Below are 65,826 nucleotides of genomic sequence, written 5' to 3' on the forward strand. Positions count from 1 at the left end.
AGAAAATATTAGCAAATCTTGAAGGCAAAATGTAGGTAAAAACGTAATTGTCATTTTTATATTTTTTTGCCTAATTTTTTTCCAGGCATAATAATATTCCAGAAATGACATTCAAAATCTCTTCCTCGTGTAAAGGAAGAGCTTGACAGTTTAGTAAAAAAAAAAAGAGAGAGAGAGACAAGTAAAAAAAAAAAAAAAAAAAAACTAACTAGCCTTAGCTGACACTTGGCAAATACAGATCTCAGTACAATGACAAAACACGCACAAAAACAAATACTAGCAACAGCCTACAGGCAACGTCTCACTTTAATATATGTACACAATTTATGAGGCAACCTAACCAGAAAGTAGTGAGACTTGTTTGTTTCTTTTCATATTCTTTGTAGAGGCAATACGAGCCCTGTCTCCTCAAACAGTGAGCATTGTAGATGCCTTGATACATTTGTGATTGGACAAAAACAAACATTCAGTCATATTCTAATGCACTTTGCAATGTTTGTAACTGATTGGCTGCATTGCATGATGTCTCTGGGATTTAGCATTAGTCAGCGTAGTGCATGATGGATTCAACGTAGTTGCCAGGAAACAGTCCGGTCACACCATTACACACTCCCTCGAACCAGCCATCATCGTTTTTCTTGATGATGTAGATGATGGCGCCCTCCATGAAGGACAGCTCATCATCTTTGTCCTTTGAGTAGTCATAGATGGCCACCACTGAAAGAGGAGTAGACAGGGTTAGTATGACATGGATTAGAAAGTCTCTGTCTGTCTGTCTGTCTGTCTATCTATCTATCTAGCTGTCTGTCTGTCTATCTGTCTGTCTGTCTATCCATCCATCTATCTATCCATTCATATTTCTGTCTGTTTGTCTATCTATCTTTCTGTCTGTCTATCTATCTATCCATCCGTCTGTCTGTCTCTCTATCTATCTGTCTGTATGTCTATCCATCTGTCCATCCATCCATCTACAGTATATTTCCATCCATTAATCTTTCTGTCTGTCTATCTATCTATCTATCTGTGTCTATATGTCTGTCTGTCTATCTATCAATTAATCTGTCTATCTATCTATCTATCTATCTATCTATCTATCTATCTATCTATCTTTCTGTTTGTCTGTCTATCTATCTATATACATCTATCTATCTATCTATCTATCTATCTATCTATCTATCTATCTATCTATCTATCTATATACATCTATCTATCTATCTATCTATCTATCTATCTATCTATCTATCTATCTATCTATCTATCTATCTATCTATCTACATCCATCTATCCATCTATCTATCTATCTATCTATCTATCTATCTATCTATCTATCTATCTATCTATCTATCTATCTATCTATCTATCTATCTATCTATCTATCTATCTATCTATCTATCTATCTATCTATCTATCTATCCATTAATCTTTCTGTCTGTTTGTCTATCTATCTTTCTGTCTGTCTATCTATCTATCCGTCTGTCTGTCTCTCTATCTATCTATCTGTCTGTCTGTTTGTCTGTCTGTCTATCCATCTGTCCATCCATCCATCTACAGTATATATCCATCCATTAATCTGTCTGTCTGTCTGTCTGTCTATCTATCAATTAATCTGTCTATCTATCTATCTATCTTTCTGTTTGTCTGTCTATCTATCTATATACATCCATCTATCTATCTATCTATCTATCTATCTATCTATCTATCTATCTATCTATCTATCTATCTATCTATCTATCTATCTATCTATCTATCTATATACATCCATCCATCTATCCGTCCGTCTGTCTATCCATCTGTCTGCCTGTCTGTCTATCCATGCATCCATCCATCCATCCATGCATCCATCCATCCATCCATGCATCCATCCATCCATCCATCGATCCACCCATCCACCCATCCATCCATCCATCCGTCTGTCTGCCTGTCTATCCATCTGTCTGTCTGTCTGTCTATATATCTATCTATCTCTATCCATCCATCCATCTATCTATCTGTTTGTCTATCTATCCTTCTGTCTTTCGATCTGTTTGTCTATCTATCCGTCTGTCTGTCAATCTATCAGGTCTGGGTAAAAAATAAAAATTTCTCGATTTTAATCGATTTTCGTTTTGAAGAACCGATATCGATTCATAAATCCCAAGAATGGATCTTTCAGGCTATGGTGTTTTCAGTTGATGAATGAACAAAGGTTTGTAGCGCCTCCCATCCAATAAATTGCAATAAGCTTTGTGCTTTGTTACTTCTGATATGAAACAAAGTCTCAGCTTTCAAATTCTGTAAATTTCATTACGAAATTCAAACAATAAATACCGTTTTGGCGCTCTTTAATGTGCTGTAGCGCCTCAGTTCAAGCGAAGCGGCAGCACGGAGCGCGCGTGAAACGATCATCTCTTCCTCTTTACTACTAGTTACAGCAGCAAATAAACATGAATGAACATCAAAAGGAATGTTGAAAGATACAGTACAACTTACTGAAATGAATCATGTCTTATGTAATCCCTCAATCAGTGTTTCGGCCGTGGAAAGGCGTCAATAAAACATCTTGTGAACAATGTCACGTAACGTCACATTTACCTCAGAAAAGCCAATCAATGACCATAAACTCGATAGGTAGCTAAAAAAAATAACTCTAGAGGAGCATTTTGATAAATATATGCACTAGATTACATATTCATTATATTTTTACCTGTTCTTCAATATTTAATATGTTTGAATATATACTTCATGTTTTTATTTTAAAAAAACTGAAAACGAGTAGAAACATAATTATGTCATTCAAAATGTATTATTATAACATTATTATGAAAACTTGTTATTTAAATGCAAGTAGCCTACAAATCATTTAATTTTAACCTTTAATATTATAGTGATGTACCAACTGGGGTTCCCTGTATAGTTTACAGCATTGTAACTTGTGTATATTTACGTCTATCTGAATGTTGAATAATGTACACTGTCCCTTTCGGGAAAAAAAAAAAAATTTCCTTGAGAAATGTTGCCATGTACTGTACCTAATAGGCCCCAATTAATCAATCTGTTTGTCTGTCTAACCATCCATCCATCTGCCAAACTATCTATCCATCCATCCATCTATCTATCTACCTGTCAATTCAATCTATCCATTAATCTTTCTGTTTGTCTATCTATCTATCTATCTATCTATCTATCTATCTATCTATCTATCTATCTATCTATCTATCTATCTATCTATCTATCTATCTATCTATCTATCTATCTATCTATATACATCCATCTATTTATCTCTCTATCTATCCATCCATCTGTCTGTCTGTCTGTGTATATATCTATCTATCTGTTTGTCTGTCTATCTATCCATCCATCCTTCTACCTGGCTGCCAGTCAATCCTATCTATCTATCTATCTATCTATCTATCTATCTATCTATCTATCTATCTATCTATCTATCTATCTATCTATCTATCTATCTATCTATCTATCTATCTATCTATCTATCTATCTATCTATCTATCTATCTGTCTGTCTGTCTGTCTGTCTGTCTGTCTGTCTATCTACCTATCTATCTATCTATCTATCTATCTATCTATCTATCTATCTATCTATCTATCTATCTATCTATCTGTCTGTCTGTCTGTCTATCTATCTATCTATCTATCTATCTATCTATCTATCTATCTATCTATCTATCTATCTATCTATCTATCTATCTATCTACATCCTGATTACAGTCTCAATTGGAAAAGGCATTCTCAAATCAAAACTCTTACGTTAAAAAGAAACAAAAATGAATTAAATTTGTCGTATTGTTGTGCCTTTGAAGTAAATGTGACAGTGAAAACTCAAAATGAAAACTTGAGGGCAGAGGGCGCTCACTCACCCTTTTCTAAATAGGATTTTGGGGCCCAGTGGGGGTCTCCATCAGCATAGGGGTCATTGTAGTGCACCAGAGATGCATCTTCTTCTTCATAATCCACAGGTGGAGGTGGAGGGGGCGGGGCTGCTTCCTCAAACATGAGCGTGTCCTCAGGTAGAGGAGGAGGGGGAGGAGACGGGCTGTCTGTTACTGGAGGACAAAGAAGGGAGGAAAACCTCACTGACATCATCTATGACCAAATCTAGTTTTAAAGACAGAAACCTAATTTAGAAATGCTTTATTGAAAATGGCACAGTATGCATTAAAGGGGTCCTATTATGCCCTTTAACGAAGTCTTGATTTTGTTTTTGGGGTGTACTAGAATATGCTTTCGTGCTTGATTGTTCAAAAAACACATTATTTTTCACACATTTTACATTATTACAGCTCCGATCTCCCCATTCTGTCCCGAAAGCGTTGTTTAGTTCCGGTTTCGATGAAGCCCCTACTTCCGAAATACGTAATGTGCTGTGATTGGTTAGCTGGCCCAGTGTGTTGTGATTGGCAGCGCTTAGCGTGTGTTCGGGAAATGTCCCGCCCTTTCATAACGGCGAGTTCTTCTCTAGTGTAAATATAAAGGATGGCGGCGATTTCAAACCCGATTCAGACCCTGACAATGTTAACAAACAAAAGGAGCATCCAGAATGGATTCCATGCACGGACTTTGCAAGCACGGATTTCACAGGACATTTCAGAGTGGTAATCATGATATATGTATGAAAACTATGGTTATACAAACAGTAATCGATCATAAAACCATGGTTAATTTTCCCAAGGGGCGGTAAACAGCCTTACAAAAGGAAGAGCTTACAAAAGCTACAGTAAACAACACTGTATCAACACTAATGTTGGCTAGCAGGCGAACGTAGCAACAACATAAAACGTATAATTAGAACTGTTAATAGAAAACGCAAGCCTGCATCGTGGTTCTGGAAGCTGTTCTTCGTAAAATGTGCAGATCAAAAATAAACATTGGGATTATAAGGTGCAGGAAAAGTATTTAAAATAAATTTGACCCATTCTAAGTTCGTCAGCCTAAGGAAGGTCAAACAAATGAGTTGTGGAAAAAAACAGCGTCTCTTTGACATAGCAGCAACTCATCCACTTTTCTGCATATTCCATGGGCGGGGATTATATAAATGAGGAACATTATGACTTCATAAAGCCCGGAAAAATAGTGTTGTAGTCCAAACGAGCCGTTTGTTGTAGTTTTTGAAAAGTGAAATAAAAGTTTTGATTCTGTTAAATAAAATATCTCCCTTTGGAGTGGACTTTGAGCTTTGTAACCTTGCAGATCGTTTTATGCTAAAACAGCAATATTACACACTAACTAAAGTTGAAAAAGTGAAAAAGCATAATAGGACCCAGTTAAACATATAATTAATGCAATCAAATAATTCTCAGCTACAACGAAATGCAATAAACGTTTTTATTTTATTTTATAATATTTAACAAAATTGCTTTACTGCTTCTTCTAAGAAATAATAATAAGAGATGCAAATAATCCCAAACTTCTTTAAAAATGTCATATATTTAATAACTTTCAATTAAAATGAATTTAAATTTAAATTCTTCATTATGAAATTAGAACTGTTGTACCACTTTTTTTTCATTGTGTGCCCGCCCAAAAAAGATCAACATTCATTTTAATTTAGAAATTAAAAACATGCTTAATCACAGAAGAGGTGTATTAAAGCCACTGTTTGTATAAAAATTATTTTTTAATAAATTAATAGTGTGCAATTGGCCCTACATATAAGTAATAGTTTTATAGAATAAGTCAACTTCCAAAATAAAACACTATATCACAAAATGTTATTACATTATTAATATACCCATATGTTAATACATACAAATATTTAATAAACATTACATTTTGGGTACAGAGAATAATCCGTACATGGCAGGCTGCAGCAGCTGAACAGAGACCATGTGAAGGTCTAAGCACTTATGCTAATGTGAGCGTTACTCACTGTTCTCCTGAACTCTGGCCACAAAGCCAGTGAGGGGAATCTGGGGCGTCAGCTGCACCATGGGAGGAGGCGGTGGAGCGACAGACACTGGAGACACACGGAGCGCAGATACACACACATTCATACACATCCAGCCGGACAGAAAGAGAATAACAGGCAAAAACAAGCCCAAAGAGTTACACACAGGCAGATAAACAGACAGCAGGTAAAAGCAGTTATTGTGACATGAAGAGATGAATAGCAGAAAAGCATTAGTTACTAGGTCTGCTAATAACCTCATTTATTAACAAAAAGTGTTTGGCGCTGCTAGTGGTGAAGAAATGACATACTTGAGCTTGGTGTTTGTTTTCTAATGTAATGGCTTACAGGCATTTTAAAGTGCAAATTAAGAGCCAAAACACTTTTGGGGCCACTAGCACTCCCTAGAGTAGAACTGAACTCACTTGTGGTCTGGGGGTACGTGGGACCCCCGTTCAGGTGGGGTTGAGGCACAGAGAACTGTGAGGAGCTAGCAGGGGCGCGCCGGTAGGTGCCGGTGGCTGACACCATAGAGGCGGAGGAAGAAGTGGTGGAGGAATTGTGTCTGGAGATCTGTCGGGAGATTGTTCCGAATTGAGACATCGGGATTGGGCCCAAACCTGGACCTTGAGGAACTACAGGGAAAAAAGGACAGTCACAAAAGTTGAATCCAATGCAAAATAGATCACTCAGTTAGGAGCTGGGTGGAATGACCAAAATAATAGGGCTGGGTATTGATTCAATTTTGTTTAATCAGCTTGTGATTTGGTTCGATTCCACTCTCAATTTAATTTGATTTGATATGGATTCGTTTGTATATAAATCAGGTACAGTACATCTCTCTCAAATAATACTGTAAACCATACAGTCAAAATTTACAATTCTTATATTTTTTTATGGAATACTGTAATTAAAATAACTTCCCCTCCTTACTGGCGCGAGGGCGGGACAACCTGTCCCTCACATGACATCACAGCACTAGCAAACCTCAACCATCCAACCAATTCCCCATGGACAAAATCACGTCCCGCCCTACATTTTTTCTTGTTCACTAAGCAGTTTTACACAGATATACGTCACAATAAGGAAATAATGTCTATTGCAACTTCTGTTTCATGCTGACTTTAAAGGTTAAAATGAACATCTGATTTGTAAACAAATATTTAAATTGCACATAAGGCAGTTTTGATGTTTCTATTCAAATTAGTTTTTTTATATATAAACATTTAAACTCATAAAAATTGCTTTCTTGATGGATTTATTAAAACATACATTAAACAATGAAGGCATGTTAAGTAAAATATAATGAATGTATAATAAAAACGCTCCTCTCTAAAGATCATTTTCTAGCTATAAAGCTATAGAGATTGAATGGCTATGTTACATGACATTGCTTCCGAACTGTTTTATTGGCGTATTTCTTGAAACACTGAGCGATTACATGAGACATGATACATTTCAGTAAATTGTACTGTATCTTTCAACATTCCTTGTGATGTTCATTTTGTGCTATAACTAGTAGTAAAAAGGAAAAGACGATCAGTTCCCGCTTCGTTTGAGCAGCTACAGCGATCTGTCATGCCACATTAAAGAGTGCCAAAAATGTATTTATTGTTTGAACTTGGTAGAATTTTAAAGCTGAGACTTTGTTTCATATCAAAAGTAACAAAGTGCAAAGCTTATTGCTATTTATGGATGGCACGCTACAAATAATGTTTTGTAATGCTTTGTTCATGCATCAACTGAAAACACCATAGACTAAAAGATTCTGGGGATTTAAGAACAGCTCGTCAAAATGAGAATCGAATAAAATCGAGAAATCGATATTTTCAACCCAGCCCTATAAAACAATATAATATGTGAAAAATGTGAACTGTCACCTGGTGCCATACTGGGAGGGGAGGGTGTTGGCACAGCCAGAGGGATTCCCATACTATTACTGCTGTTTTCCCGACCGCCGCTGCCCCCACTACTGCCACTGAGACACACAGACCATAGGGAATTACAAAGAGCTATTAAAGCAACAAGCATCCATCGTCATAAATTCCCAAAGTGGCATCCTTTATTGAGCCTATCAAACAAGTCATTTATGACACCATCAAGAGCTTTTGTAACTTGAATTTGGAGAATAAATGTGATAAACCAAAGGTTAAGAAACAGTTTACTGTTATTTCTAACCTTATTCACCTTCAGCTTTCATCAGTAACAAGCCCACTGGGAAAGCAATGACAGCGGAGAATCAAGTTTATGAGAAAGAGAACTTGTATATTCAAACAGTGCCATAGAATAAACAAAAAGTCTAATGAATCTGTATAAATGAATGCCATAAATTCACTGATGCATCCGTTTTTCTTTTGCAAGAGGAAAAGGAAATAAAGATAGACATCATGAGAGAGCTTAGAGATGTTACACTAACAAAAGTCATTTTTAAAGGTTAGAAACATATAGAATATATATATATATATTTTCACAATTGTGATTTTATATCGCACAGTGTTACTTTATCTCACAACTGAGACTTTATTTCTTGTAATAGCGACTTTTATCTTACAACTTTAATATATCACCATGAAACCCAGCATTCATTGTTCAGTTTGGGGTCAGTAAGATAAGACTAATATGCTGATTTTCTGCTCAAGAAACTTCTTATTATTATCAATGTTGAAAACAGTTGTGCTGCTTAATATTTTTGTGGAAACCATGGGACTCTTTGATGAATAGAAAGTTCAAAAGAACAGCATTTATTTGAAATAGAAATCTTTTGTAACATTATAAATGTCTTTACTGCCACTTTTGACCAATTTAATGCATCCTTGCAGAATAAAAGTATTATTTCTTCCAGCACAGTGTCTCATACCATTAAGGCCGGGACACACTAAGACGAAGGTCGGCCGTCGGCCCGTTTTTGAGTGTCGGTCGGGTTCGTTTTTTCGGTGTGTCCCGCACCGTTGGCTCTAGTCGGACGGCGTTTCTTTTTTGCCGATTCAGCATGTTGAATCGGCGTCGGGCCTCAGAGAGAGAACTCTGATTGGCTGTTCAGTTTAGCGAACGAGTCAGTGCACGAGAATAAAAGCGAAAGTGATGAAGGCGAGCGAAGAAGTCAAGACGGCACAGACAGAAGGCTGCTATAATTTTACATCATCTTACCTGAGCATTCGAATGCACGAATATTTTCATAGAGCCGACTGGAATGAAGAAAGTGATCAGCGTGATTGATGTTCAAAATGGTAAGCAAGCGCTGCTTTGTTTACGGTTTGTATATCTGCAGTCCTAGTTTCGGATCCCCTTTTTGAATGATGGAAATAGACTATTGATACCTGCTGATATAGACAGATATTCACCTGCACACAGGGCCAAAACGCACACGCTAGTTGACCGTTCATTTTGGTGTGTTCAAGGGCAGCTTTCTGGTTGAGACGCAGCCGACGAGAGGCAACAACAGAGTCGGCTTTCATTGCCGCTAGTTCTTTGACGTTTGGCTTGGTGTGTCCCGGGCTTTAGAAGGCCTGCATTGTCTTGTGTATCCACGTGTGAGCTGTACCTGTGCGTTCTGGGTCTCTGATTGAGTGAGGCTGTGCGTCCCGGGCTGTTCTGGCTTCCCAGGCGTGCTGGACTAGTCATGTAGTCATTAGGCACCACAGGAGGCTTGACTGGCTCAAGGGTCTTATACGGTGTGTTTCGTCTGAGAAACACAGACACATATTTGTTAATAAAGATGCAAACTACATGCGAAAAAAAAAGTATTGTGTTATTAGGTGCCAGACCCTTAACTGTGGCAATAATTGACAAAACTCACAGGAGACAGCACAACATATTTTACAACATAAGTGAAATATAGTGACTTACCCCAGCGTACCTCTACCTGCCATGGGGGGGCTTGGGGGCTTCTGTGTGGGAGGGTTGGTCCTGGATAGCGTTCCTCCACCTGCCCGAGCTGGCGGGTTATTCCCTTGCTGAAAAGGGAAAACAACATTAAGACAGCTTTCACAATCATGATCATATCAGATTACTCAAAATGCTAATCAGTTTATCAAACATACAGCATGATGTAAACTACAATATGCATATTCTCATATCAGATTATGGAAATGACCTATAATGTGCATTACACAACATTATAAAGAACCAAAGATGGTCGTGACATGGGACCCAGAAAGCATTGTGGGTTGTGTGCTTACCTTTGCTTTAAGCCACTAAGTGAAAGCATTGAGGAAGAGAGAAGATAATTAATGTTATTTAATTACTTTAACCTAATGAAAAAGAGAGAGAGGAGAAGCGAAACAAAAGACCTTTGGATAAAGAACAAAAAGAAATACTGATCTAATTTGACTGATAAGAATCTAGAGACAAAGCAGAAAAGTGAAAGCTGCTTGCACAAAACAACTGAATGATAATCACATAAATGTCAGTCATAATTACCATCTAATCAGGCTAATAAGCAAAATTATGCATAATGTATTTTCTAGCGATGTGACAATTTCAACCATTTGGTCAGTAAATAGCTCACATGTGGATTTAATTGAATATGAATTATATTATGTATTATACATTTTAAAAGCTCATACCCATAATCATAGCTGTACATCAACTATGTAAACCATATTTACTACAAACTGCCTCAAATACTTGTTAGCTTGCAGTTTTTTGTATTTTTTTTTTTTGTATTTAATCCATTCATCTAGCTAGGCTAATAAGAATTACTATGTCATGGCATTAAATAATCTTTTTTAACATAAAAAAAATTGCTTCCACTCTTCTGGGAGGCTTTCCATAAGAGCCAGTGTTTCTGTGGGAATTTTTGCCCATTCATCCAGTAGAGCATTTGTGCGGTCAGACACTGATGTTGGACGAGAAGGCCTGGCTCGTATAGAGGGAATGCATTGACGTCACTTTCTTTCCCGCCGGAACACGCCCCCCTCAGCCGGACTGAGTGGCAGAAGAGCTGCTGCGTGGCTGGAGTTAATAGGGGAAACTGCGAAAACGCGAGTAAAACAAACTATTATCAGTTTAAACTAAAAGTTGGACTCGATATAGTGTTCCTTACAACTTTTCAAAGATCCAGTGATCCATGGATATTGACATGCAGCCAGGAATCGTGTTTCCTGACATTTATATGTGCCTGATTTCGACGCCGGGGAAATAAATTAAGAAAATTTGCCTGTAAACGTTTTATATAAATACAATATAGATAGGTCTAAATCCGAGTGATCACTTACATTAATGTTGTACTGTATATCATCATATCGTCCAGCCATAAAACTTGTATAGTTTTTTGTCAGTGTTTATTTAAAAACATCCAATTATGCAGAATATAGTCTGTTCTGTAGCTTTTTGCAGTCTGTAAAAATATACAGTACCTCAGATGTCTGGTCAAATCTAGTTGTACAGTCAATCGCAAAGCTCTTTCCCGTTTTAGATGTGTTTTGTGTGTTTTTCACGGCATTCACGCTGAAAACAAATGCTGCCGCTCAGTCTTTTTGCCACTTGTGGGCGTGACCGCATTCACTCCGGCCGACAGTGACGTCATGCGCATACCCTCTATTCTCCATTCCAGTTCATCCCAAAGCTGTCCGATGGGGTTGAGGTCAGGACTCTGTGCAGGCCAGTCAAGTTCTTCCTCACCAAACTCATCCAACCATGTCTTTATGGACCTTTCTTTGGGACACAGTCATGCTGGAATAGAAAAGGGCCTTCCTCAAACTGTTCCCATAAAAAAGTTGGAAGCATAGCATTGTCCAAAATGTCTTGATATGATGAAGTATTAAGATTTGCCTTCACTGGAAGCCCAACCCCTGAAAAACAGCGCATACCACCATCTAGAGTCCTGCGCGGGACTGTTTTCTTCATCCCGCGCCCGCCAAATGTTTGACCATTACCGCCCGCTCCCGCAACGTATGTGTTACACTCCCGCCCGCTCCCGCAATATGTATGTCCACTCCCGCCCGCACCCGCAAAACTCGGAGAATTTATTCCCGCACAATAATAGAGATGCACTGACTTTGTGTCTTCTCCCGTCCCGCAGGAAAAAAACGCGTATTTGTATTGCTATTGTTAAAGAGATTCATGGGGTTGTTGGTTTCGTTTCCCTGGCCTGCATGTATTCTGACGCACTGATCAGGAAGATGAATAGTAAATGTCAGACTTGCCTTGCTCAGGTTTTGTACTGTAAATACCTCGTTTAAGGTTCTTTTCCACATCATTGACATCTCCATCATGTCGTTAGGCTACATCCCAATCCCGCAGGGGTTTTATTTGTCCGCCCATTCCCGCCCGCAGCAAAGTTCAAACCGCCCGCTCCCGCGAGATTTGCGTTGGGACTCAATCCCAATGCAGCCCTCTACCACCATCCCTCCTCCACCAAACTTTACAGTTGGCACAATGCAGTCGGCCAGATAACGTTCTTCGCGATTTGTCACTCCACACAGTGATGGCGTGCTTTACGCCAGTCCATCCAGCGCTTGGCATTGTACTTGGTGATGTGAGGCTAGCATTCAACTGCTCGGCCATGGAAACCCATTCCATGAAGCTCCCGCCCCACAGTTTTTGTGCTGTGGAAGTTTGAAACTCTTCAGCTATGGAATCAACGTTGACGACTCCTACGCACCTCAGCGCTCTGTGACCCTGCTTTGTCTTGATATTGATAACTGTAAAAATGTACTGGTACTCGTATTGGAATTTTGGCATTGTGACAATTCGACATCCACCAATTATGATAATCGCAACAATAAAGTTTTGACTGACGGCTGAGGAGAGACGTATGTCCTCTGGGCATGTCAGTCAGGGGTGACTGACACACACAGAGCAACATTTGAGGAGTTAAGTGTCCTAATTACAGAGCCAGTATGAGGGCAGCCTGCGGGGCGTTTACTCAGCCGAGGGGGGAAAAGGCCAGCGCACATCAGCACCAAACTAATGAAGCATTTAAAACAGGTCTTGGGGTGAGCTGCTGGCACATGGCTTCAAGATCTGGCTCAGTTATATATATCGGGAATGAAAAGGCTGAACAACTAGTAGTGAATAATGTTGACATTGTGTCATAACAACACACCATCCAGACCAATCATGGCATCATCCCATAAAAGCCATTAAAAAACACATAAAGGTCAACGTAAAAATGCAAAGACATCTTTCATAATTACTTCTCAGTTCAGATAGTGACCATCTAATGTGATAACATCGCTACGAGGGTTCAGAGAGCAAACTGATGTCATAACAGCTCAGAGCTGACACTGATGGACAGGAATAATTTAATAACATGAATATAGTGAAGGAAACCAGAGAGGGTCTACAAACACACACACACACACACACACACACACACACACACACACACACACACACACACACACACACACCACTAAGGATCAATTTCTTTATCAGTACTTTAAATACTAATATCTAGAGTAGTCAGATGAGGTATTTTTTTGGCAAATTCATGCATTTCATCAAGGAAATGTTATATAAATTAAATACCCATCCAGTCCTTGTTCTCTAGACTATTTAAACTACACTAAATCTGAAATTAAACAGTAACATTATATTATTACATGTTCTCTTATTTTATTGTAAACTATCCGTCCATCATGTCCTCTTAAGGTCTTTTTGTTTTCTTGGTTTATTAAAAAACAAAAACAAAAATCATATTTTGGGTCTTTAAATGAAAATACAGCTAGGCTAACAAATCAGTAATACTTATAGATGTACGTTTTGTTTTTTAATTTATTCAGAAACTCTGAACCCAAGTATGAACAGTAGTAATAATGATGCTTGCTATAGCAAACATCAAAAAATGTTGACATCAAAAAGACTTACTTTAACACCGTGACCCACGTCATCCAGCAGGGTGTAATCTATGGGCTTCCTGATGTAGCGCACGGGTCGTTCCATGTTGCCCGGGGCGATGATCTTGTGGGTGCGAGATGTGTTTTTGTTAGTGGTGAGGATCCCAATCTCTCGTCTGGCAACTTTCTCTTTATGAATGTCCACAGTCTAAAAGAAAAAAATAGAGGGATGAAAATGGGTAAAGTTTTAGAATTGATGTGAGCAATCATAGCCTTCATGTAGGCTAGCTAATAGATATTGCGTCAAATTAGGTGTCTAAATACTGATGAAACGTGACCTAATTGATATTCATTGCCATTTCTATTATGTAAAATGAGGCTAAATACTATTAAACATTTGTAATGAATCTCAATTTCTGCCTATCTTCTTAGAGAAAAGTGGTGGCAAACCAGTTTGCAGGAGCCTTTTAACTTCAGTAGAAGGCAAAACATTAGATCTAGTTTCCATTAAGGCACTGAAAATCTACTCTAGTGCATGATGGGGGAATGGGATTTCTAATTACCCTCAATAAATACACTCCATCCCCCACTTAGGATGAAAAAATTCACTCTGACATTGTGTTCAAATATCTACAAAGAGAACTAAAAGTGTCTGAGATGCTCTTTACAAATCATGGCTTACAATAAAACTCGCATTGGATATGACTGAGCTCAGGCTCTAGTTATTACGGCAAGTCAAGCATTATGATTATTTAATTTCTAACATATTCATTGTAGTTAATCACCATCTGCATAATCCACAGTCTAGTCCATGTAAATCTTATTATTTATGCATATTACATGAGTGATGGCACTTAGGAACAGCAGAGCATGTAGGGTCAACTTGAGATTTAAAACATTTTTGCATTTGGTGCTTCTCTCGAATTCAATATGCAAATATGACTCCACGTGGGACACAATAGCAAGGGTCCAAGATTAACTTTTTGCCGCACTCAACGGCAGGCAAATTGAGAAATGTAATGTCTAATTTGTATAGTGCTTTTCACAATACGCATTGTTTCAAAGCAGCTTTACAGAAGGTTGTATTGTAATGTAAATAATTTAAATTTTATGCCAATAAAATGACAACTAAGATATGAATAATTGTCTGAAAACTAGCTGGTTAGTTGTCTGATGTGAGTTTAACATTTTCCAAGAAGTCGTTTAAGCGATGAGAAATATAGGGGATGGCTTTAATAACCCTCATGTTGTGGTCGGGTCCTAAAATGCTAGTTAACATTATCGCATTGGACTAAAATATACTGACTTTGCTCACACAGGGTATAACTACTTCGCTAAACATTTTTTCCCCAATAATTTTTGTAACCCCCCCCCCCCCCCCCTCATTATTCTATATTATCATCAAATATTGGATTCACTCTTTTTGTCAACTTTTTTTCTTTTATAAAGCACAGGTTTGGTATTTCTAAACTGATTGATCGATTGATTATCTGAGCTTATGCACATCAATCTTTGATCACAAAAAGCATTTTTTTTGTGGGTCATTTTGGCAATATTGAATAAAATGTAAAAATCTTCCAAACAATTTTTCACACAGGTGTGCTTTAATGTTCAACCAGGAAGTTTGTTTTCAAATGCTTCTATCTTGTACAAAATAGCACAAATTTAACACTTGTGGTGTTCCCAGTCAAAAATGACCGGGCTACAAAAAAAAAATCACTTATAAATCCCTTGTTACGCAATTTTATCACCAAATATTGTATTCAATCTTTTTGTCAACTTTTTTCTTTTAATTAGGACAGGTTTTGTATTTCTTTTTGAAACTGACTGATTGTGTGTCACATTTATCTGAGCTTATATTGATAGAAAAATGACCATCCATTAAAAATGAATATAAGAAAATAAGAAAAACATTTAGTGTTCAGGAGAGGAGCATGTTGTTCATCATGTTCATGTTCACATAGGATCATGTGTGATTGCAAAGATAAAGGCCTCGGATCTGTGCATGCGTGGATACTTGCACACTCTCGCTACTACACACACACACACACACACATACATTCAAGTTGTATACAAAATACAAAACAAGTTGACAAAAAGATTGAAACCAATATTTGGATAAATGATTTACAAGCAAGTTTTAAAAGGCCGGTCATTTTTGACTGGAAACACAAAAGGTGTTACAGGGTTTTTAACACTACATAAGGGTTCGTTTTAATTACAGAATTACTTTAATGTGATGACATTGCATATTGTTATTGGAAATTACATGATTCAAGGTAAAGATTTGGGTTGAAAATGACTAATTTTGTGGGAAATTTGTTAACATCTCTAAATAATGTAAACAGGAAGCTGCTAGAAGGCTAACACGTAATGATTTTATTTTATTTGCCAGTCATCAATATATATTTTTACCATTATTGTATTTTTATTCATTTATTTTTTCCACAACTGAACAAATGAAGGAATTAATGAAATGACGATTTAAATATTTGCACATTTGCAGTATAACAGTCTAAATTGTGCCACTTAGCGAATTCAAGTTCAATCCAGTATATCGGTAAGAAAATGTACATGATTTTGTCACTGAATTTTCTGTCACTCTCTGTAGTTTAAGATTAAGTTTGGATTCACAGCAATAAAAGAGATCCAGACGCAACATTTTTCACTGTGCTAAAAGTAGTCTTTTGAGGGGTTCGCGATGCACCAGTTGAGAACCACTGAATCAAAGCATGCTGGGTAAGGAACACCTGGTTGTGTTTTGTTGGTGTTGTAGTGCCCATGGCTGACCTGAGAGATATGGTTGATGGAGGACTCCATCCTGCGCAGCTGTGAAGCCTGAATATCCAACAGCTGCAGCACATTGTTGGCTAAGGCATTGATCTGATAGGCCACGCTGGCCAGGGACTGGGTGGTGTAGGCTTTGGTCTCCTCCAGGGCTTTCCTCTTGTCTTGTGCCTAAACAAAGATAAAAAAAAAAGAGATACCACAAGTTTTAAAAGCAATAGTTCACACAAACATTACAATTCTGTCATCATTTACTCACCCTAATGTTGGTCCAACCCTTATTGACTTTATTACAGAACACAAAAGTAGATATTTTTCAGATATTTGGAAGAATGTTAGTAACAAAACATTTTTTGTCACCATTGACTTCCATTGCATGGACCAACAACAACAACAAAAAAATCCTTTTATGTTCCACAAAATAAAGGTGTGTAAGAAGGGTCTTGTGAAATATAGATTCAAACAAATCATCCACATTAAATGATTTTTCAAAGCATCTCGCACTACTAAAGCTGTTGTGAATGATGATGTAAAGCATCTTGGAATTCGTTCTCCAGAGGAAATATCACATCGGATCAAATCATGTGGAAAAAGAAATTTGCTGCCCACTGAGAGCTTGTGATTCACAGCGCGACAAAGAAAAGAGATGGGTCAGTAACATCCTGGATGCAGAAATCACTTCATCACTATTGTGTCTTTACATACAGTTACCCTAAAACAATCCAAAACTCTCAGTTTGAACCTCTCAATAGACAGCCTTACAATCTTACAAAAGCATTCAAATAAATACTGCCCTTTAAACTTTCTATTCATGAAAAAAATCTTGAAAAGAAGTAGTTTCCACAAAAATATTAAGCAACACAACTGTTTTTAGCATTGATAATAATGAAGAAATTGAGCAACAAATCATCATAGTAGAAAGATTTCTGAAGGCTCATGTGACACTGAAGACTAGAGTAATGATGTTGCTTTTCAAAATTCAGCTTTGCCGTCACTAAATGTTAAAAAAAATTGCTAAACCAATTTTACATTTTAAAAATATTTAAACAGAAAACATTTATATTATTATTATATTATTATTTCACAAAATTGAGGCTTTTACTGTATTTTTGTTCAAATAAATTAAGCCTTGGTGAGCATAATATATATATATATATATATATATATATATATATATATATATATATATATATATATATATATATATATATATATATATTTACATTTAAAAAAATCTTACAGACCCCAAACTTTTGAACGGCAGTGTATTCTGCAAATGTTTTAAATCTACGAATTAAAAAATATGGTCAGTTAAACCTGTATAACATCTGGTCTAAGCATAAAAGGTTGATGTAAAGTCAGAAGTTATAATCGATGAAACCCCTGTGTGAAGTGATCAGGACTACTCCAATCAATATATCCTGGAGATTTATTTGTTTGAGTTAATATTGTTTGTAAGAAGAAAGAAACGGCAGTGTGATACAAAAGATATGAGATAGGTGGTCAAATATATAATTATTATATATAGTCATTATTATACTAAAATACTTGACCACAGAATGCTGAAAATGGTGAAATCAACCGGCAACAATTAACTTTAAACCGTAAACTGTATGCAGACAAGAGCCTGATGCAACCGAGACCGTATCTCAGTGATATACATATTCTGAAATTGAAAACATTTCACATTTTAAACAATTTCCTGTTTCATCAATTAATATTAGATAGCTTAAGCATGACAAACATTAACACTAAACACTTGTGGACTTTTAAAGCCATTAAACATATGGAAATAACATTGAGTAGTTTTTATGCACAAGTGGTTTCTGGATGTTGGTTGTTTCTTGGCTCAAAGAGCCCATCTTTAGTCTCTAAGATAATTATTCACTTCACTAATTTAATGTTATTAATTTGGGGGTTTGTTTAAATCCCTAACCTCAAATATGAGAAATAGCAAGCAGCACTTTGCTGCATAATTACCAAATCGTCTTGGTCTTGAATCTAGCAATTATGAATAGCAATGCACTGACTCCTCGCACTCCATGAACTTAAACAAAAAATGTGAGGGAATTAGCTTTCAGGATACTAATAGTTTCCATGTCAGAAAATACGATTACATAATTGATTGGAGGATTGTGATTTGCTATTGCTGTGATGTTATGTGATTGACAGGTTGTCCCGCCCTCGCGCCAGTAAACATGTCATCAGAGAAGAGATGTCACTGCAAGAGGAAGGGCACACGAATAAAAAAAAAAAGATGTGCAGTGTGCACAGATAAAGGAGGAATAATTGACGACGGGCCCTTGAATTAATAGGGGGGAAAAATGCTTACCCCAAGGTGGTAATGCGGCCGCCCGGGAGTCAATTATTCCGCTTATACTTGGTTACCACACCTCAAAACATTGTTCAGAATTATGTATTTCAAGACAGTATTCAGGTTTTTGTCCTTAAAACACTTGTGTGTAGGACTAGTTTCTTCTTCCGCATCTCATCCCAAGCCTCTGTTGCTAATTCCAAAACGCCATATAAGAGCTAGTAACGGATAGCCTGGGTAAACCCAGACAACTTCCGGCAAATTTAGATTTGCTCTGAAAGTTAGTCTGGCAAAGAGCTCATTCAAGCCCATTTCCAATCCGTCGAAATCGTGGCGCCAATCAGAAACGTTGGGGCGGGCTTTACACGATGACGACAGCGCTGGGATTTTGAAGCAGATTTTGTAGCCTACATTACAAAGATGGATGCCGCCGTCGAACATCACTCGTTCGAATCAGCTATCGCGTCTGTTTTAAGCGATTTGAACGTTTCCTTTTTGTTAAAAACCGAGCAAAGAACAACACTCGGAGATGTTTCTCCGCCGCTCTGCATACGTCATCTCCTTCATCGCTCTGATTGGTTTTAGGTCTATCCGCAACGTCCGTTGGTGACGCCCCTCTGGAAATGATTTGTCTATGACGCTTTGCCAGACCATAACTCAGTTACAACTGAGAATGGTCTGGTTTTAACCAGGCTAAGTAACGGAGGTTTACTTTTTGTAAAAAGAATAATAATGAGTAGGGCCTAATGAGAATTGTATTCTCGTATTTCATCAAAAATATCTTCATTTGTGTTCCGAAGATGAAAGGTCTTACGGGCTTGGAACGACATTAGGGTAAGTAATGACATTTTTGTGTGAACTAACCCTTTAAATTTGTGGAAAAAAACATGATAATAATTTGTCGCTAATTGTTAACTATATTTATTTGCTTGGTCAGTGTGGTTGTGCGTTCTGGTTCTTTTGCTGTTGTAGTCTGTAAGGACCTTAAATTACTGAAATCATTTGGCGAAGTGATATTGAACTGTTATGCGGTAAAGAACTGGCTGGAACTACTTTAGCTCTGGGTTTCCCTGAACATAATTCGCCTTTGGCTAAGCCCCGCCCCCCTTAGTTACTGTTGCTACGTCCGACAAACAAACTTCATCTGGGCTCTGGTATCAACATGGCTTATGCTGTGACAGCTCTTCCTGCTGAAATTTTATCAAACTTTTATAAAGCAGCAAATAAAGTGTCCGATAGAAGTAGGCAAAAGGGGCTGCAATATACGTTCGAAGGCTATTTTCACGACATACAGGCGAAACGTAAGAAACAACAAGGCATCCAAATAAAGGCAAAAGAATACCGGTCACAGTCAAAAAATGAACCACCGCATATCCTACTAATCGAGACGGAGGCTGGGACTAACAATATCAAGGAGCAACACTGTTCATGCAAAGCTGGGTAGGTCTCTATTCACTTCTATAATCGTTATTACAAAGCAAACGGACTACGCGAGTATAACGTTGTATTTATTAGCAGCGTGTGTTAGACGACACTTGTCAGGATTTGACTTCGATTTGGGAAGGGAAAAAAACGGACACCCCCCTCCAACCTCTCTGGGAAATAACCCCAGGCACAACGTTTAACCATATTTTTGACAAAACTACGACAGTAATAGCCTGCCGAGACCAAAAATATGAGACGCCTGTGTTAAAGTCAATGGAGCGCTGTGAAAAAGTGTCGGACCTCTGTGGGAGCTCATTCTTGGCTGCGCTGTGATTGGTCAATCTACATTCTAGGGTGTGGCTTAGCCAAAGGCGAATTGCACACCACCTTAGAATGTTCATCAACCAACCAGATTCAAGCATTCAACAGCCCCGTAATATAAATAATTTATAATAAATACTGAAATATTCCATTAAAAATACAAGAATTGTCCATTTTGATTTCATAGTGACTAACAATTATACTGCGATGAGCATGCAGCACTGACCCCAGGTCTGCTTCAAACACCACCTGTTACAACACGTCAGTGCTTCTCAGCTGTTCTAAGACCATGTGTCTGTTGCCACGGGGGGATACAGATGAATGACCCATGAATGTCCTCCCTGTGGTTTTCCACTATGTCCTCCTAGACTGTTGGCCAATGACTCGTGATATCTTGATTCAGATGGTGCAAGACATTAAAGCATAACGTTTTAATAATTAATAACATATTATATTTTCTTCAAATTATCAGGAACTGCCTGGTTTTCACTTATTAGGTCCAAAACATCATATCAAGTCTACTGTAGACTAAGATTCCTATCATTTCTAAATGAACACGAACATATAAAAGTTTGAGGTCGGTAAATCAGTTTTAATGTACAGTATTTAAATGAAGTTTCTTAAGCTCACCAAGGCTGCATTTATTTGATTAAAAATACAGTACAAAGTAATATTTTAAGTCATTAATCCAGTCTTCAGCGTCACACGATCCTTCAGAAATCTTTTTAATATGCGGATTTGCTGCTCAAGAAACATTTTATTATCATTATTAATGTTGAAAATAATTGTTTTCAGAATTCTTTGATGAATGGAAAGTTAAAAAACTCTGTTCATTTAATAAAATGCTTTATTGTCATTTTTGATCATTTTAAAGTTTCCTTGCTGAATAAAAGCATTAAACCCAAACTTTAGAATCGCAGTGTACTCATTCTTTGTCACGCCCAAATTAACACATTACTAATCCATGAATCACTCATGAAGCATTCTGGATTTCTTTCACAAATGGTTTTGATACCGATTTAAAGGGCATGGTGCAAGTCTTTAGAAGACATGACTAACTTCTGTCTAGTGCCAAAGATCCCTGTTTTGGTCCTCTTTTTGAGTATGATTCACCCATTCCTGCTTTGGTCCTCCTTTTGAGTACGATTCACCCACTAAAACCACAAGAGGAACATCTTTGAGTCATTTAGTCCTCTATGAATATCTGAGAATGTGTCATTGCTAAACGAACTCACATGAGGGTTCAAGACATTGGCTTATATCAAAATATATCATTAGATTCCCAAGTTCTTAATCTCATATGGTTTTTGTAGCTTTCTAAAAGTATTTTTTTTATAATGTCTTTATAGTCATAATGTACCAACATATAACCATACTGTGAGACTGCTTTAACGATACATTGATAATATGGATTGATGGACGACCAATCATATGGTGATTGGCAAAATTCTAAATATATGAGGTAATCAGTTCAGTTGCATAATTTTTATAAGTTAATAAATTCAAAGTTTAAGTAAGCAGAACTGGCAGATTTTTATTTTGTACTTATACATTTTAATTTCTCTTTAGGGTGGGGTAAGCGAAAGTGATATTTAAAAATGCAATGCTTTGATAGCATTAGCATAGCATAACAATTGCTGAATGAGTATGGCAATATAAAACAAAAACATTTAACATAAATCTGTTCTCAAACCAACCTCATGCTGCACCCCCCAAAAAACCTACATAACAGAAACTCTCCAAAATTACCATAGCAATACATTAAACACTACTAAATCTCTTAACATTACTCTTGCACAAAAAACAAAGAAAAATGCATGTTAATTATATTTAATTTGAATATATTTATTTTAACATGCATTTTTCTGCAGAAATATAATTGTTTCAACAACTTGAGTACCTAATTGTGTTGTGTATGTCTTAATGGGATCATATTAGCACATTTTAGAAGACTGAAAGACTTTCTTGACTGTTGTCATTGCATCTCATTGCACAATCCAATAATGAGCTGTCATCAGATGATTGATGATCTTAGTTTTGTTTTTTCTATATTATTTCAAAACTAAAGTGTATATTTCATTGTGGATGCCCCAATTGAGATACTGGATTTTACAGAGAGTTCAATTAAAGCGTTCATGTTAGCCATATTTTCGATGTACAGCGTATTTGTGAGTTAATACATTTTTTTTTAGCTGTTGATATCTCATTAGCACGACCCTGAATGTAATCAAACTGCCTAAATGTATCAAGGCATGGTTTGAGGTATTGGCAAAAAATGTATTGCTGGCTACAAGAATCAATGTCAGATTTATGTCTGAATACACACTTTTCATTAAATACATTTTATCATCAAATTATATTTCTATAAGTTTCCTAATAAATCCAAATATCAGACCAAACATTCCCAAAAACAATGTCACATTTATCATTTTTGACAAAACAGTTCTGACAAAAGTATAGGTACCTCATAAAAGACATATTTTTTTAAAACAACCCTCTTCCTCCTGTCAAGACATATTAGAAATCTTTCTTTAAAAAATACATATTTATACTGTTTTTCCTAAGTTCAATATATATTTTAATCTATACAAAGTTTTGAGTTCTGATGAGAACAGGTCATGAGAGAAATCAAATCAAATGGTACATCTGCGTCAAGAACATCCCACCGATCATCAGATGAAATTCAAAGAGAAAATGTTTAATGAGAGGTAATGTGTCTCAAGAACTTGTTTTGTATTACTAACCTTTACAAAATCACAGCATATATTAACTGCAGGGATGCTTTTACACAATATGAAGGTAAAACAAATAAATACTAAATAAATGTTAGTTTCATTTCTCACTGAACACTGATCATCAGCGTCCTAAATGTCCCTTTGTTGAATGTCCAATAAAACATAGACCTGTGAATGTGATTAAATTATACAAGCAAATGATTCTTTCCTTCTTATCCCACTCATTATCATAGCAGAATGTTCATATGCAGCATCACATGTATGCATCACATACATGCCTTAATAACATAATCCCCATATTTTACTAAATATATCAATCAAAACAAGTTATTTATCAATATCCTTAAAGGCTATGATACAACATTTGGACATTTCCAACAGTCTCCGTGCTTTATTGTAGGTGTGTGAGTGAAAAGGTTTCAGCGAGCGACACATTAACACAGGTGTGTCAGCAATAACTTATTCACACCATCATCGACATTTCGCGTCTAGGCAGGCGTCTCGCCATTCTACTTCAGCCAATACACATTTTCAACACACACATATTAAAAGATATCACCGCATGTATTTAACAAACCCATGGTGGTTTCGCGTTCCACGGACATATATTATTATAGCGTTGCCAAAACGTGGATGAAGTTCAATAGCGTTTAGAGGTTGAAATGAAAATCGAATATCTGGGCTTTCATCACATTCACACTGTCACCCACGGGGCTTGACACCCGTCTGGACCCCGAAACAAACCGAACAGCAAAATTCAGCAAATAGAACATTGGAACGTTCAGAGCATGACGTATTAGTTCGGAAAATGACGTCTTGGCTTCAAACACATTTGCAGTCGATACATTGACGCCGCATGCCCTGCAATAAGCTATTAGATAACATACAACTAGATTGGTTTCTAACAATCTGTTGGGCGATATTTTGACCATTAAACTATTATATCTTTTTTTTTAAAGCTAATCTGTCTCCATCCATCGTAGAGAAAGCGGCACGTCTCTGACACACCCTCCGAAAGTGAATTCGTGCATTGTGTCTATCAGGGTCAAACAACGCAAATATCATCCAAATACATTAAACGCTTAGTATTCTGATTAAATGAACTGATCGCGTGTATTATGCCTCAATGCGCCCTTATAACCGTTTGATAAGGATCCTCTGTAATGCTACAAATGCAGTGCTCGCATTTCAATCACATCCCCACTGATTCAGACAATACATGAAAGGCAAAGGTAATTCCTCCAATCCATACCTGCACATAATTGTTCTCGCAATATTCCGCAACCCTTGAAAGGTTTTGGTAGCTCTCCACAAGGGCTCTTTTTCCTGCCGGGATTTCCTCCTCTAACAACATTTGTAGCTCTGCCATCTTACATCCCTCTGCATTACTCTTCTCCCCCTCTTTCATTGAAACCAGCGGAGCTTCACTCTCCGACAGGAGGTCCCTCGCCTGGCATTGTGGGATTCCCGTTGGCTCCGCTGTTTCAGACGTGCGACAATTCTCAACGCAGCGCTTTACGCACTGTTCTGTGATTGGGTGTCTGGCTCTGAGAAGCGGTTTTGGACCAATGGGAGACGAGTACGTTTTCCTCAGCGATGCGAAATGGAACACCGTTCAACTTCTGACCAGTTTGTGATATTGACGAGAAGCAGATTTACAATGAAGACTAAACAAATGCGTTTTGTCCACTGTCGTGGGCATTCTTTTTAGTTAACATTTGAGCACATAATACATTATGTGTTGGTGTTTTAAGCTTTAATGTATGCTAATGAGATCATCGTTAGTTTTTCAGTGAACCGCATGTCTAACGGGGATAGGCTAATAATATAAAAATAATACAATACTGCTAAGTTATACCGTGGTGATAGCGATTTAACAGTGACGATCTTATAAAATATAGTAATAATGCGATATTAAAATGTGAACAATGCTTCTTAAGCACTAAAATGAATGTAACGTTAAACTAATCTCAAAACCAATTCTTGTTAAAATAATAAACAAAAGACAACTTTAGGATGTTGTTTTATAATAGAGACACTTCTGTATACTACTATATATTCTGAATAGTCAGAAATGATATTAAATCCATCTATTGGAGGCAGCTCATATCTTAGCACGAGTAAAAGACGTTTAAATATCCTTTCGCTAGGCATTGTGGATCCTGTAGGCTAAAGCGCTCTACGTTCTATTAATTACTATGGAGGTCAGCTTCATTGGAAACTACATCACCCAAACTGCACCTGTTTCAGTTAATACCTAGGACACCTTAGCAGCATTTTCAGATGGATGAAACACAGGAGGTGAGTTATTCAGTAGTTATTCAGAGTTATTTTTTGTTATTCAATGGCATTTTTCCTACTCCTGAAGGCAATTTCTCAGAGTTTAGACGGTGATTTCTTAGTATGGCGAAAGGTTAATGAAATTGCTGATATTAAACTAATTAACCAAAGTTGTTCAATATCAAATATATTTAACATATCAAATAAGAATTAAGTCTACATTTAAATTATTACCTTATTAACGTGATTTGCTTTTTCATCCACGTCTATTTGTTAAATGTTTATCTAATTTGCTGACATCTGTCAATCATGATGTGCAGACCTGTCCATGAGACGAAGGACAATGGAAGATCCCAAATCTATTCAGAGGAGGTTTGAAGCAGCTGTCAAAGTCATCAGAAATTTACCTGAGGATGGTAATACCTAAATATGAATGTCAAGTATTGAACTTCATGGTTTCATTTATAAATAACAACAACAACAACATGAAAAATCATTTTTTCTTCATTTCACACAGGCTCTTATGACCTATCCGATGATATGCTGGTTATGTTATACAGTTACTACAAACAAGCTACAGCAGGACCTTGTAACACCCTAAAACCAAACTCTTGGGATCCTATTGGCAAGGCTAAATGGTAATTCGTATCCACTGAAAGAATGATTTTTCAGATTATTTATAACTACATGTTCTTAATGAATTTAGTGTTTATGTTAACAGAAATGTTGATGTTGTTATATCTAAAGAATGCTTTAAAGAATAACTTGAGCAACAAGCCAGATATGCATATTATATGCATATTAAACCCAGACACGTGTTGTTTGCAGGGAGGCATGGAAAGCCTTGGGAAACATATCAAAGGACCAAGCCATGATGGAATATGTTCAGGAAATACAATTGGTAGGTAGTTGTATAGATTACAGAGATGAAGCTCTCTCATATTGAGGTATCACTAAAAATAGTTTAAACCACAAACAATCAAATGTTGTATCATAGATAATAGAAACCCTCCCAGTCACAGACAGGATGGCAGAATTATTGGACGCTCTTGATCCATTTTATGAAATAGTGGAGGATGATGATGATGATGATGATGATGCAACCAGTAAAGCAGCACCATTATCCACAGGTACTTTTCCTAAAATTATTTAAATACCTTAACCATAAGATCTGACCTTATTTGAGCTCCTTTAATTAACATTTTAATGAATGTAGAAACAGGAAGCACTAAAGATGGAAATGTTGTTGATGATGATGATGATGATGATGAGAAAGTTGAAGAGGGGGAAAATTAAAGTAATGGGGGAAATATAGAAGATGACATGGAGATGGAGTAGAAGAAGAAGGGTACAAGCAACAGCTTTGTGCCTTTATATAGTGAAATAATTGTCAAGACAGAGAGCTGTTTTTTGCGAGTAAAATGTGTTTGAATCTCCTGAAATGATTCCTACTACTGTATTTAAGAACTTTTTTATTCTGCAAACTCGAACACCCATGCAGCAGAGAGAGGAAGTTTACCAGTGTTTAATGAAAGTGAGGAGAACAGTGTGTCCTCCTCAACCAATGACACTCATAGTTCTCTCAACACTGAGGAGGAAGACGAGGAACTGGCGTATGGTATGTTTTAGTTTCCATCAGTTTGCATTTTTGTGCCCAACCTTAAGTTGTGATGGAGGATACAACATTTTTAAGGGACAAATTTAGTTTTTTGCATTCTGATTAGAAAAGATTCATTTAATGAAATTACATAGGCAGATAATGTAAACAAAGTGTCTGTTATAAAATGTGTGTTTAAAAAATATTATTTAATGACATCATTCTTACCAAATATCACCCAGATGACTCAGATGGCGAGATATACAGTGGCTCAATGGAAAAACCAGCAACACAAGAGAAGGTACAGTCTTTATACTGATGTTTTCAATTCTTTCACAGGCTCAAAAACATATTGCACCTCAAAACCAAGTAAAATAAGTAAAAATATATATTTTGCATAATAAAAAAACCCATATTTTATTAGTAAGGTTGGAAAAATTATTTAATGTTTTGCATTTATTTGATCAAAAATACAGTAAAAGCTGTAATATTGTGAAATATTATTACAATTTAAAATAACAGTTTTCTATTTGAATATGTTTTCAAATGTAATTTATTCCTGTGATCAAAGCTGAACACACAGCATCATTACTCCAGTCTTCAGTGTCACATGATCCTTCAGAAATGTTCTAATATGCTGAATTGCTGCTCAAGAAATTATTCTTAATATTATCAACAGTTGTGGAAACAATAATATTTTTTTCAGTATTCTTTGATGAATGGAAAGTTCAGAAGAACAGCATTCATTTGAAATATAATTTTTGTAACAATGTGAAAGTCTGATCAAATGACTTTTGATCAATTGAATGCATAATTGGAGAAAAAAAGTATTGATTTCTTTACTGATACCAAACTTTTCAACGGTAGTGTATATGAATAATGGAAAGTACGAAAATCACTCAAGAGTAATGCAATCACAATGGTGAATAAATAAAGATAAAGTTTTTTTTAATTTTGGCGTGCAATGTGACCTAGCTATGTTTTTTGAGATTCACTCCAGTTCTTTTAATGCTCTTATCAATAAGCTGATTAACTTATTGAATACTTTGGTTTTGAGAGTTTTCAAATTCAGACAAACCCTTGAAACAACAATCATTAAGAGATCTATAACTGGGTTGAATCCATAAGGTCACTCTGACGCATCATAGATCAGCAGAGATTTGGAAGTGTTGTGTGATTCCTGGCAAAAAACAAAGTATGACTGGCAAAACATGGATTAAGTGACATCAACGGAAGTCCACCGATTGATAGTTAGCACAAGAATAGGCTTGTGACATTTTTTTGAGAGAGAGAGATAGAGAGAACCAAAGGAAGAAATGCATTTGTTTGTCATGACATGTCATGTCAGAGCTAAATAAATGGTAGTATGCGATGCTCTCCCTAGGGTTCAGGAGTTCCCGGGGTCCATTTGGCAGAAGTGAACGTGGTTGGGGCCAACATGCAACAAGGGGGAAACAGAGAGCCTCAGTGTGGGAGTCAGGATGGAAAACCACAGGGAATTACACCCCCCGTCCCCCACCCGCCGACACTTGGAACCGTCCAAACTGACAGAATCTCCCCGGGCAGAGGAAGAGGTTGGGCTCGAGTCAGTGTTTGAATAAGTCTTGAGCACCATGACGTCAACAAGCAATAATGTGATCAACAAGCCAATTTTCCACCAGCATTTGTATAAACTTACAATGGGAGTGAAAACTATTATACTTCTCCTAGGAAATAATTTCCTAATAAGGCAAGACTCTAAAATTGCATTGTGGCATTCATTATAGTTTATATTGATATTTATTTCCTTTCATCACCATGGGCTTGTATTTGTATTATAAAAAGAAAGAAAATACACACTTGCAGAAAATTTTAACCCTGTAAATGATATGAAATAATAGTCAGAAATATATATTTTTATAAAATGTAAGAGTTTATTGAATCTTTAGACAAAATCTGAAAAATTATTTTGCATATGTGTTTTTTGTTGAGTACAATATTTGATATATCAAGCTTTTATGGCTCATATAGTATGATACAGAAGAATATGGAGCTCAAATTCAAGGAGTAAAAAAACACCTCAATTTATTCAGTTTACTCAATTTGGTGCAGTTGCTGATATTTATATGGGCAAAAGATAATATGAAATTCTGATAGCATGTGATATAAATCGATGCGATCTTTATAACAGTATAGACGACTTACATAAAATACATAAATATCAGTTGTTATTCTATATCTCTCAATATAATGTCTTTGTAAGATGAGATTTAAATGCTTAGTCATTATATGCTGTTTAATTATATAACAGTGTCTATGTTTGATATGTGTCTGGGAATAAATGGATGATTTTAATATACTCTCAGGCCATCAGTTAATGGGAACTAGCCTACCTGACAAACATGAGTGCAGTTTCCAAGGAAATGGTCAGCGCTGGGAGACAGAAGACAGAGCGGACAAAAGAGCGTTTAACACAGAGATCGCTGTGATACTGTCACAGTTACAGGACAACATGCAAGATGTGCTGCACAGACTGACCAAACTGGAACATCTCACGGCATCACAAGTAAGACCAGCATCAAAATATATAGCTCAATACATGTAACCACAGGTCTAGACTGTAGATTCCAAAGACTGGATCTGTTTAATCCACCTTATTTTTTCTGTGCAGTAAATGTCAAAACAATTTGTGTTAGAAACCAGTGTGTTTATAATAAAGACATTGCATTAAAATAATATGGTAAGAAATACCAGTTTGCAAAATCTTGCAGCATAACAAGCTAGAAAAAATAGCTGGAAGAGGATGAGACATGAAATTTACAGTAAAAAAAAAAAACACATAATATATGTTCAAATGTATTTTTTCCCCCTGTGATGACAAAGCTGAATTTTCAGCATCTTAACATAAACATTTTATGGTAAATAAATACCTTTAAACAACATAATCACCTTCAATAATTATATTAAAACCTTGAGAACAGTTAAAGTTGCTATTAATTTAAATATTTATTTGCTTATGCTTGGTTTTAGGCTGAAATCACTCCTCTCAAAACTTTGAACTCCAAGCCATCAAAAAAGGTCCGTTTATGTGACGCCAAATACATGGAATGCAATAGTATGAAATTCCGCTTTATATTAACAGAAATGCTTAATTGTATCTGTGTTTTAGAGATGGTCCTGGTGGACTTTAAACTCGCCCCCCTTCGCCGCGGTGCTGACCGTTATCTGGCCGTTTGCTGTGCACTGGCTGGTGCAGTTTTACTTACTGAAGAGAAGGAGGCAAGCTGTCATGTTAACTATGTAAACACTTTTTTTTTTCAAAAGAAAAAATGTTGAGTAAAACATGTGTGCATTGCATCTTTGTTGTGGTTTTAGATGGTTAAGGGTGAAGTGAAGAATCAGATACCAACTGTATACCATCATGAGGACTTTCAGACGGTCTGGATATATCTGGATATATCATAAAAGTGAACGCTATGATGTCACCCTAACCTCAGAAATGAATAGTATTCAGCAAGGACAGTGACAGTAAGGTGATGATGTAAAATGATATTTTCATCTGAATAAATGCTGTTCATTTTAACATTTTATTCACTAAAGAATTCTGTATCACTGTTTCCACAAAAATGTTGAGCAGCACACTGATAATAATAGTGATTTTTTTTTTTTTAGCAGCAAATCGTCATATTAGAATGATTTCTGAAGGATCATGTGACACTGAAGACTAGAGTAATGATGCTGAAAATTCAGCCTTACGTCACAGGAATAAACATTTTAAAATATATTCAAATAGTTAAATTGTAAAAAATATTTCACATTTTACTGTATTTTGGATAGGCGCTTGAACAGTCATGTATATAATAATCATACCTTTTCTATTGTGTATTGTGTTTGTTATTTGTATGACTTTCAATGCAGTTAGTTTACAGTCGTTTTAATCCATCTTTAAAAGATCAACACATTACTCATTTTTTATTTGCTTCGAGAGATTACATTTCAAAGAGGAAAAATAAAGTATTTTGACATGGACAGAGACCAAATGCCAAGGAAGATTATATGTTGCAGCTTTTTCAAATGGGGGATTGAAAATAAAAATAAAATGTGTGTGGATTAATTCACTTTAATTCACTGTACCAAAGAGAAAAGCTAAGGAACACAGACTTGAAATATTTCTGATAAATGTCTTCTAGAGTATAGCTATACTTTGTATATTATGCGGAGTGTGGACCATTGTAAGTAAAATAATTTAAGTAGTTTATTTTTTATAAACTACAGGCAAGTACAAAAGTCTGTTGTTGTTATTGTCAAATAGGGACAATTCTTTTGTAAGGTGAATAACGAATGTGAAAGGATACTTGTATGTCTGACTGCTTAAGACAGATGGATAGATAAATAGATAGAGAGATAGATAGACAGACAGACATCTGTACAATCTTTAGATGACTAAATAATTAAAGATTCCTCCTCAAATCAAAGTGACTTAATGTGGGCCCATTGAGATACTGTAGTGTTTCCTACACGGACGCAATTAAAGACAGGACAATAACAATCTGATTGTGTTCAAAAGCTTGTTGCTAACTTATCAGGCTGTACACGGGGAAGCAGGGAAATTTGGAAGGTGGTCTGAAAGCAGACGTCCATGAAAAAACTATTAAGTCTTTGAGACAGCTATCTTCTTTTTCGGCTATAAACACTATTTAGGACGGATAGTCTACTACTAGAACACTGCAGACGTTTGTGTGTAAACGCCAGTCAGCTCAGCTGGCGAATGGACGTCTCTGATATTGCCTCGTGAATATTAACTTCCTCGCGTGATTGGACGCTCAAGTAAAGTTACAAAGCAACGTACTTATTATTCATAAGACATGCCATCGCAGTTAGTCGTAATTTACGACTGAATACGATTGTATGTGCACGTGGTAAATCTGAAAACACACGTTTTGTTACATGCATTGATTACATTTGCGATTTATGGAAAAATGCAAGAGGAGGGTTTGATGGACGAAGCAAATCGAGCAGATCCTCCGAACTGGATCCAGCAGCACGCCGTCGTAAGAGCGAGTCACATTCCGGTTATGATAAATTGATGCAATGCATGTTTGGCCAAGTGACATTTCATTTGTTCTCCTCTTTAGTACCAAGACCTGATGCATTTAGATGTCGGTGACAGTGCTCAAGTATATGCTGCTTTCCTGGTGTACATGGAACTGACGGAGGGTGAGGAAAAATCAAAGTAGAAGTTAGTTAGTTAGAAGTGGAATATAAAGAAGAGACTAAATAACCTTTTTTGTCTTTCCCTTTTGAAGTGCGTAAATGGAAGGAGGTGGTTGGAGTTTCCTGCCCAGAGTTACAGGCGGTTCTGCTGGAGGGTCGAGAGAAGGAAGGAGAAGCAGTTCAGATGATCTACCCTCTGCCTTCACACAGATCCATCAAACACAGAGAGTAGGAGACACAATCAGCATTAGAGTCATACTGTCATTACTAAGCAGCTCTTTGGCTGTGAAGTATCAAAGCTGCTGTAAGTCGTGCAGTGGTTCTGAGCCTCCCAGCTAACAATTGCCCTTTAAGGATGTCAAAAATAAAACCTACTTGGCAATGTTGGGCAAAACAAACCTAAAAATAAGCATTAGATGTTCTGTATAAGTTCCATTTAGGTGGTCACAAACAAAACAAAAAACTCATTGCAACCTTCTGGAAAGGTTTGCTTTTCGTTACCAAAAAAAGAACTTGCAGAGAACGTTCCCAGGATTTTCTTATTTGGTTCCAATAAAAATGGTAACCATATGGGAGCATTGGAGGAAACATTCTGGCTGCATCTGAAATCGCATACTTTACCTCCCTACTATATAGTATGCGAAATGTGACAAAAGAATTATGTCCGAATTCACAGGACTCATAAAAGAGTAGGCAAAAAGTACCCGGATGACCTACTACTCCCGGTGAGATTCTGAGGTGTGCGTATGATGGACACTTTACTGTCCCATGAGACCACGGGAGATGATTTGTAAATGGCAGTAAAGCGACGTACTGGTAGGTCACATGATAATGACAACATGGCGAATGTGTACATCTGGATTACATTCATACTACACACTATATAGGACATACTTTTTTTAGTGGTCGTGAAGTAATTACTTATTCAAAATAAGTATCTGCTCAAGAGAGTATGCGATTTCGGACGTGGCCTCTGTGTTTGCTGGGTTGTATCAAATTCGCAAGTCACAAACCTTGGTTTCGAAACATTTCATAATTCCGATTTTACCGTACTCTGCTAGATGGTGTTGGTTTGGTGAACCTATGATCGAGTGTTTATAATGTGGTTTAATTTTTAATTAATTTATTGAATTTGAATACTTATGTGTACGGCTATATAATACAAAAAGGTGCATATTTAATTGCTTCTAATTAACCTAGTTTCTTTTAATAAATAACACAAAACAAGCACTACGCATTAGTAAAATAACGTCTTTTTATATTTAATTATATGATTATTATTACATATTTTGATGTTACATATTAGTTTTCATTGCATTTACACCATTTTGACCTGCAGCTACTGTCAGCACGTGGTCTTTCAAAACAGTGAATCGTTTCGCGAAGCAGTTGCTCAATTGATTCAGTTTCAAAAGGCGTAGTTTCTCCCATCACTGGCTGTTAAGAGATTTACACAGCCCCTAGTAACACAATGGAATTAAAAGACTCCCTGTCTGCTATTGGTCGAAAACAGGTAGCCACACCCCTTGCTCACGCTGTTGGCTGAGAACCAACTCCCATTTCTTTTTTACTAGGACACCTAGGCTATTTCTTGGGTATTTTTCAGGTACTACAAACATCTAATGTGTATTTATTTAAAAAATGCTTGCAGCAGCTTTCACATAAATGCATTTGCCCTATAAAAATTTGTGACAGTATTGTAAAAGAACATAAGGTAATGCTTTATAATAACTTTTATTCATAGCATTTACAAACATTAATAAATAATGAAACTTTGATTTATAGAATTTCCATTTTAGATGCATGTACGTCTATATCACTAACAAAAAATATATAAAGATTTATCAATCATAAGGTGGTTTCAGGTAAAGACCAGAAACTTCAGGAATGCACACGACTGCTTTATAAAGTTTATCACTTAATCGGATTATTATGGTTTAATAAATGTGACAATTGAATCTTTTTAGGTTGCGGACTATATTGGACAGAGGTGTCCCGATGCTCTTGTGTGCAGTGGCTTCTGACTCCAGTCTGGTGTACCAGAGGCTGTGTGATGGCCTTCTGACCCCTGACCCTCCAGTGGACATCCAGGACCAAGGCCGCCGACAGCATCGGAAACGGAGGTTACAGACGTGAGATGAGCACCCAGGCAGATTATGATCTGATATGTGGATCGGGTAGTATTATGACTGATGGAGACTGGTTTAAAAAACTTTAAATGCATTCATTAACTTGTATTGTCCTTGAAGAGAGACTGAATTGACAAGATAATCTCAGGAACGGACAATATTTGTGTTTTATAAGACAACTTATTGCAGTATTACACTTGGACAACACCAGAACTGCTTTTTTTTTTTTTTACTCAAATACTTGAAATGACAGATGTGTAATTTTTTTTTTACACATTTCATAATTCCCCCCAAAAAATCAAACGGAGAAAGCTGCAAAATAAATTGTTTTTATTGTTGAAACCATCTTCATTTACTCACCCTGTCATTCCAAATCCAGAAGACTTGTTCAACTTCGAAACACAAGATGAAATCTGTCTTCATTGAAAGTCCATTCCACCAAAACTTTGACGCTCAAAATAGTTCAGATGTAAAAAAAAAAGTAATCTGTATGAATCGAGGGGTTTAATCCAAATCTTCTGAAGAGACGTGATCATTTATAAATGTAGTATTTCATTCACATAAAAACATTGATCAACACATACATAGAGCTCATCAAATATGGTAAGCAAATATGGTGAAGCCCCATTGACTTCCATATTATGGGGAAAAAATTCTATGAAATACAAGAAAGAAACTCATACAGGTTTGGAGTAAATGATGACTGAATTTCCATTTTAGGGTGAACTATCCCTTTCACATGCAAGAACCATTGAGGTTTGTTCTAGCACGTCAAGCAAGCTCGGTTCAGCTTCTGTTTTACCATATTTGATTTGCTCCATCAATGTGAGTAAATGACAATTTTCATTTTTGGGTGAATAGACACTTTAACATTAACAATACAGAGCTGGAATATACATCAATAAACCGGTTGCCATTGCTTGTCCTTGGTTAGTTGGTCAATGTGTATTTATTTTTTTCATTCTTTCACTCGGCATCACATTTACTGCATTTTTGGCATTAATGTTTGGCCCAACTGTGGTAGGTACATAGAGAACCTAAGCATACATGTGGGGTATTATTCACTTTAGTCTTGAAATACAGAAATTAATGGCTTACTGTTGTCTCTCATATCAGAAAACAAAACACTGTGTGCTTAAGGCTATGGCAAGTTACTGTCATACTGTAAAAGGAAGAAACGCTTCCTGATAATAAAACTTATCTGTGTAAAACTTTCTGAAGGCTGGTTTTGAAACTTGTACTGGTTTACAGGTAAAGAAAAGTGAATATAAATGTCAAGAGAACGTATGACATCTTCCTGTTATATAAAACAAAATGAGTATCTGCAAACTACATGACCTTAAGATACTGTAACTGGCGTCTCTAAACATGGCTAGATGCTGTGATCTATCTCCACTGTCCAACATGTCCTCAAGACCGGCCCTGAAGGAACTGCACTGCTCTCATCCAGCAACAAATCTAGTGATGATACATACAGCACTGCTGTCCTGAGCGTTGTAACAACTCAAAGAAAAAGGTCAAAAAGACACGTACATAAAACACTGTGGGTGAAAAATACTTGCTCACATAATAATAAAAAAACTAAAAAAAAACTGGAATGCTAGAAATGGCCTTGTGTTTCTGTCCATATTCTTTCACTTCCTGTTTCTCAACAGCATGGACAGAATCACGCAAGTCTCTCGGTAAGTAAGTCCTCCTTAGGAGATGTCATCTCCACCGCTGGTCCACCATGTGTAGTGTCCATGTCAAAGGATTCTCTGCATGGCTCTCTCCACTGAATGTAGTCTATGAGTAGGAGAAGGCTTATGGGTAGTGTAAGGCAAGGGATTGAGGAACAGTCTGAAAATGGCTTTCCCATTCAAAACTTGGGCCAAATCCCAAGTCTCCTTAACCGTGGCCTTTCTGTGCCCCCCTACCGTTTAAATACTAGTCCTCAAGAGTCTCAAATACTGACCTGTAAGACATTTGGGAGAGTGTGGACTGTAAACGGAGTGAATAACAGGGCTGAAAGTCATTTAACCCCACGCTCTTGAAGATTAGTACCCGTTGGGTAAGGAGGCATGAAAAGGAGTCGTAAGGAACTTTGGGACAGGATTGACTCAATGTTGGCCCGAATCAAACGTCTCGGCATGCTATGTCATATCCTCGTCCTCCGAGCAGTAGTCCCGTCCCTGTAAAAGTAAAAGTACCTCTAATAAATGGCAAATATAGACAGGCTAGATTTTCTCATTTTCTCACAACTACAATGCAAACGCCGTGTCTACACCGGATGCGAGCGACGCAAAGTGACAAAAGACTACAGAACCCCTCATAATATGATACTGTCTACGCTGGATGTAGTGCGACATGACAAATTTCCAACAGCAAACTGATGAAGCACTCCATGCGCTTGCTACTTCTGACACAAAGGACAAATGGATTTGCAACTGTCACTTTGACACATCCAGTGTAGATGGCCTCAGGCTATTTCTGCGCCGACTATAGACACGGTGTAAGGTGTTCTGTTCTGATGACCAGTGGTTGTTAGTGCTAATTTTAAACAACCCATCTCAAAGTCTCAATATGATATTCTGGTGCCTTTAGCGAAAGTCGTTCATCAAATCACTTAAGGCCATTTCACACTTCACTGACAGACCAACGCGGACAATCACCAGATTACAGAAAGCCAATTCTCAGACATTTCACGACCCGACAAATGCAGATTCAACATGTTGAATAGGCAAAAACATGGGTAACGCTTCCTTTTACAGGACAGGACTTACAGTGTACTTACCTAGAAAGTACTGGCTAATATAAGGTAAGTACATGGGTTAGGGGTAGGTTCAGGGTTACTACGTAGTTATTACCCAGTAATTATAATTACTATAATAAGTACATAGTAAGTACATGGGTAAGAGGACTGTAAAAGGAAGCGTTACCAAAACATGCACCGTCTAACGGCAATAGAATCAGACAGGGTGACACACTTGAACATGTAAAAAGTATACTTTGGGCTTTAGGGACTTTCCTAAAAAGCCCCTCACTCTAAGTATGAGTGATGCTATGTCACATACCTTTTCAATCTTCTCATCCAGCATCTTGAAGAACTCCTGCTGGCTCTCCGAAGAGTGGATACTGAGGAACAGTCAAGGCTTGGTGAACATCTCATTGGTCGTCTTCTCTCTATTACTGAATTGGTAATACTCAAGAGCTGAAACCAAACACAAACTCACCTTATCTTATTACCATTTCCGGTGGCATCTTTATGCCTGCCCTTGTGCAAAAGTGTGCTCTTTTCCTGAAACGCATACAAGAGGAAAAAAAAAATGTTCTCCAGGAAGATAAAATGATTATGAGGAGATACGTAATGTATCATATGTATATATATAGGATGTATCCATCTTTACCAAGTTCTCTTGGTTTCGTGAGTTCGCCCGCTCCTCTTCTCCATGCATGTACTTCACCTTCTCAACTCCTTTCAGTTTATACTCATCTACAACACAGAAAGAGTCAACTGGAAACAGGATTCTTAATCCATTTTACTTTAGTAATTAAGTGACTTTTCTGATTCAAACAGGATATTCAACAAAAAAGTAGGATGGAACTAAAATGTACGTTTGCAGTGGATTGTGGATAACGGATCCACAAGACATACTTTTTTTGGGGCCTAATGGATCATGTCCAATAAATTCAGGAACTAAAAAATGGAATATTTTTATTTTAAATTGACTTTAAGGTTACTTGTTCAAGCCCCACAAGAACAAGGCATGGCCTGTGATCACTGTTTCAGTGAAATCCAGGTTCCTCCTGGGGGAATTGTCTCTATAATAGCTGAACTGTAATTCACTTTGGTAAAAAGCACCTGCTAAATCACTACTTACACTAATAGGACTGCAAAAACTGCCTGGTAATTTACTGTATTCCCCACAAAGAGCTTCAAACATATACCACTTGGTTCTCAAGTTCATTTAGACCCACATCTGGGTTTTTTCTGACGATTTTTTGCTCATCAATGTACTGCAGCAGTAGAAATGTTGTCAACATTTAGTTACAATTACAATAATTATAATTTAGTTTTAGATGAAGTACAATATGTATATGTATAAACAACACAAAACATAAATGAAAGCTTTTAATGTTTTTGAAAGATGTCTCTTACGCTCCCCAATGCTGCATTTGCTTATTTTATATAGAGAAAATACAGTAAAAAAAGTAATATTGTGAAATATTATTACAATTAAATTCATGTCATTTATTCCAGTAATAGTGAAGCTGAATTTTCAACAGCCATTACCTCAGTCTTCAGCGTCACTACGGTTCGGTTCGCTACCTCAATCAATATACAGTTAATTCAGAGTCAGGAATTTTAGATTAAATTCTGTCTCTGGTTCCATAAATATCGTATAGATTATTATAACATGAAGATGGGAGCACAGATGGGACACTGACCGGAGAAGGCATCTCCGTTGCTGTAGGCCTTACCCCGGCCCTCTTCATCACTGGGTACAGATGACAACTGCTTGGCTGAGGTGCAGCCCATCGCCTCACTTCCTCTCCTCTCCTTCCTGCATGGCACTCTCTACTGCACCTGACACAGCAAATACAGGTATGAGCTCGCCTAGAACTGCAGCAAATAAAGCAATCTACATAAACCAAAACAGAGTACAGTGACGCATAGTCTAACATGGAGCTTAGTCTATCTGTACTGATATACACTGAACTTAACCTTCATATCTGGGTGTTTCCTCCATGCTGAGCAGCTGATATGAATTTGGGTCAATAGGACACTGGCCTCAGCAGTGGACGTTGGTGTGTTTGGACATCAGTGAGTAACGTCTGTGTAGTTTATGTGCAAAGAGCGAGGCCTGATCTCAGGTCAGATTGCATGTCATTAGAAATTAAGAAAGAGAGTAGAAATGGTGGGATGAACTGATAAGAAAAAAAGGTTTGTGAAGATTAAGCGCACAGAGCATAAACGTGTACGAGGTTTCATGTGCTCAAGGCCAATTTTTCTGCTAATTCTGTTCTGTTCTTTTCCAGATTCCATTTTTTCAGTTGTAATTTTTCTGGATTCCATTGAATTTTTTTCTGGATACTGTTTTAATGGTTATATTAAATTTGATAAGCAATCAAATAAGCAAGTCTAATTAATCGAAATTAAAAAATAAAATAAAAAGCCCTATGAAATGTTTAATTTTTTTCTAATTCTATTTTCAATTTTAATTGTTTAACTAAGTCTTAATAATCAAGAAGCATGTATAATCAAGTAAATTCATAAAACGTTAACAACTTAATTCAAGAAATTGGTGTTAAATATTAAAGCATGATTTTAAAGCTCTGAACAACAGAGGTTTACTGTTAAAATTAAAACATGGAAGACATTTTTTTTATTATTCCTTTGAAAAAACATGGAAGACATTTTTTTTTATTATTCCTTTGAAAAAAATGTGTTTTAAAGTATTATTACTTTGAGAAGTACCCTCTACTGTACAATAGTAATATATTCCTGTCACAATTTCTTCAAGTTAAAAAACTAACTTTTATATTGGCGACCTTAAAGTTTCTGTGTGTATATGATGATAGTTTTCACAAATAAAATGGTGACTGGATTCTGAGATTCCGCATATTCTATTATAATAGCTGATATTTGGGGTAATAAAACAATTCCTATACAGATTATACACAGGTTTTGGACACCAAGCCACACACAAAAAAAAAAAAGATGTCATTGCATGTAAGCACAGGTGCAGTCAACCACATTAACTATGGACAGTTGACAACCAGAAAGTCATTCAATGACTATGACATTGTTTCTATTGTATTAAGGAAACTGGTTTCGGGCAGGTTTCCAAGGTAAAGAAACCAGTTTCCTTTTAGATCATGTCTAATTGGAAAACTCATGTACTCATCAAGCCACTTTTACAGCCTTGTAAACTATTCCAATTAAAACATTACAACTTGTAAATTAAAAAAAAAAGATAAAAAAAAATTTGTCAGAACCAAATGTTGACGTTCAAGTCATTCAAGCGTGGTATAAAGATCATTTATAGCCCAACTTTAGCTTTTTAGTTATGGCAAATTTCAAATTATACTGTATGTATATTGGGAAAGAATGAATCATTGTAGAGTGAGTGGGGTGATTTTTTGGGGGGGGGGGGGGGGAGTTCATCTACATATAAAATATATATTTTTAAAAAGCTAGAAATGTTTACAGTATTTAGTTTTTTTGTGGGAGCTAGCGGCAGAATCCGGGAGGGGGGTGTCCCCCCTCGTTTGACATTGTGGTCCTTCGGGACTATTTCAGTGTTTCTACTTCAAAATGTCACATTTAATTTAGTGTTAAGCAAGTGTAACTGGCTGTTTCTTTGTAATTATTTGTTTTTGTTTTTGTTTTTCCACTAGGCCACATTTCCACTCTTTATGACCAATATTATTCTGTTTAGTTTATGTACAAGTAAGTAGGGGTGGGGGTGGGCGATACCGGTAGAAATTTGTCAACCAGTAGAGATTTTTGGAGTATCGTCTCGTCTCTATTGCAGTTACGCTCATGTGACGTTGCTGTGCTACGCTGTCACAAAAGCTTATCGTTTCACATCGTATGTGTTTTTAAGTATTGTGGTTTAAAAACAAGTGATTTTAAACCTTTGAAGCGCAGTAAGCAGCGAAAAACAACTCATTTCAGGACATGCGCGTACTGTCAGAGAGACTTTAGCTGTCAGCTGGCGCACACATGAAGCCGCTGCTCATAAACCGCGTGAGACCTGAAAACAGTGCTTTTTGCCGCCTTATTGGGCTTGAATGGTTAAATACACATACCTATGTGTCAAAGTGACTATGTATTTGCAAGTAAACAGAGTAATTTATGTCTTAAGTGAACGTTAACAGTTGAGAAAGAAAACGCACAAGTATAATGGATCTGTACAGGTCTTAAAGTGACAGCATCCAAATATAATGTATCTGCTGTTGTTATTAATGTTAATCAAACAACAAAAAGGAGAAAATCTCTCACTGCGGAATTACTTCTGTCATTTTAATAAGAATAAATGTATATTTAGCCTTATTTACACAGTAAAGACTATGCAGTATAAAGTTACTTTATACAATTTATGTAGTATTTCTTATTTCTAATTTTATGTGTGGCGTTGTTATATTGTGGTTTGTTTTCCTATATGCTTGTAATTATGCTTGTTTGTTTGTTTTAATACTGCTAGGATTCGTTTTTTGAGATATTGGAAATGTAAACAAGAATTATAAAATTACAAAAGCAAAGATAAGCATATCATAATATATATCTTTATTGCAAAATAAAATAATTCATATTGTGAAAGAATATTTTGTTAATATCGCACACCCCTAAAAGTAGTCAAATTGCATGTCATTATACATTGCATGAATATCTTCTTTAAAAGGGGTCATGTATATATATAAATGTGATTTTTAAAAATTGGTCTTGTAAAGAGCAGACTTTTATAATTCGAAGACGTCATTTCTTGTGCATGAGCATTATCCAATCAGGGCACGCATGCAGCACGTCCAGCTGGAGCCTCGCTCGCGCATAAAGGGCCCTTGTGTGGCATCAAAAGAGCTGCAAGCAGTGGCAGCCAATCCAATGAGGCAGAACTAATCGCTCTCCGAGGTGAGAGCAGCAGAACCGTTAACTCACACCACGTACAAACCACAGAGCTCAAGAACAAGTGATAACTGTTCCCATGCGCAGATCCTTAACAGCGCGACACGTTTGTGCACGAAACATCAACTAACAGCAGAATTATTCATAATATTCATCATAGAGCAGAGCGCACCCGTGACGGGTTTTTTCCCTTTCAAAACTAACATTGCATCTTGTAGCAAACGAGCAATGTGGCCTAGTAGCGAATGTGCATAATAATAAACACTTCATAACGAAACCATAAACAAAAAGCACTTAAACTAGTGGCGCTTCCACTGCAGATCGTCACAATCGCTTACAGCTGCAAACTGTTATTGACGCACATTTAATTTTGCGTTTAGCGATTTAATTTAGCGATATGTTTTGTTGGTAATGTTCACCAGAACCACCAGAACAGGACAACAACAATGGTCGCGACGCAAAGGCACATTTGACTCGAATTATGTACATTATGGACACCGAATGGGGTAAGGGCATAATTAAACACTTTATGCAGCTAATCTTACCTTCAGTGCAGATGCAGAGTTTAATAGCGCTATTCGTGATCAGGAAAAAAGCGCTCAACCGGGATCAGCTCGATTCAGATCAGCCCACAGCCGTGAATAATCGATACAGAAACAGAATCGTCGAGCGACACGATCAGTGTGCACAGACTGAAGGAGTCGAGCGCGATTAGTTCAACGGATGACTTGATTGATAGAATCTATTTAAAAACGGGTTTAAAAGACATACAAATATATCTGTGTGACATATCTTGTGGGACTGTTCATTTATAAAATAGTTTTTAAAGACTTTTGTACATTTATGACCAAACATTTTTCTTTATTTATAAAAAATACTTTATTGTTAATCTTTTACTGATACCTTCCAAGTTGTATTTTCACAAAAGCAGATTTAGTAACCAAACGAATATATTTATTGTTTTTGAAAACTAAACCAAGCATTAGGCTATATTCAAAAACTTTGAAAACCCTAAACCTGTACTTTATACTGTAAACCTGTAAAAATATTATAATAGCCATACTGTAATTGTTTGTTCAACAGATATCAAATCAAAAAATATTTAAATATAATTGTAAGACTCAGTCCACAGACGTGAATAATTGGTTGAAGCCTTGAGACTGATCTAAGCCCATATATACATGTATACGGTGTATATGTGTGTGGGTTTGAAATTAATGCACATGCGTGTTTAGTCTATACGTATGCGCGTTTGAATATATATGTGCGCAGCCTCGCAGGCGTCTTTCTTTACAAATTGACCTCAACAAATTACTTGTCTGACCTTAAAAATGTATAATACAGAATTATTTATCGCTTCCGCGTAAACATGTGATCCGGAACTATTTTGACAACGTTTTATCTGTACCGAGGTAAAGGGGAGGTCTTCACAGTGACACTTCAGGACTGCGTTGTCGTCGTGTCCAAGCGCAGGTCCTTCATCAAATCTGGATACGGCCTGGATCCGGCGGACTGCGGTAATCCTTCTTATGATGTAACGAGTACATCAGGATTTATGGGACCAACATCATTAAACCAACACCAGCAGCCTGAACCATTGATACAAGGCATGGATCCGTGCTTTCATGTTGTTTTCACCAAATTGATAAAAAAATTAAAAATAATTGGATGTTATTTCCATCAAGAGGTGCATCATTTTTTGGTCAAGATCGTATTGACAATGCAAGAGTCCAGCACTCTGTAAAGTCTTCCTACGTGGTTGGTTGTTTACTAAATTATAAGCTACACACTCCATCAATTAGGGCTAGAAGAACGGTTGCCAAACATATAAAATGCTAGAAATATCATAATCACTGCAATAATGATCCAATCAGACTTTTTTAAGCATCTGACTATTTAAATCCAAACAGGGATTTCTTCCCCCCTTCTCCACATATATGGTTACATCTCTGTTGGGCACAAAAATCCTAACAATTTAAACATATTATCAAACTACCTCATTTTATTATTGTTTGTTTATTTATTACTTGTCTATATATTTTTCTAGGATCCAATTTTCTAGGGTTGCTGTTTTCTGGCATTAATAGCGGAACTATTGGAATGCGAAATCCGGAAAGAATTTGAGGTAACACACCCTCTTCCGGCCAACTCATCTGAACTCTGCTGTTAGTTCAAATGTGTCACTTTATGCCAACCAGTCAAATAAATTGCTTCACTTTAAAATAGACTGAAGTTCAAGCGTGAAGACAACAGCAAACATGGTGTTGCAGACGATGATTGTTCGTGTCGCCGACAGTCTGCCACTTGCTGCATCTATGCAAGAAGACGAGCAGGTATGAATGAACCCATATCAGCACAACAAACGTCACAATCCGTACGAAGTTAAAATACAAAACGTTTTAGTATGATGTAAATGAGGGGATACATTCAGAAGTTTGTTACTTAACGAGTCTTTGTGATTGTTGTTGTTTTTGTGCCATTGCGATTATATAGCCGACTACGTTTACATAAGGCATTTAAGTTACTAACGTAATGATCTCTACAGTCTGGCCGAGACTTACAGAAGTATCAGAGTCAAGCCAAGCAGCTTTGCCGAAAACTCAACGAACAGAGTCCTGCACGCTGCACTTTAGAGGCCGGTGCCATGAGCTTCCAGTAAGTGCCAACACACACAAACAGGCGCACACATCTTTGTGGGGACTCTCCATAGGCGTAATGGTTTTTATACTGTACAAACTGTATATTCTGTCCCCTTACACTGCCCCTATCCCTAAACCTACCCATCACACACAACTTTCTGCATTTGTACATTTTCAAAAAACATTACTTAGTATGATTTATACGCTGTTTTCATCATGGGGACCGCTGGCTGGTCCCCACAATGTCGGTGATTTCAGGTTTTACTATACTTGTGGGGTCATTTGGTCCCCACAATGTAATATAAACATGAACACACACACACACACCAAATGTGCCTCCTGAATTAACACTTGAACTGAGCTAATAAACATGATGCAAAATTGTAGTTCTAATTCAAGGAAATAGAATTAAAATGGAATGAAATAAAAGAAATTGCTGTCATATTTTGAGTAAGATTGAATAACATAAATACTGTATGCTGTTTTACACTGGCTATTTCCAGAAATCATATTAGTATTTAATAAATATACAGTATACTTTATTTAATAAATTAATATTTTATGAACCATAGTGGAAGAACACCTAATTTCAGAATTATTTCTGCTATTTACTCTTAAAGTATTTATTTGTCCAAACATCAATATATAACTAATAAATAGATGCAGATTTTATTGTCAATTTTAACTTTTTAAAGTTATCTGGAAAGAATGCTGCGTAAATGGACAAAAATCATTAGTCAGTTTTGAGAAGCGTCACAATAAATATGCAGATATGGTTGACATTTGAAGTATTTAATTTTTGGGTAACATTAACAGAACAATTAGGTCTCATTAGTTAACATTAGTTAATGCTTTAACTAACACGAACTAACAATTGAGTAAACATATTTCTACAGCATTTATTTACCTTTGAAAATGTTACTTGATAAAAATGTTCATGTTCATGTTAGGTCACAGTTCATTAAAGGGTTAGTTCACCCAAAAATTCTGTCAGTAATTACTCACCCTCATGTTGTTCCAACCCCGTAACACTTTCGTTCATCTTCGAAACACAAATAAAGATTTTTTTGGATGAAATCTGAGAGCTTTCTGTCCCTCCATTGACAAATACGCTGACACATCAACGCATCAGAAAGTTCATAAAGTGGGATTGAGCGGTTTAGTCCAAATTTTCTGAAGAGACACGATCACTTTAAATGATGAACAGATTTAATTTAGGCTTGTATTCACATATAAACATTCCTCAACTCACACATCAGTTGTGGTAAACGGAAACTCAAGCATGTTCGCTTGACGTGTGAGAACCAATGAGGTTCATTCTCGTGTTCTGCAAGAACCAGAACGGTTCATTCTTGTTACGCAGCACATTTGAAGATGAACAAAAAGATGAATGAAGGTCTTTGGGTTTGGGACGATGAGGGTAAGTAAAATATGACACAATCTTTGGGTGAACTAACCCTTTAACAAATAAAAAGTGTTATGATTTTTTGCTGCAAAATCTGTGGAACTAAGATAATGTGTCTGTTGTGTGACTGTTTACATTGCATTTGAGTAAATTATTGTTCCTGTCAATACAATTACATTTAAAATTCCACATCCCGTGGGGCCTATTTAATTCAGATTGACTCGTGAACCTGAAAGGGGCCAATTTTCCAATTCAGAATTTCGCCTAAGTCTGATAGACCAGCATAAGGTTAGTTGTTGATTCTGGATGATGTCACACTTCATAAACCCATCTTGTTTTGCAGCTATGTGATTGAGAAAGGAGTGTGTTACTTGGCTTTATGTGAAGCAGCTTTCCCCAAGAAACTAGTGTTTGGCTATCTGGAGGAGCTGGAGAGAGAATTCAGTGACCAATACGGGGCAAAGGTCCTGTCAGTGTCACGGCCGTACTTTTTTATCGAATTCGGTGAGAAACATCTCATTTATATCAGTGCAATTAGACTGTACAATTTAACTCGGTCAAGGTTTATATACACTACTGTTCAACAGTTAAAGTCCTCCTGTGGTGAAAATCAAGTTTTAATGTTGTTTATATGTCTTTGTGGTGTTTTTAATGTGCTTTAAGACAAACCATGTGCATATCCATTAGTCAACAACACCATTGCTGAGTATTTTCTCCTTAAAACGGCAGTGAACCAAAGACAGTCTCAAAAACACGGTTTGAAATCGCTGGTGTTTCTGACGTCACAAACTACCTTGTAACCAATCACGTCAATGTGTGATTCTCTGAGCTGGTGTGTGTGAGTGGAGGCGGGGCTAATTTGCATATTCATAGAATCTGAAAATTCAGCTTTACCATCACACGATTAAATAGAAAACAGCTATTAATAATAGTAGCTCACAATATTAATATTAATAATAGCTCACAATATTAGTTTTACTGTGTTTTTGATCACATAAATGCAGACTTAGAGAGCATAAGAGACTTCTTTAATTTAAAAATGTTACTGACCCCAAACTTTTGAACAGTAGCGTATAAACTATTGCCATGGTGTTCTTGAGTAAGACCATTAACCGCTGGTTACTTCAGCATGCCGTCTTTGTAGTATGCACGTTTTACTGAATAAATGTCCCCTACATGGCAAATTAGTTGGTTGACATTGTGGACCAAATGATTCCCATTTGTCTCCAGACACGTACATTCAGAAAACCAAAAAGTTATACATCGACGGCAGAGCACGAAGAAATCTGGGCAGCGTCAATTCAGAGTTACACGATGTCCAGAGGATCATGGTCGCTAATATAGAGGAAGTGCTTCAGCGTGGAGAAGCCTTATCTGGTGAGTGAACACTTTTTGCATCCCTCTTCAGTCTCAAAATACTATTTGTAAAACCATTATATAGACTTATCCGTTTGTTTAAATGCAATTAAAGTGAGTTTTCTGCCTTATCTTTCTGTAGCCTTGGATTCCAAAGCTAGTAACCTGTCCAGCCTGTCTAAGAAGTACCGCAGTGATGCCAAATATCTCAACACACGCTCCACCTATGCTAAAGTGGCCGCCGGCGCTGTCATTTTCATCACACTCATTGTGTATGTGCGCTTCTGGTGGCTGTGAATACATGACAAATTCAGGCAGAGATTCTCAGGGCCTCACTCACAAAAATGTTTCGGACACCAAAGAGTCTGTTCCGGCCTTAAAGTCCTTTCTGTTTGAGACACTGAATGTAGCTTTTGTCAAGGTCATAACGATGCTGTTGTCTTTTTACAGTTGTACCTTGCTTTATTTATAATCAGTGGAAGGTGTTAATGATGTACTTGTTACCTTGTATGTCTTCAGTATGTTCATAACAGAGCTATGCAAAGTATATGTGGTGTTTATAGGTGTTTATCTGTACCTGGTGGTGAAACAATTCAGAATCTTTGTTGGGAACACATTTTAAGTGGCAAAAATATTTTTAATTAGTAAAATGTGAAGGTGGTTTCTAAGAACACCAGAGTAAATGTAGACAAAAGAATTGTAATGGTTTATTGTTTACAAATAATTCATGCAAAATAGTCACACTTAAATGCATTCATTCACATGTTTCAAAGATCATAAATGGTGACTGATGTCTGACAGGGTATAAATATATACATTTGTTTTTTTAATGAATCACAAAATAACAGCTCTCCTCAACGCATTACCCAGCAGTTCTGTTTGAAATCCAGATTTATAGTTGGAGATTTAGACCACAAGGTCAAAGTCATCCCGCTGAAAGAACAAACAAAATTGTGATGTTAAATTAGCAATCAGTTTAAATTTTTTTTTTTTTTTAGATTAACCATTTCTTAGCAGAAAACTAGATTCTCCTGATGCTTATATGATGCACTATATTTAAACAATTACATTCTACACATTTTAGAGAACATGTCTGTAGTGTCAAACCTTCAGTCCATACAGGGAGGTATTTATCAAGTAAATATGAAAATAATTTTCTTATATTCATTTGATTAAGGAGAAGCTCTGTGAACCGTACTATTAAGAAGTTTAGAGTTAGTAGGATTTAAAAAAGGAAATAAATGCTTATGTTCAACAAGGACACATTAAATTGATCAAATGTACATTTGCAATGTAAAAAAAAAAAGATTTCTATACTTCAAATAAATGCTGTTCTTTTGAATTTTCTATTCATTTAGAAATCCTGAAGAAAAGTATCAAATGTAAATTACATTTTAAAAATATTTTACAGAAGAAAAGTTATTTTAAATTGTAACAATATTTCAAAATATTACTTTTTACTGTGTTTTTAGACAAATAAAATGCTGGCTTAGTGAGAGACTTTAAAAACATAAAAAAAAAAAAAAAAGATCGAGCCCAAACTTTTGTACAGTAATGTATGAACTCTACAGGATGAGGCTCCTAATATTCTTCCACATACCTCCTCATTGTAGTTCATGACATGTTGTTTGATCTTGGATGAGTCCACCCATGTGATGAAGTCTTCCATACTCCTGTAACAATATTGTACAATAAAATAACTACACTTGTAAATAAATAAATAATAAAATAAATTTCAGTTGCTGCAGACTCATAAATGTCAATATGTTAAAATTAAACGTGTGATTTTTATTTCTTCAATGGGCATCAGAAAAAAAAGAAGTTATATTTATTACTAACCTTGTTACAAGAAACGCAGGATCAGTGATAATCTCAGGCCCAACACGAATATCTGTTGCTCAGTCAAGAAATTTTTTACAGTGACAATTAAGCAAATTCATTTTCTTCAGGATATTACAGCTTAAAATGAGATGAACATCCAGTATATTCAGGGATCAAGCAAATTTAATTATACAAAAGTGAAAGAAAAGACAGTGAACAAATCATTTGTAAGGAAGCTTGATTCTGCACAGAAATAAACATTAAAAATGGTAATTTGCGACTTTTTTTTTTACTGGCAATTACAAGTTTATATCTCAATTTTGAAGAAAAAAGAAGATATAAAATAGCAATTCTGATTCAGAACTGAATAACATTTAATGTGCAAATTCATAAGTCAACACCATTGCTGAGTATTTTCTCCTTAAAACTGCAGTGAACCAAAGACAGTCTCAAAAACGAGTTTGAAATCGCAGCTGTTCTCTACTTCACAATAGTACCTTGTAACCACTCAGGTCAACGTGCGGGAGGGCTTTAGCATTTCATTAACTATGACCGCTCTGAAGTAGGGGAGTCTCAAGAGAAGCCAGGTTATCCCATTTTTTTTTCTGTTGATATGAAAAATAGTGTCCATTTAGCAATATGGTGGGTGAATTATGCATATGATGTATATTACGATGAACTATATGTGTTTCTCCACTGACGTTCTGAGTTGTTCAGAGCGTTTCTGATGATTTTCAGAAGGCAGCTGTCTGACTCTGAGATGGTGAACAGGAACATGGTTTGTGTAACAATAGCAACACATTATTATCTGTGTGATAAAGTAGTCCATCAAAAGGCTAATCATATTAATTACCGTTATGTGTCCGACATTGTAAAGAGCGATACATAAAACAGATTTACCATTCTGATACATCGACTTGTAGAGGAGCATGTATACTTCACTCTTCCACTTCTTCTGAATCAGTTTCTGGTTCAAACAAAATATGGCTGAATTAAACCAGTATTTCCACTTGCCATTGTACAGCGTTTACTACAGCAAAGTTGAGCGAATGGATCAGGTATTCTGAGCTGGTGTGAGTGAGTGGAGGCGGGGCTAATTTGCATATTCAATGATCCGTGTATACTAAATGAAGCAAGGTCGTAGAGTTACATTTAAGCTATTTTAAGGCATGAGTAAAGTTTTTTTCACAGGAAAAAACATAAATATGTCATTTTGATGATCTAAGATGAGTTTTAAGGGATACAATGATTGACTACAAGTGGACTTTAAGAATAGTAAGTACACATAATATACACAGTTCAGTGTTATTTCTAACTGAAGGATACGGCCCTGCTCGATGAAGGTTGTGGCCGTCTTTAGGCTTGGAGCCATACGCAGTTTCAGCATGATTGTGGGAAGCCGTCTCCTAAAGAAAACAACAGCAAACAGGGAAAAATAACTAATTGGAACTGGAAGAAGGAACAAAACTATAAAACTATTTTGTAAACTCGAATTTGACCTGTTAACTTTTGTGTTATTGTTTTTTTTCCGCTCATTGGTGTAGATATGCTGTACACACTGTTGCACTTGTTCTATATACTGCTGTAATTTCTATGATCAAATGTTGCAGTGCATCTTACCTGCAGAATGCAGATGCAGACACTTCGTTTGCAAGGGAGAGATTCTGTTTGGTGGGAATCAAACCGATACTGTAACTGCAAAAGAGAAATACACACACACACACGATCTTCAGATATGATGTGACTGCAGCTCAATTACAATGAAGCACCCACTAAACATTCAGAAGTTCCCAAACTTACAGTTTTTCCAAGAAAGTGCTTGTACTTTGAGCTCTGAAGCCATCTTTTTCGTCCAAGTCCCGTATTTTCTGTGCCAGTTCTCTGATATTTCGACTAAGTTTGTTGTATCTACAGAGAAATCATAAACGTATTACATTCATAAGTCATGTTTTGACTGAAGACAGATACTATCATATGTCTCCTCTAAAATACGACTGAACATGTGCTTTAGATACATATTTACTGTTAACACAGTGCTTACTCACTTGGTGTAATCTTCCCTCTTCTCAATACGATATCTCCTCAATATTTTAACCTCGTGTAAATTGTTGTCAACCTCCCAGTTAATAAAATCAACTTTCTTTAAGAGTTTCTGCTCGTGAAATTTCAATTTACGAACCATATTGAATAAAACCGGCCTATATTTATCACTATGCGTATTATTTTTCTCCGGCTACCATTCACACGCGTGCTTTTCATTCGCGGTTGTTTTCTGTAAAGAATGTACGGTAGTTGGGCTCCACACTGGTGCCCAGTGGTCAGGAGGAGAAAGACAACAAAATTTAAAAAAAATAATAATAATTGTACAATAATAAAATTAAAGTGTTGTGAATAATAATATGCATAGTATAATGAATTTGTTTCACTTTGTATCGTTGGTTGTTTCTATATTTCTCTGTTCTAATTCATATTTTTAATCTTAATTATTGTTCAACATCAAATCATGTATTGTTTTTCCAAACTCCACACAATCACATTATGAAAACAGGTAAATACAAGGCAAAAAGCACCTAAATATACAGATTCCCATACACAATCAAATCAATTTTACCCTAAAATCCTGATGCAGAATAACAAAAAAAGTTACATTTCTTTTGACAACCCTTAAATTTAGTAGATAGGCTTGTTGCATAAACAGAACGTTCGATATTTCCGGGTTGTAACGGTAGGCCGCACGACTTCCGGTTACTCCTGTCAGAGCGAGTCTGACAGCGAGCAGCTGCTTGTCAGAGCGAGAACGCTAACGTTAACTTTAGTTAGTCAACGAGGAAGATGGCATTTTACACACGATGCTTGCAGGACCTGCCAAGGACTACCGTTAACGATGTACATAGGATTATACAATCCTCAACATCAGCCCCAAAGAGCAAGCGGGAGAAGGGGTTTAAAATGTATATTTCCAGCTACATTGACCATTACGAAGGTAAGTTAATTTACTATGCTTTGTTTTAGTCTAGTAGCCTAGCCTATGAGCTATCTTGCTAACCGGTAACGTTAAACATTGAATGAGCCTGATGAATATTATATTGTTTTAATTGTTTTGATCATAACATGATATTATTCTTAACTCAGTGTCAAACAAAGAGCCAGAGACAGGGAGAGTGAGCGTCCGCGCTACCTGCCATAGGTCACTGAGGAAGAATGAGAAACCTCACGACCTCAGAGTAGGATCTAAGATAGTTCAGTTGTTCCAGCCAGTTCTGCTCCAAACATGTCCTGGGGATTTTGTGTTGCTAGGATAGGTTCTGTATCAGTAACATAGGCAGAAAATAGCACTCGGATATCTAACCTAGCCCCCATGAAAACTCCAGGAACTGCTTGTGACGGCTGTTGTTTATTATAAGTTAAGTTTAAGTTAAGTTTGTATGGTAAGTTAAGTTGTAAGTTTGTTGGAGTTTCAGTTATCTGTATGTTCAGTATTCATGTAACGTTTTTGACTTGTAATAGCCTACTAACATCTCACATATGTAATACTAACATATTTTAATGTTTATAAAAACAGAACTAAAAACGACCTTTTTTGGTCATTTGTTAACTAATATGATATGGTTAAGCCTACCATGACTAACAATCTGAAATGTTGATTTTGTTCCATTTCCTGTGCCTGTACTATATTTAAGATGGCAATGGTTATTGGTAATGTTTTTTTTTGTTGTTTTTTTTAAGATTACACTTGAGCACTCATTCCCGGTGCAACTGTATGAGGCTGTGTGTTCATGTGTGGCTGGTAAGGCACTGTGCAATCACAATGTTGCACTGCTCTATCAGACAGCACACTTCTCGCAGCTTCAGATCAGTGCTGTACCCCCTGTCCTTAGTTGCACTGAAACAGAGCAACGCTGGCACAAGCCAAGGTCTATGGTAAGTCTGAGAGCATTATTTACCACACTGTTTCATAGTGTAGTCAGTCAGCTGAATTGGTATGTGTGCAAAGCTTGCTTTCATTAAAGACCATTACTATCAACAGGGTGTGAAGCCAGGCCGGGTCAGAGACATGGTCGTGTTGGCAGCCAAACCCAAGCAAAAGACGGTTGGAAATGGTGTAAGGTAATAATGTTTTATGTTATTTCTATAATTTAGATAAAACATGATTTAAATATGAAAATAAACACATCTGAAACACAGCATGTTACCATGTACACAGGAGCACACTTTACAAAGCACTGAGGGGAGAACTGCCAGATGTGGACATGCTCAAAGTGGCTGAGGTGTATAGTGATTTCCCTGCGACCTTGGCACCACTCATCACCACCATGGCCATTAGTTCTGATGTTCCGTTAGTCCAGTCAGCACTAGGGGAAGTGCAGGAGGGAAGTGCCATCGCCTCTCAGCACCCAGTAGCACCCACCAGGACCATCCAGTTGCACTCAGATGCACCTCCACCTCCACTTCTGCCGTTGGCTGATTACAGGTTGGAGCCTACAACCTGTCAATTTGTTTGCAGTGAACAACAACAACTTCATCTGGTCTCCCTCCAGACAAGTATTGAAATGGCCAGACAGGTGGAGGCTTCCACACGGGACCAGAGCTTGTCTGCAGAGTGGCATCAGGTTCGTCGACCACGAATAACGTCCTCACACTTTAGAGAGTTGTGCCATGTTCGAGGTGAGAGTACAGCACAGCAGCTCGCTCAGAGGATTTGGAAGGGCACTGTTCAAACTGCTGCCATGAAGAGGGGCCTGGTACTTGAACCTGTTGCCATTGAGGAGTACTGCAGGATCAAGAACACAAACTATTGGCCTTGTGGGTTTATCATCCACCCTGATGCCCCCTGGTTAGGGTCTTCTCCTGACGGGGTTGTATTTGACCCAACCGAAAACCCTCCCTATGGTTTGGTTGAGATTAAATGTCCAAATTGCAAGAGCTATGTTGATTGCAAGTACTTGAAGTTGCATGGCAACACAATGCAATTAAAACGGCAGCACAGCTACTACTGGCAGGTCCAAGGCCAGCTTCTAATAAGTGGAATGGAGTGGTGTGACTTTGTGGTGTTTGCAGAGGATGACATGGTCATCCAAAGAATCTACAAAGATGCAGAGGTTGCACAAATCATTAGGGAGAAGGGGGATCACTTCTTTTTTTATTTTTACATGGCTGTGTGTTTGAAATAGATACTGTTACTATTTACTGTTACTCTTAGAATAATTTACAGTAAATCAGTTCTATTTTTGTATGTATTTATTAAATTGTGAATGTTTGTAAACAAACAACATATCAGTTTAACCCTCATTTATGTTGTCACTTGTGATCTTTGGGGTCTTCAGATACCCCAGACAATAACATTTAATTTTGTAACAGGATTATAAAAATGTTTTTACAAATGCAATTTTACTCTGTTTGTTAATGTTTTTCCTCAACATTTGTGTAGTTTTGGGAGGATTTATAATATCTTGTAAATTTCTATGAATAGATTAAAAAATATTTATTTAAATAGGCTTTTAACAAAAAAACAACAACAGTATTTTATGCAAATTTCACTTTATAAAAGACCCAGATATCTAACTTTCATTCATGGGGATAACATGGATAATTTTAAATGGTTTAATGTAACATTTATGCCCATTTTTGAAAAATCAATTTAACCACTAGATGGCTATTGTCACATTCACTGTCTGTCTTCATCTGTACTACACTTCCCAGTATCCTCCGTCATCATCATCACCTGTTCATCATCGTTGTCATCCCCGCCTTCACCTGTGTTTCACTCATCATCGTCACCTGTTGTCTTTGTCATTATCTCTGTGTATTTAAGCTCCCCCTGTTTCTCTGTTCACTGGCCGGTTATTGTTTGTGTTCATACACACTTGTTTCGATTGTTGGATTGTTTGAATATTAAACTTTAAGTTTGCTGCCTGAAACATTACAGCTACATGGCTCCATTATACTATTTGACTACCTGAAAGATATATTTTCACAAGTTGGATTCATATCTAAATGTTATAAAATGTTTAAAAAAAATGTCAAAATTTAGCATTTTTTGTACAGAAAAAAACTACAAAAAAAACGTTTCTCAATAATTTTACATTATGCTTAGAATCAAATCTGAACAAAGTGTTACAAAGAGAAATGTTGGACTCTTAAGATGTTATTTATTTCAATCATCTATTACTAACTGTAACAGAACAAAAATGAACAGAAATGAACAATTATATTACATGTTGGGTAAAAATACATGACCATCAAAATGGAATGAACTGAACAGCAATAACAAATGAGCAAGTATGTGTGTGAGAGAGTGTGTGAGTGCATTTACAAAGATATATATAGATTTGTAAAAATGAACAATAACATCTCTACATTTGTGTATGTTTGTAAACATACAACATACAGTATCAGTTCAAGTTTTGTATAGATTCGTAAAAATTAACAATAAAACTTGAACAAAGAAATTGGAACTGATTGTAAACTGATTCATAAAAATTCTAGTCCATTCATTTCTGTGTTGCCCATGCCTTAACCAGTGGTCCATTCTGGTAATTCACCAAGAGACAAGCGACGGTGAACAACTGGTCAATGCTCCCACACACTGACAGAGGAATGACTTTATCAAACAGTTTGTTCTCTTTTACTCGCCTGATGCACCTCTCAACATGCACTCTCACACGGGCAATAGACTGTGTCTGCTGGACATCCTCTTTGGTCATCTGTTTGTTTCTTGCAAGGAAAGCAGGTCGGTAAACCTTTCCAGAGAAGAGATTGTCCACAAGAAAGCCTTTGTCAACCATAATGGCCATCTCTGGTGTGAGGAGTTTGGCTATTCCTGACTGCTTAAAAATTTCCCGGTCACTCATGGAACCTGCATACAGAGGTGACACAAAGGTGATGGGACCATGAGGTGCAATGCCAATCATGGCCTTGAAAGTGGTGTGTGACTTGTATGGGGAGTAGACTTCGCTGTGCAAAAGAAGAGAAGAGGGAGTTTGGCAAAAGATTTCTGTGCAGTCAAGCACCACTTGTGTGTCTGGGAACAAAGCAAACTCAGGTGGTAGATGAGCCTTTAATTCCTCTGGTGGTATCCACAGGCGGATGGAACCCAGTAGATAATAGAGGAAATGTGTCCACGATGTAATTATTCTGCTTGCTGTGGTGGTATGGATGTTGAAGCGTTTGGCTAGGTCCCTCAAATGCAGGCCCACAGAAAGGTGCATCAAGAAAAGCAGTAACTCATCTATCGGTGCTAGTCTCTGTTAAAAAACAAAAACACACAACACACTAGAAATCACTTGTACTGTAGTATTAATGTGTGTTGCCCTAACAAATCATCTGAAAACACCCTTGATTAATAATGGAGCCTTTGACAGTCAAGATATGTCAAGTAAACTGTAACAAATGTTAAGACTAACAACATAACTTACTGATGGTCTCAGAAGGCTAGGTTCTTTGGAGGCAGCATGGACACTGGTGATCCGTACCATTTTAGTTGTTGCAGCAGGCTCCACCAATTGCCAAAAGGCCTGGAAATGCTTGTATGATGCAAATCTGCAATGAAATTATAATCACTTTAGAACTTTATGTTCATAATAATACAAAATGATGACTGACATATTATTGATGGAACAACATACTTTTTTAAATTTTACTTCAGTTTCTCAAAAAGGAAATTTTACTTTTACTCGAGTACATTTTTTAGGGAGTAATTGTACTTTAACTTTAGTATAGATTTTCAGTACTATAACCCCCACTGCAACCCAGACACACATAGAGTTAGCTACTACATACAATTGCATAATAGCATGGACCAACCTTGTGTAAAAACGAATATCCTCATCAGATCCTTGGAGGTGTTGGAGTCCAAACCGAGACAGCAGTTGCAGTGATTGGACTTGTTGTTGGAGCTCCTCTACCTTTCTCCTCAGGGCTTCGTTTTCATCTGCCAGATGATGTGTGACAAGTGCAGTAGTGGGGGTGACACAGTAGGCGTGATCACGATGTACAACTTCCATCTCTGTGACCACCTCGTTGTCAGACGCCATCGGTAGGTCAGGGGAAGGAGGCCTTGGCCGACGTTGCCAGACATTAAGCCGAGGTGCCGGGACGCTGAACTCATTCCAGGCAAACAAACAAGGGACACTGCCTTTCTTTAGTCGTTTCTCCCCTCCAGTCGTCGTTACAAAATCCTCAAAAAGGAAATGACAACTGCAGACTCGAGTGCATTCAGTTGGAGTGAAGCTATCCCTGCGGATCTTGACTAGCCACTTTGATCTCACCTCAAGATCCACAGGGAAGCGATGAAAACTAATCGTTCCATTGTATTTCGACGAATTTCCACATATCGGCACACAACAGTGTAAAGACGTTCGTCTGGATTGACGCTGTAATTTAATTCGTTTTTCTTTTAGTCTTGAGAAACTCATAATTGCCGTCTAACTAAACTATCACTCTCTCGCTCTCTCTGAGAGGAGATAACGTCAACGTAACCGGAAGTTGTGCGGCCTACCGTGACAACCCGGAAATATCGAACGTTCTGTTTATGCAACAAGCCTATTTAGCAACAAACAATAACGGACATTGTAAAAGTCATTTTTAGTGACGGAAGTTAATTTATACATATCACGTTTCATACAAAATTTTAATTCAAAGTGCTTTAAATAAAAATACATAAAAATGATCAAATAAAATATATTTTTTAAATCCTACCAAAACAAGTTGCATAATATATTTTTATTTCTGCGTACAGACCTCTCATCTGAAGTAAAATTACTCAACAATATTAGTCTACAACAATATATTTATTTATTTATTTTTACAGATAGGCCTGTCTTTTTGGAATGATCGTGCTATTTTGTTTAAACAAATTAGTGCCGAAATTACAGAAACTCAAAAAGATCTTTCTTTCAGATATTAATTCAAATTATGATAATTTTTTATTGTTGCTTTGTCTTCTGGTTCTGGGTAAAATTCATCTTCACAAAGCCACAAAACCTAATTTCAGAATGTACTCTGCTGATGTGAAATCCCTTTGTCACTCATTTAATATATCAAAACCTCTCAACATCAATTTCATTATGAAAAATATAATTTTTGCGCCAGAAAAAAAAAAAGTTGCATATAAGGGAGCACACTCATCGTTAGATGTCACTGTAAGCAAATTTCCATCTTCATTTGATAAGTTTTAGGGAAACTGACACGTGTCACTCATGAGTCACTCACGACACAAACATGAGTGTCAAACATCGTTTCACGTTGGCTGAAAGTGTTGTTGAGGAAGTAATCGTTTTAATTTCAAATGAATCAGATATATTCAGGGCTTCACTGCACACATGTGCCTCTTGGACTCCGCGTTCGTTCACTCAGCACAACACAACTGAGCTGCACTTGTGTGAGACCAGGTATAGTACAAACTAAACACATTTTTACTTATCTAATTTTTAATATTTAAAAATGCAACCACGGGAGGAGCGGAACCATACAAATGCCTACTTTTAGACAGCATTCGGGCGTCATGACGTCAAAGAGTGTAGTTTTGGTTTGCATATTGGGGGGTTGAGGTGTCCCTGCTGCTGTCAACCGTTTTTGCGGGGTCCCACGCCCTAAAAGCGATCGGGCAGACCAAAGAAGTTGTAGGCTGCATCTGAAAACTTAGGGTGGCTGCACACTTGAAGATTTTAAGTCCGATTTGCAACCGTGTAACTGACTTTTTGTCCCAAAAAATTCTCAATTGTTTGGTGTCATTACGATTATCTTGAAGATTTTAAGGTCGTCGGTGTATGAATGAGTGTGTGAATGGGTCAATGTGAGGCAAAAATGTAAAGCGCTTTGGTGGCCATTGGGTCTGTGAAGGCGCTATAAATGCAGTCCATTTACCATTACCATTTTATCTGACTGCTCCCGATCGCGATCCCAAATCGTAAATAAACATGTTTGATGTTACTCTTGATCGTGCTGCCTCTGACATGATACCCGCATAGCCAATGAGAGCGAGTAAGCTTCACAAACCGGATGTTGTGTGCTTATAAAGCTGAAACTTGGCATCCACAAACATAACACAAAAAGTGGACTATAGAGCAAGAAGATCATCCATATTCCTTTTTTCTCCTTTGTTTTTCTTCCCGTAAAACAAAACTCACGCCAGAAGAACCAGCTGACGATGTCAATCGTCCTCCATTTCTTTTTCTTCTCAAGTCATGTTTGATCTTGCCAGTCTCCTTGAGATCTGTTACTATAATAGACAGGTGTGGTCTTGCTGTCTGGACGAATTCTAGTGTGTGCATCCGGAGGATTATAATGCTACAATCCGGTGGAAACTACCCTTATGTCTGTGGTCTCCCACAGTTTTAAAAAATTGTCTAGTGTGTCCCAGGCATAGGCAGCCGACTTGTTGCCTCAGTGCCTTATCGGCAATGACTCTGCAGGCAGCATTTAGACATGAAGGTACCTCCCAAAACTGATTTCGGACAGACTTCTGAGGCAGCGTAACAGTTTAATGATCCACACACGATCTAACGCACAGGATTGTGGGATATCAAAGGCAGCGAAGAATACAAGATGCTGCTTTCAAAAATCGATCAGATGAAGGCATCAGGAGACAGTCCGTGAAGCTAACATTGGATTCGGACGTGCCTTGATGCCTTCCTACCTTGAAATGCAGCCTCCAAAGGCAGCATTTTTAAGATTTCAGACACAGTCGTAGAGACTTGAAACTTTTAGGGATGGTAGGACCCACCCCGTCTACAACATCACTAAGGCTTGCCCCAATCGGCCTGCCGGTGGCGCTACTCCCAAAGCGTTATGGTGTGTGCCCACTGGTGCGGAGCAAAGCGAGTGTTTTCAGTTCATTCCTATAAAAGTTGAGCTTCACACTTGCGCAGTAGTGATGGGTCGATCATGAATGATTAGTTCATTTTGAACGAATCTTTAATATGACTCAGGAGCGAGTTGTCTCAGAGAGTGATTTGTTCATTTTGTGTTGAACGCACATGTGCAACATCCCATAGGTTCTGTACAGGAAACAGAAATGGGCTATGTCCGAAAACTTAGGCAGCTGATTTGTTGCCGCGCTGCCATATCAGGCAATGACATTTGGACACAACAATACCTCACAAAACTGATTTCGAACATATTTCTGAGGCAGCTGAACGGATTAATGATCCAGCCTTCAGGAAAACAGAGAGAACTTTGGTGAGAACTAAACATATTTAATTGCTACAATAGTAATTACTTGCTGGAAAGTGACTTAAGCTTAAATTTCACGGAATGGATTGCACAGGATTGTGGGATATCAAAGGCAGCGAAGGATACATCTATGCTGCCTTCAAAAACCAATCAGATGAAGGCATCTCAGGAGAGAGGAAGTGAAGCTAACATTAGATTCAGACGTGCCCTGATGCCTTCCTACCTTGAAATGCAGCCTCCGAAGGCAGCATTTTTAAGATTTCGGACACAGACATGATCAGTTCACCTCCCGAGTCTTCGCGTCCGAGTCGTTCGTTCATCCCATGACAGCCCCATAGGCTATGCAAGTCTGTACCGGAAACAGAAATGATTAGTTCACCTCTCTACTCGAGTCTTCGGGTCTGAGTCTTTCGTTCTTTTGTCACGTGACGTGACGTGACAGCTGTATTGGATACAGAAATGATTTCATAATTCCCAACCTTCCTTACAATCAAGCATAACTGCTTTACTCTTACAGTTTACGTGATGCATGTCTGGTCTTAAATTTCATGCAATTTATAAATTTTTCGACTGAGGCCATTATGCGGTTCAAATCCTATCAAAAAAATAGAATACAGTGTGTAAGAGTTATAAATGCAACATCAGAATATCGAGATTATAATATTGGAGTTCCACAAGGTTCTATTTTGGGTCCATTGTTGTTTGTATGTAAATGATTTACCAAATGTTTGTCCTCCAGATGTTATTTGTCAAATGAATGCTGATGATGTTGTCCTGTTATGTACATGCAAAAAGTCAAAAACAGGCGGCACAGAAATTGACTTATACGTGGATTTGGTTTCACAATGGCTCGTTAAATCATGTTTACATCTTAATATTAAAATAAACTGTTTGTATGTTTTTTACTAAAAGGCCAGATCATAACGCAAAAGCAGAAGTATTCATCCAGGGACAGAAACTTGAGGTAGTATGAATTTAAATATTTAGGAATAATAATAGATTGTCAGCTTTCTTTAAAAAAAAACATGTGAAGAAAGTGATGAACAGTGCAATTTAATTTAGCAAATTTTAGATTTATTAGAAATAGCTTGACTAAGCAGCCGTTTTATTTATGAACACTCGATGATTGTTCCACATATTACATACTTAATGACTACCTGGACAAAAACATGTAAGTCATTTCTTAAACCGGTTGAAATAATATATAAACAAACTCTCAAGGTTCTAGATAAAAAGCCAAATAGTTTTCATCATTGTAGTATTTTAGCCAAGGATTCCCTTTTAAGTTGGGAACATTTGATTCAATATGCTGATTTGGTACTTGTTTATAAGATTCTAAATAGCCTTGCTCCCCCTGTTTTTAAGGATTATATTGATAAGATAACAGGACGGTATACACGAGCTGGTATTATGGGTGATTGTAAAGTACCACTAAGAAGTACTCCCTTTGGTCAGCTATCTTTGGCTTTTAGAGGAATACATGAGTGGAATAGACTTCCAACGGAGTTGAAAGAAATAAAACAAATAACAGGTCATTGTGGTTTCTCAAAAAAGCTGAAAATATGGCTAATATTGAACCAGAATTGTGAACATTTATACATATCCTGGTATGGTAGTTTTTTATTTATTATTTTTGTGTTGTTTGTGTATGTCCTTAACATCAACCTGCAAAAGGGACAACGGATGAAAATTAGTCAGTGTTGGCTAAATCTGGCGCATTTTACATATTGTTATGTACTATTAATGTGTACTGTCCCTGATTAAATAAATAAACTCACGGGCAATATAATCATCTTAGATCATAGACTGTAAAAAAAGATGGACGACGCACATTCACTCTCTTCCATTGTAGTAAGTGAAGCCGCCAGTGTCCCAATATGGCGCTGACATCTTGAGTCTGCGCAGTAGTGACTTGGAGCCAGAGTCTGCGCAGTAGTAAGCACGAAGTGGAGCCGCGATATAAAGGCCCCGCCCTCACTCCTGCAGAAACGGTTAGTACAGTTTATGGAGGTGTTAAATAAACAGTTATGGAAATGTAGAAATTAGTACCAATCTCCTCCCGAAGATCCCGAAAAAAGTCTCAGTGACTACTTCACTCAGAGAAGCTGTCAATCTCCGCTGTCAATCATGACGTCACATCCCCGTTTTTATAGCATCAAATAACTAACTAAAACCAAAATTATTTAAAAAACGAACACTTGAACTTACATCAGCCTAAAATGACAGAAACCATCTTTGGAAATTATTTGAAGTGTAATTTGATTGTTTAGTTTGTCTCACGTTTATCGGAAACTGTCGTTGGACCGATTGGGCAGGCCCAGTCCAATCAGAATAATTGTAACATTCAGGTACCTCACAGAGATGAAGAGAAGTCCACACCTCTGGTCATTATGATCATAAACAGTTTCAAAGACCGGGGCAGGGGTGCCAAAAGCCAAGTACGATGCTTGTTTAAAGCAGCACTCAGTAAGAATTCCGTTTTTGTCAAACAGCGACCCCTAGAGTCGCTGTGGAGCACTTGTACTGTCGTGAATAGCACTCACGCAGAGATGGCTCGCACTCACGGCCGGATCCCCTCCCCCTGTACACCGGTACCTGTTCAGTAGGATGGACGCTGTAACGAGTGGAAATAAGGTATGGCCCCTTTAAGAGCTGCGCGCGCCCAACACCACATGTATACGGCGCCGGGTTATTTCTGTTTGATGCTCATTTTATCAGAATTTTATCAGATCTGTTTTTTTGCCGTAAAGCAATTCGTTACCTCGCGAGACCTGATATCACACGATACTTCCTAACACTCAGGCCGGCGGCTCGCCGGCCCAAAGTTGCAAGGGTGGTTTTGCGGCTCAGAGGCACCAGGGGGGTGCGAGACGACCACCATTCAACACGAAATCAGTAATATAAACATTACAATGACTCCAAAGCTGTTCGGTTAAGGTAAAAAAGTTACTTAGTTCACCTTTAACTACCAATACAGAGATCAAGAGCTGGCAGAAACCTCCTAGAACATTCACTTAACATAATCATTCATCTGATGTTATCATCTTTACCTTTAAATGGCTAATACACATGTTCACTCACCTAAAGGATTATTAGGAACACCATACTAATACTGTGTTTGACCCCCTTTCGCCTTCAGAACTGCTTTAATTCTACGTGGCATTGATTCAACAAGGTGCTGAAAGCATTCTTTAGAAATGTTGGCCCATATTGATAGGACAGTATCTTGCAGTTGATGGAGATTTGTGGGATGCACATTCCACCTAGGGGTGGGTGATATGAGCAAAAATTCATATCACGATATTTTTCACTGTCTGGAGTGGACGATATCGATATTATATCGCGATATGAGAAAAAAAATTGGAATCACATTTTAGTACACCTTAGTTTAATTACAGGCAAGATATGTATTTTAACACTAGATAACTAGAAAAAGGTGAGGCATTTCATTGGACATAGACCTGAAATGTTTTTTTGTTTTTTTATTGTGCCATTTTTTTTTTCTCAAAAAGTGCAGACGTGCAACATGAGGTAGGCCTGAATGCACTTGTTATGTCTTTCCACTTTTTGCTCGTCTTGTCATAATGAGAACCGGCAGCGAATGAAGACTTTATTGATTTCTGAGTGAGAGCCGTCTTCGGGTGTGCTCTGTCTCCGCCGGGAATATCTGTTGTTATAGTTTTGCTTTTTTAAATTAGTTTTTATTTTAATATCGTTTTCAATTTTGCTTTAAATTTCAGTTTAGTTTTAGCTAGTTTCATTAATGGTTTTGTTAGTTTTTATTTAGTTTTTATTTTGCAAACACATTTCTATATAGTTTTTATTTTATTTAGTTTCAGCTTTAGTAATTATAGTTTAGCTTTAGCAGGGCGAGCAGAACACTTCCAGTGTAGACCAAAGCGAGACGTTTAATTTAAGTTTAATGTTTGCACAGATTACAGTCAACTCTTGTGCAGACATCTTAATAATAAAAATAAAATAATGGTTTGAGATTGAACAAAGCACCAAATAAATAGAACTTAAAAGTATACAAGAAAAAAACAATGAAAATTTTCATACAAACTAATTCATTAGTGTAAGGAGACAGAATAAAGGCCTACAGTTTGTACAGTATAAAACCCATTACGTCTATGGAGAGTCCCCACAAAGATAGTGGACCAGTGTGTGTGTATGCGCGCGCTTATGTGTGTGTCGTGTCGTGTGTATGCGCACGCTTATGTGTGTGTCGTTTCCTGTTATTCATAGCCTAACGTTACATTGCGGGGAAATGTCGTTGTCTCCACGTTGATAATATTATTACCAGTAAATGTTTTGTAAAAACAAAGATAATAATAGCAGCTTTCAGCCTTTCAACCTTCATGAAAACATGAAATCTCAAACATACAGTAGCCTAGAACTTTTAACGTTTTTTTTGTGCTTGACGAACTTGTTTTGGTGTTGCACCCGCGCCTCGCAAATGAAACGGCATTCTAAAAATGCTGCGCTCAAGTTAAAAGTCAAACTTGCGTCTCATTACCTTGTTATTTCCCATTCCACCGCAAAAGATGCATCCTTTATGAACAGTCGCTTAGCACTAGCGATGTGTTCTACGTTACGGTCCTTCATTGAACGCGTCACAGGACAGCGGTTAATCGCCTCAGCAACTTCACGCGTATGAAGCGCCAAATCAGCCATTTCCTTAAACAGCGTATTCGATTCTGTATCGTCATTAGTGTTAACAGTTGTAAAGAGTACCAAATTGAACAAAACAATATTACTGCAAAATTTGAATTTATGAATACGGTATCCTCGGTATCGCAAAATCCATATCATGGCACAACATATTACCGGTATTCACGTTCATACCGGTATAGCGCCCACCTCTAGTTCCACCACATCCCAAAGATGCTCTATTGGGTTGAGATCTGGTGACTGTGGGGGCCATTTTAGTACAGTGAACTCATTGTCATGTTCAAGAAACCAGTTTGAAATGATTCAAGCTTTGTGATATGGTGCATTATCCTGCTGGAAGTAGCCATTAGAGGATGGGTACATGGTGGCCATAAAGGGATGGACATGGTCAGAAACAATGCTCAGGTAGGCCGTGGCATTTAAACAATGCCCAATTGGCACTAAGGGGCCTAAAGTGTGCCAAGAAAACATCCCACACACCATTACACCACCACCACCAGCCTGCACAGTGGTAACAAGGCATGATGGATACATGTTCTCATTCTGTTTACGCCAAATTCTGACTCTACCATCTGAATGTCTCAACAGAAATCGAGACTCATCAGACCAGGCAACATTTTTCCAGTCTTCAACTGTCCAATTGTGGTGAGCTCTTGCAAATTGTAGCCTCTTTTTCCTATTTGTAGTGGAGATGAGTGGTACCCGGTGGGG

General features: G+C 37.2%; 7 protein-coding genes across 10 annotated transcripts; 3 read left to right on the forward strand and 4 right to left on the reverse strand.

Moving 5' to 3' along the window:
• Positions 1-288: 288 nt before the first annotated feature.
• Positions 289-24,961, reverse strand: abi1b (abl-interactor 1b). Of its 4 annotated transcripts, XM_056263326.1 has the most exons (11): positions 24,496-24,956; positions 16,452-16,619; positions 13,693-13,869; positions 10,059-10,073; positions 9,727-9,833; positions 9,422-9,562; positions 7,761-7,858; positions 6,306-6,515; positions 5,863-5,949; positions 3,854-4,039; positions 289-717 (listed from the first exon to the last, which is right to left on the reverse strand). In XM_056263326.1, exons 1-11 carry the CDS (start codon positions 24,649-24,651, stop codon positions 542-544), a joined length of 1,521 nt encoding a protein of 506 aa, XP_056119301.1. In that variant the 5' UTR covers positions 24,652-24,956; the 3' UTR covers positions 289-541. The 4 variants fall into 4 exon arrangements, with proteins under 4 accessions (XP_056119301.1, XP_056119317.1, XP_056119309.1 ...); XM_056263342.1 differs by lacking the exon at positions 5,863-5,949 and having other exon boundaries at positions 24,496-24,961; XM_056263334.1 differs by lacking the exon at positions 10,059-10,073 and having other exon boundaries at positions 24,496-24,952.
• Positions 24,962-25,222: 261 nt separating this feature from the next.
• On the forward strand, positions 25,223-30,564 carry acbd5b (acyl-CoA binding domain containing 5b). The gene is given in 13 exon segments (XM_056267227.1): positions 25,223-25,544; positions 25,844-25,939; positions 26,041-26,161; positions 26,352-26,424; positions 26,521-26,653; positions 26,746-26,883; positions 27,025-27,141; positions 27,363-27,421; positions 28,505-28,694; positions 29,466-29,665; positions 30,130-30,177; positions 30,269-30,385; positions 30,475-30,564. Coding segments are annotated over 12 exon segments (1,374 nt in total). The 5' UTR covers positions 25,223-25,544; positions 25,844-25,851.
• A 1,285-nt stretch (positions 30,565-31,849) lies between these two features.
• On the forward strand, positions 31,850-34,682 carry tsen15 (TSEN15 tRNA splicing endonuclease subunit). The gene is made up of 4 exons (XM_056266605.1): positions 31,850-32,150; positions 32,235-32,316; positions 32,406-32,541; positions 34,281-34,682. Exons 1-4 carry the CDS (start codon positions 32,079-32,081, stop codon positions 34,447-34,449), a joined length of 459 nt encoding a protein of 152 aa, XP_056122580.1. The 5' UTR covers positions 31,850-32,078; the 3' UTR covers positions 34,450-34,682.
• Positions 34,683-36,197: 1,515 nt separating this feature from the next.
• zgc:55943 (uncharacterized protein LOC406337 homolog) lies at positions 36,198-42,738 on the reverse strand. Its single transcript, XM_056263364.1, has 6 exons — positions 42,597-42,738; positions 38,871-39,009; positions 37,829-37,914; positions 37,655-37,719; positions 37,496-37,556; positions 36,198-36,613 (listed from the first exon to the last, which is right to left on the reverse strand). The coding sequence occupies exons 2-6, from the start codon at positions 38,959-38,961 to the stop codon at positions 36,575-36,577; spliced, it is 342 nt and encodes a 113-aa protein (XP_056119339.1). The 5' UTR covers positions 38,962-39,009; positions 42,597-42,738; the 3' UTR covers positions 36,198-36,574.
• Positions 42,739-44,164: 1,426 nt separating this feature from the next.
• Positions 44,165-47,998, forward strand: sec22ba (SEC22 homolog B, vesicle trafficking protein a). Its single transcript, XM_056263376.1, has 5 exons — positions 44,165-44,384; positions 44,597-44,706; positions 46,439-46,599; positions 47,326-47,472; positions 47,594-47,998. Exons 1-5 carry the CDS (start codon positions 44,310-44,312, stop codon positions 47,746-47,748), a joined length of 648 nt encoding a protein of 215 aa, XP_056119351.1. The 5' UTR covers positions 44,165-44,309; the 3' UTR covers positions 47,749-47,998.
• Positions 47,999-48,145: 147 nt separating this feature from the next.
• Positions 48,146-51,517, reverse strand: imp3 (IMP U3 small nucleolar ribonucleoprotein 3). The gene is made up of 7 exons (XM_056263387.1): positions 51,318-51,517; positions 51,073-51,180; positions 50,893-50,967; positions 50,599-50,678; positions 49,291-49,342; positions 49,052-49,124; positions 48,146-48,384 (listed from the first exon to the last, which is right to left on the reverse strand). Exons 1-7 carry the CDS (start codon positions 51,452-51,454, stop codon positions 48,358-48,360), a joined length of 552 nt encoding a protein of 183 aa, XP_056119362.1. The 5' UTR covers positions 51,455-51,517; the 3' UTR covers positions 48,146-48,357.
• A 4,196-nt stretch (positions 51,518-55,713) lies between these two features.
• On the reverse strand, positions 55,714-56,861 carry LOC130101073 (uncharacterized). The gene is made up of 2 exons (XM_056266615.1): positions 56,688-56,861; positions 55,714-56,516 (listed from the first exon to the last, which is right to left on the reverse strand). Exons 1-2 carry the CDS (start codon positions 56,745-56,747, stop codon positions 55,764-55,766), a joined length of 813 nt encoding a protein of 270 aa, XP_056122590.1. The 5' UTR covers positions 56,748-56,861; the 3' UTR covers positions 55,714-55,763.
• Between the last annotated feature and the right edge of the window lie 8,965 nt (positions 56,862-65,826).

This window comes from Rhinichthys klamathensis, unplaced genomic scaffold, assembly GCF_029890125.1.
Source record: "Rhinichthys klamathensis goyatoka isolate OS25496 unplaced genomic scaffold, OSU_Roscu_1.1 h1tg000011l_1, whole genome shotgun sequence".
Taxonomy (NCBI): domain Eukaryota; kingdom Metazoa; phylum Chordata; class Actinopteri; order Cypriniformes; family Leuciscidae; genus Rhinichthys; species Rhinichthys klamathensis.

What these genes read in the sequence shown, in the direction of transcription:
- abi1b (XM_056263326.1), bottom strand. Translation starts at nt 24,651, where the DNA reads ATGAAAGAGGGGGAGAAGAGTAATGCAGAGGGATGTAAGATGGCAGAG. An exon ending in CAGAGACCCAGAACGCACAG is followed by an intron (nt 7,859 to 9,421) that starts GTACAGCTCACA and finishes TGTGTGTCTCAG; the next exon opens with TGGCAGTAGTGGGGGCAGCG. An exon ending in AAAATCCTATTTAGAAAAGG is followed by an intron (nt 718 to 3,853) that starts GTGAGTGAGCGC and finishes CTCCTCTTTCAG; the next exon opens with TGGTGGCCATCTATGACTAC.
- tsen15 (XM_056266605.1), top strand. Translation starts at nt 32,079, where the DNA reads ATGCAAGAGGAGGGTTTGATGGACGAAGCAAATCGAGCAGATCCTCCG. An exon ending in GTACATGGAACTGACGGAGG is followed by an intron (nt 32,317 to 32,405) that starts GTGAGGAAAAAT and finishes TCCCTTTTGAAG; the next exon opens with TGCGTAAATGGAAGGAGGTG. An exon ending in AGATCCATCAAACACAGAGA is followed by an intron (nt 32,542 to 34,280) that starts GTAGGAGACACA and finishes GAATCTTTTTAG; the next exon opens with GTTGCGGACTATATTGGACA.
- zgc:55943 (XM_056263364.1), bottom strand. Translation starts at nt 38,961, where the DNA reads ATGGGCTGCACCTCAGCCAAGCAGTTGTCATCTGTACCCAGTGATGAA. An exon ending in CAACGGAGATGCCTTCTCCG is followed by an intron (nt 37,915 to 38,870) that starts GTCAGTGTCCCA and finishes TCTGTGTTGTAG; the next exon opens with ATGAGTATAAACTGAAAGGA. An exon ending in GGAAATGGTAATAAGATAAG is followed by an intron (nt 37,557 to 37,654) that starts GTGAGTTTGTGT and finishes ACTGTTCCTCAG; the next exon opens with TATCCACTCTTCGGAGAGCC.
- sec22ba (XM_056263376.1), top strand. Translation starts at nt 44,310, where the DNA reads ATGGTGTTGCAGACGATGATTGTTCGTGTCGCCGACAGTCTGCCACTT. An exon ending in GTACTTTTTTATCGAATTCG is followed by an intron (nt 46,600 to 47,325) that starts GTGAGAAACATC and finishes ATTTGTCTCCAG; the next exon opens with ACACGTACATTCAGAAAACC. An exon ending in GCGTGGAGAAGCCTTATCTG is followed by an intron (nt 47,473 to 47,593) that starts GTGAGTGAACAC and finishes ATCTTTCTGTAG; the next exon opens with CCTTGGATTCCAAAGCTAGT.
- imp3 (XM_056263387.1), bottom strand. Translation starts at nt 51,454, where the DNA reads ATGGTTCGTAAATTGAAATTTCACGAGCAGAAACTCTTAAAGAAAGTT. An exon ending in AAGAGGGAAGATTACACCAA is followed by an intron (nt 51,181 to 51,317) that starts GTGAGTAAGCAC and finishes ATTTCTCTGTAG; the next exon opens with ATACAACAAACTTAGTCGAA. An exon ending in AACCTTCATCGAGCAGGGCC is followed by an intron (nt 49,343 to 50,598) that starts GTATCCTTCAGT and finishes ACTGAGCAACAG; the next exon opens with ATATTCGTGTTGGGCCTGAG.
- LOC130101073 (XM_056266615.1), bottom strand. Translation starts at nt 56,747, where the DNA reads ATGGTACGGATCACCAGTGTCCATGCTGCCTCCAAAGAACCTAGCCTT. An exon ending in CTAGCCTTCTGAGACCATCA is followed by an intron (nt 56,517 to 56,687) that starts GTAAGTTATGTT and finishes GTTTTTTAACAG; the next exon opens with AGACTAGCACCGATAGATGA.